This window comes from Epinephelus lanceolatus, chromosome 1 (assembly GCF_041903045.1).
Source record: "Epinephelus lanceolatus isolate andai-2023 chromosome 1, ASM4190304v1, whole genome shotgun sequence".
NCBI lineage: Eukaryota > Metazoa > Chordata > Actinopteri > Perciformes > Serranidae > Epinephelus > Epinephelus lanceolatus.
The window spans coordinates 34928809-34988901 of NC_135734.1; the positions used below are offsets into that span (position 1 = coordinate 34928809).

General features: G+C 41.8%; 2 protein-coding genes across 2 annotated transcripts; both read left to right on the forward strand.

Moving 5' to 3' along the window:
* The first annotated feature begins 10461 nt into the window (after positions 1-10461).
* LOC117256419 (CTTNBP2 N-terminal-like protein) lies at positions 10462-32273 on the forward strand. The gene is made up of 7 exons (XM_033625831.2): positions 10462-10583; positions 16113-16217; positions 27701-27934; positions 29036-29143; positions 29847-30035; positions 30150-30320; positions 30487-32273. Exons 1-7 carry the CDS (start codon positions 10545-10547, stop codon positions 31420-31422), a joined length of 1782 nt encoding a protein of 593 aa, XP_033481722.1. The 5' UTR covers positions 10462-10544; the 3' UTR covers positions 31423-32273.
* Positions 32274-45395: 13122 nt separating this feature from the next.
* On the forward strand, positions 45396-58897 carry LOC117256458 (protein Wnt-2b-A). Its single transcript, XM_033625884.2, has 5 exons — positions 45396-45999; positions 50076-50296; positions 51132-51409; positions 53403-53667; positions 57931-58897. The coding sequence occupies exons 1-5, from the start codon at positions 45821-45823 to the stop codon at positions 58158-58160; spliced, it is 1173 nt and encodes a 390-aa protein (XP_033481775.2). The 5' UTR covers positions 45396-45820; the 3' UTR covers positions 58161-58897.
* Positions 58898-60093: the final 1196 nt, after the last annotated feature.

Consider the following 60093-nt stretch of genomic DNA (forward strand, 5'->3'; position numbering starts at 1 on the left):
ATAAATACGTAAATGTGCATTGTAAAGCGGGAGAAGAAATGATAAAGGGCCTCCTTTGAGTTCTTATAGCTCAGATATTTCTTATGAAGTAGATAATGTAATTCAGTTTTATAACAGTATTCATATCAGGCACGCACATCCATGCGCTCTCCTTTGAGTTATTATATTGAATCTGTTGGAGATCATTTTCCATCAGTCATGAACAGAGTTGTCTAAAATGGAATAAAACAATTGTCCTCAATACCCGTCATTAAAATTCACACTGCATACTTGTTACTGAGGAGCAGACACAAGGAATTAGACTTTTGGAGAGTGTAGGAGCCATTATGTGATTAAATTACCATTCATAATTTTGCTATCTGGTGCTTTTAGCCTGGATGGGTGCCTGGATAAACAGGCCGCCTCTTCCAACAGAGATAGTATGTGTGTTCTGTATTCTGCCATTATTTATTCAAATAGCGGGTTTTAGACAGTGCTTTGAGTATCATTTGGGTGCAAGAGAGAGTCATGATATCGTCAGACTGCCACATCGCCTTCTTATGTTTATGCCTTTGATGATTTTATTAGTTTTCTGTATGTGTGCTATTGATCATGTTATATTGCCAGCCAGATGTGTGAACTTGAGCCTCATGACTTGGCCTCGAGTCAGACTCAAGTCACAGATTTGTTGACTTTAGACTAGGGCCGCCCCCAACTAAAAATTTCCTAATCGACCAACAGTCGTCATTTAGGGCCATTAGTCGACTAGTCGCCCGCATGTTTGCAATATTAATTTAATTATTAAATGATATATTTTGGGCGGGGCAACAGAATGGTTTGAGTTGAAGGTGTGAGAAAGAATAGTATCAGTAACATTGTTAACACTGTGCTACATTACAGAGAAATACCAAACCGTACTAATGAACCTTCATTAATATAGGCCTATATTTTATCTACAAGTGCACGTCACACACTGAGCGAGCCGCCTGTTAATGACGCTGTCGGCAAAGCAGTAATGATTGTGCTAAGTGGCTAATGGGCATGTAGCTACTTCCATGTTTCAGATGATACGTCATGTTTGTAGTCGACCAATGAAGATGAGTTTACATGTCACCTTGGGTTCGTCCTTCACCTTCTCAAAATGATCCCACACTTTGGATTTCCTGCCCGACATGTTATTAACTAGCCTGTGGAATAACCGCAGGTACCAGCCCTGGAAATTAGAGGCAGTACACATGTTGCGTCCTCATCCACCTGGAAAATGTGAGATCGGGCGATGGGCCTTTGTGCCTTTGTGCCTTTTTTGTGCCAGCTTTCAAGAGTGCAGCGGCAAGTTGCATCTGAGGTTGCTAAGCAACCTTAACAAGCACTATAGCCTATTTAGCTGCAATCCTGAGTGCAGAGCTGCACTCACATGATCAACTTCTCCGTATTTATCAGACTGAATATTTACAGAAGAAGGGAAAGATATCTGTTGGCTGTGATTAGTTTGTAACGTGACTCCTGTCTAATTGCTGAGCGTGGCCTCTTCCTGTGTCTGTCCTTTCAAATTAAATTCCCACATGGTCCAGTCATATAGGTTTTGATTTGTTTTGACAAGGCGCAGCTTCATAGTTTCATAGTTTCATAGTTGTCGTCTGTTTTTTTCTACAACTACGTGACCAATTAAATCTTGCCAACTAATGACCTTGTCATCTAACATTTGGTCGACTTGTTAGAGAGCCGCCCTACTTAAGACTCAGCTTGACAAAATCAAAAAAGACTTGAAACACGACTTGGACTTTAACACCAATGACTCAAGACACCAATGTCATGAGTCATTGGTGTTAAAGTCCAAGTGAACATGGTAGTTTTGTTTGTGTACAAAAACTACGGTTGTCAACATAAACTGAATTGCAGTATGCAAAACATCAAAAATTACAGACAGAGAAGAAACAACTTCCAACAAACTTGTTTTCACAAATAAGTACAAATTTCGAAAAAAGAATTTGAGACTTTTGTAAATGTATTATAATATTAATCTGTGGTTAAAATGGCATTACATTTGGTGAAGACTTGTTTAGGACATGAAACTCAAAATTTGCGACTTGGGTCTTTACTTAAAATTCGAGTGCAATGACTTAAGATTTTCTTGTGACTGGCAAAATACTGATTTGGTCCCATCTCTGTTGCCAGCTGCAGAGAGGAGACGTCTGACAGTGGTCAAGTACTGAAATACTGAGTCCAGCAAACTTGTTTTCACTCAGCTGACTTCATAAGGGAAAGAAATTGTCCTTTTCATTTGTGTCTACATCATAAAGGACTCAATAAGTCACATTTCAAGGTTTTGACGCCACTTACATTGAGGAGTATTTGAGTTTAAGATTGCAATCCTTTCTCGTCGCAATGACATGTTAAATCAAACGCTGTTGGCCCCATTGTGCCTCAAAGCTATCAGAGTCAGTCAATGTATTTCTCCCTGCATAGTTTACAAAAACAACTCACCTTCAGGAAAATGAGCTGAGGTGTATTCAGCTCAGACAGGGTGATAAACTCTCCGAGCCCCATGCTGATCAACACACTCTTGCATTTATAACTCACAAGCCTTGATAACAGAGACTGCGACCGACATCCAAATTGATGGGGGTGGTTTGTCTAGTTGGGGAGGAAAGACCTTTGTCAAAAAAAAAAAAAGTTGATTCAAATGTCACCCGGGGGGCTGATAAATCACATCTAACATGGCAAACCTCCATTTGTCTCTGTTCTCTTGTAAGCCAGTGATTTGTAGTAGGCTCCATTTTTGTCAGCTCATACCTAACAGGGCTCTAGTTTGTCTAAGCTCCGAGACTTCTTGTTGTCTCAACCATAAATTAGACTGGTCTTGTCTTTTTCAGTTAATCCTCACAGAGATCATGTTCATCTTCTGACGACTGAAGTCAACAGAGTAACTGAGATAACAGGGAGCACTTGTTAAGTTTTCAGCAGTTTTTAGGATCCAATCAGTGCCTCACATCAAAGCAATATAAGTAAGAAACTTGCCTTCATATACAGTGAATACATGAATAACTAAGTCGCTGTTCGATATTAAATTCCACATCCAGATGCTGCCAAATGATTAGAAAACAAATATATTGGTTACAGTGACACCGTCTGCTGCTTCAAGACACATTACCACTCTAGAGATATGCAAATTACTAATCAGGACTGCTTCAAGGTCAGCCACTAGAGCAATTTGCATTTAACATGGCCACTGGCAAAACAAATCAATTTCCCAGCCTTAACCTCTTTCACAGCTCCACATGCAATCAGGTGAGCGCAGTAGCCATGTGTGTATTACTGACAGACTGACTCACTGGGGGGTATTGAGAGGTTACATCCACCCACACTCTTGAATGCATCCTCTGCACGGGGAATCATATGCAAAAAAGTGACAGATATGGAGCAATAGATGAATAACTAAAACCCCCACAGAACTGGGTGCCAGGCAACAGATGCTGATAACTGCCTCAGATTAGGTTCTAGATTGTCGTCGGCTCCTGCCAAGACTCTGATGCTATATTTACCGCTCCCTCTCTCCATCCCTCCTCTGATCGTGTCTGTGCCACCGTGGTGTGTCATCTCCACATTATGTCTGGCATCTATGATGCGCCAGGTGTGAAACGGAGATGAAGTATTCATTCTGAATGCCAGAATACTTTCACTTAAGCAGGGAATGATGCGGCACAAGTAGGAGACACTGAAGTTTTGTAGTAAATTCATTCAAAGCTTGATTGGGGCCCCACATGTTGAGGGTTAAATATAGCTTTTGCAGTTTTAAGAGAACTTTTGAAACATTTTCTTTTGATGGAACTTTGAACAACTTTCACACAGCTGCAGAGCCCCCACCTGAGCTTATCGCGACCTTTGGGGAAAAAATTTCTTCATCATCCAAGTAGCTGTTTTGAAAGTCAAAGAGTACTTTCTTCATGATGCTCTCTGCCTGTGCTGAGCTAAATTTGATTTTTCTGTTTAGACTTGGATTTGGGAACTCATTGAAAGCTGGGACACCTTCGGAAAAATGAACTATTGACTTGACAAAAACACCCCAGTCAGCAATTATGTCAGTAGAGATGAGAAAGAAAGTGTGGGGGAAGATTGGTGTGAAAAAGAGTACAAAGGAATAAAAAGAAGTTGTGCTGACACAACAAAATTTTGACTTGTAAGTCTTTTGAACAGGATTTGTACAACTGCAGGGCTGAGGCATTACACTATTTTGTTATCGATATTAAAAATAGAAATTATTTATAGGAAATACACAAAACAGAAAAAGGAAATCCATCGAAATATAGCAATATTAATGAGACTGCCCTCCCCCAAAAATGATACCATAGGTTATTTATCGACAGCTTACAATCCATATTTATGTTTGGTGTAGAAGGCGACCTCTAGTGGCCGTAGTAATTGTGATGGAAGCAAGAAAGAAGTCAGGTGATGTATAAAGAAAGGAGGTGAAGCCTACACAACCAGGTGGTCGGGGTGAATCATGGATGTATTATTAGATTTGGATACCGGACCCCAAGATGGTGCACTCCCAATGAGAATTGCTAACCTGGCGCATACTTCAGCTGGAGCCGCCAATGAGTTCCCATTCAACCCATAGAGACAGAGCGCATTTGAAGTCCTGACCCAGCACATGGGGAAAACAGTTCATCCCTCTCCATTGATTGTGTATAATGTGAGGTGCATCCTTGTCATTTACGTCTGCAACGCAAAAACACCTAAAAGCTGCTATGTGTTTGGATGCACTATCAACATGGTTGATATCCAAAATCAGGTTTTTATGAGCTGCCAAACCAAAAAACTGAGCTTTTAAGCAATTAAACGTGAGGCATCGGCAGGAATGTTTAAGAAACTGTGGGATCCTGACACTCAGTGTGCCAGATGAACTGTAGGGATTGAAGCTAACTACGCTATGTGAGGCCTGGTTTTAATCTTTGTTAACTTAAATGATGATCTTACCTGGTGGTTCAATCAAATAGTTATGAATGTCCAAGTATGTCATTGGGATCATTTCTTCAAGATAAGCAACGTAAGAGAGCGGACGCTGAGATAGACCACCAATATAAACGCGTAGTCCCAAATAATCCGTTGACATGTTGATATCTAATGTTTTTAGCAAGCCACAGGCATGTAGTAACCATTTCAGCACTTAGTTGCATGTTGTGGCACAATAAGTTTCCCCCAGTGGACGGGGTTTGCGGAGTATGACGTATTGCACTTTTCCTCTGTAGACTTTACATTGTTATGTTGTCACAGATTTTGAAATCGCTTTCGTTGCTCAAGGAAAGTTTTACAGATATAAAACCTCTGTGGATCAATAAATCCTAATAAAAAGAGACATCATTGACCTTGTTTGCAGTTTGAGGTTGTTGACAGTCTAACAGATGTCTCTTTTATAATAGTGGTCTATGAGGAAAATGCTTTTTGGGCTGCAGGTGATGTTTTTCGCTGCAATTCGAGTGGCCACGGGACAATAACTGGAAGCAAGGATAGACAGCATTACTGGGGGCATGGGGTGGATGAATGGGTCAAGTCGCTGTACTGAAAGCCTGATCTTTTCAACGCAAGGTGGTTGGGATTCGGGCATTGAGCTTGAATGGTTAGACTCAGGACAGCCCACTGAGCAGGAGACAGGACTTGAACAGATTGGGTTTCAGGTACAGATTATGTCAAACAAACAAAGGACTTTGACCAGGAGAACACTTCTTGAGTCCATTGTGAACACAAAAGTAAACGCTGAGTTATTTTAACTCATGGCTTAAAATAAGTATGTTTGTGATGTAACTTAGGCCTGCTTATGCAAGTTACATAACAAAGTTACTTATTTTAAGCCAAACCATAATTCTTTTCCTAAACCTAACCTGGGTTAGGTTCAAAAATTAGGTCTGGGGGCTAATTTTGGAATCGCTCCTAGGTCATATTGGGAAGTAGGAGCAAAGAACTATGCGGTCCAATAGGTTGGAGGATTTGCTGATATTAATATAGTAGAGATGGATTCTCTAAGACCCTTTACACGGTAAAAACAGCAATACCGCAATGTAAAAATACCTCATTACACATAAAGGTCCCCTTGAAAGTGTAAGTGAAATCACAAAAGTATTAAAAGCAAAATGTACCCAATGTATTAAAATGACTCATAATGTGAACGGCTATACTATTATATTATTGGATTACATTAAATTGCAATTGTAAATGTCAAATAAATGTGCCTCTACCTCATTTCTCAATGATTCCAGGAAAACTAGTATTTTTTGCCCACTCAATTCTCAACCAACCTCTACATATGTTCTAGTTTGAGAGGCAAACACTGGGTAGCAATTCTTCAAAACTGAACAATTTGAAGCAGCTGAACTTTGTGCCCACTTGTTTTCCCAGCACTGAACCAAAGTAGATGGAAAACTTAACCCTGTAAATTGTTTTGCAAAGGGAGACGAGGACACAGGACAAAGACTCAGAGGACAGAGATCTCCACAGCAGCCAGTCAGCAGGCTTAACAGAGCGGCTTAATTGAAGAGCCTGAAATAGAGATTCTCTATTAGGGCTGAAGAGGCTCCCTGCACCAGCGGCCTATCAGGAGCGACAATTCTCTGACTTTGCTCCCTGTATACCCTCAAGATAGCAGAAAAAAAAGGGATGCGGTTATCACATGGCACAAAGATGCTGCATAGCCATAGATAGGAGGCTCTCTGTTGTGCAAACTGTGCCAATTTAGCGCTGACACAAGGTGGTATGTCTTGTAACTTCAAGCAAAAACTGCTGTCTAACACACCAGGGTGCACTCGTGTGTTTTGTTCTCCTCCAACAGGGAGACTGAATTTTTCTATCACAGTTTCAGTATTTGGCTGATGATCATATCTGACATGATTTGAGAGTGAATCAGTAGAATAACCTTTATCACCAATATTACATGCAACCGGTTACATTAAAAGTGCTGTAGTGTTCGGTGTGTTCATCCACAGTTATGGTGAAAAGCCTGTTTTCTCTGCATGTATATTTTGTGTCAAAACCACTTTCTGTAACTTTGACTTGAGTTGTGTGAGTGTTGCACTCTACTGGCAACTATTATGTATTACAGGCCTTGACAGCTTTACATTTTCAGGTCTACAACACAGTGAATACCACATATGATTTTTGTCACATGGCATCTGGAGCTCTGTGCCCCGCGGCTGACAACAACAACAAAAACAACAACACAGCTGTACCCCCACCCCTTCCACCCCCTATAGAGGTAGACCTCCACAGTTAACTTTGTGTTGTTCCTGAGTGCTGCTAATAAGAGACAGGAATGGTGGGAAATCTGTTTCTGTGATTTCAGAAGCACAGGGTGTGTTACTGTAATACCTTCAACTGTTCCTGTTCGGAGAGCTGTCAGTGCTTTTAGTTTGGAGCTGGCTGTTATATTGGCTTTGTCTACAGTCTGTAAACCTCCTGATTTCCCAGGTGAACTCAGAAACCCGCTGACATTTCTCCAACAGCACACAGCCTTCGCATAGCCCTGCAGACGAGAATAATCTGGCTCTTACAGTGACTGTGCCACCAGATGGCAGTCAATAATACTGTAATCCCACAAAGCCCGGAATCAATGCAAGGGATGCTTTTGCTGGAATAATTAATAATGTTGGAATGATTTAGATAAAAGTGATCAGATGGTTTTATATGGTGACATTTATAACATTCAATACATTGTTCATTGCCTCTGTGAGACAGAATCATCTGTGGACCTTATTATGGTTTATATATTGTATATGCGCTTCACTTTTCTGCATAACATCTTGTTAACGTTACATGCCATTTTTTTTTCTTCATTGTGCTAAAAAATACTTTGAGGTATATTTTGCTACCAATACTTAAGTGAAAGTTATGCAATAAGTAAAAGCACAAAAGTATTTTTCCTATTGCATCCTGTTCATTGCATGTTGAAGGATGCTACCCAGACATAACAGTACAACCCTGAACCATACTAATGTATTATAATTTAACATTGGGTAAAGTCAGGTAATGTGGGACACTTTTTGGTAGTTACCAAGACAACCACCAAAAATTCAAACAACTACCTTGAGTGTTGTATCATTATGTATCTCTGTTATCTTTCTTTAAAGAAAATATGTTGCCAAGTGAAACACTTCAGAAACTTTGGGCCTTCAAACTCAACAAGAACCCCGAGCTCACTCTAGTGACATGTTCAGGTAAAAATGGAACAGTCATGTCTGTTTGTTTTTTGAAAGGTTAATTAATTTATCCGTTCAGTCATTAACTAATTAAACCATTAATATAGTCCAACTTTTCTGCTGTGCCCTCCCTGTTCTTTTGCTGCCCTGTTTCCTTGATGTCATATTGTCCACAGTGGACATGTGTGCATGTAACTCTAGCCCTTTTTGCACAGAGACTGCGCTATAAGGCTGCTACAAAGTCCCTTATTCAAGCTGCCCTTGCATTTTTACACAGAACCAAGCAATAGCAGCATTATGCCGATCGAGTGTTTGATTTTAGACAGCATGCCGGCATAGCATAAGCATGTAACATGTAACACAACAGCGTCAGCCTCTAGTGTGACATAATATATATGTGTCTGCGACGCTTTATAAACAATAACAATGGCATTAATGTGTCAATAATGTGACAATCATTTACTGTCCCTGTTATATGGTGGCTGATCTTGTCCTCTGCTCTGGGGGTAAGCTTTTCCAATTTGCGGACCTTATTGGCGGCTGTTCTTCATCTTTGAATTAGCTGCTAACTGCTACCACCTACTTTTTAAACCTCCCAGGGGTGGGTTATACACTTAACACATTGTCAAAACATTACACTCATCTCATCCATAGTCCTATCCTGCTGCCTGCCCCTTTTACATAGACATCGTAGACAACTCTGTCCCTTCATTCCGCGATTGTACCTTTTATACAGAGCCAACTTGGTCCCACTTCAAAGTCGTTGAAATCCGGCGCTTGGGCAGTGACTTATGATGTCAGACACCGATGAACAAAGCTGTCCTTTCATGCTGGCATGATACACAACTGGTCACTGTTGTAGCTTAACAGCGCTCGGCAGCATAGAAGGAAATGCGGCAGGACAACAACGAAAGTTAAGGCGCCGAAAGTCCAACTGGAGCGAGTGGGAGGGGTGGTGGATGGGTCCAACAAACACCGATTTTCACCCAGGAGCGCAGTGTTGTGGTCCCATATGATTATAAAGCCAAACCCTGTTCTTTTTTCCTAAACACAACCCCGATTTATGGTGTTGTACTGATGTACTGCGTTTATTTTGAAAGAGACTGTATGCAAACTGTACATTTAATGTGAAAACAGAAGTGTATTTTGAAAGAAGGCAATGCACATAACAGGCAGAACTTCACAAGGCGTCACAGAACATCAACAATCAACACACCCCAGGTACCTTGCACGTTGTACCTGGACGTGGAAAACCAATGACCAAACGTTGACATGTGACGAGGTCGGAGTGAGAATGTGTTGACAGAACAGGGAGGCGGCATAACGGCATTAAAGTCCAGCCTTGACGAGACAGTGCAAGAGGGGCTACTGATGGCTAATTGTGGACTATTTATGTTTGTTTATTTTATGTATAAAGGGACAATGCGCATTAATTAACATGATTACTTGAGTCGCGTCAATGTGCCAAATTAAGTCATACAGGCTAATTTTCATCTGCAATCCCTGGCAGGTTGATGGTATATGTGTATATTGTGACTGCCATTGTCTTTCACACACATGATTTTAGGGTACATGGTAGCCTAAAATCATGCTGGGTTCACTTCAGAAAAATGTCTGATTTAATTGTTTGGTTTGTTTGGGTCCCATTTTTAATAAATGAATTAAGTAGGCTACTCATTTAAAACACTTTCCCACAAAAAACAGTAACTAAAATGCAACTTCCTACAACCATGCTTGTCATTAAACCTTAAAAACATGCCACATAGTTTACCTTGCAAGATTGAAAGTTCTGGGACCAGTGATTTTTTTTTTAATCTTTGCTCTGCCCATCCTGGTAATATTTGGAGCAACAATTCCAATATTATGTTTGGTGTTAGACTGCTTATATTGAGAGAGTCCAAGATGTAAAACCTTATTTGTCTCATTTTACCTGACTTAACCCTGTCAAATAGGAATACTACCACAACAGATGACAACAACACCAGTACAACACCGTATAAACGGGTAATAAAGTCACTATTTATAACCACAAACACACCAACACTTATGTTTTATAATGTCGCTGAGCAGTTTACTTGTTAAGTCATTAAAACAGCGTGCTGAAACTCTTTACGTGCCCATATGAAATTCCTTAAGAGGAGAAACTCAAGTCACACTAAACAAAGAAATCCAACCAACATCCAGGAGGCGGGACGTCACAGTCCCTGCCCCCCTTTTCCCACAAACTGGTCTCTCATTGGTCAGCGCCCAGAGCTCCTCGTCGCCTATTGGCTAGCTTGGCTGTCTGTGAGAACGGTGCTTGGCCGCTAACTGTTCCGCTGCGTCGGGATCAGAAGACGCAAATCAAGTGAAACAAATCTCCTGACAGGAGAAAAGTTCATGCTGGAGTTTTCAAAGACCTCAGAGGGCCTCATGAAGGTAAGAAGACCCGCAGAAATCGTTTTGGTGTCGGCGGTGTGAAGTCAGAGAGCATTATCTGCTGTGTTTCACCGTGTTTCAGCTACTTTTGGTCCAAAGAAAAGAAGAAAAAAGATGTAACGTTACGTTAGCAGAATTGTGAAGGCTACAGGCCGAACCGTTTGGACTGCATCTTCTCAACATTAAATGTCACGAAGACGTGTTAAGTTAATGCCAGAATACATTAAAATGTCTCCTTAAGAAACCTTTTCAGCGAAGAAAGGCGTCAGTGATGTGTCATCTCCTTCAGTCAGCCTGCTGCTGATGACTGTTTGATCTTCATCACAGTGCTGAGTGAATTCATTTACAGTGGCTCTGCTCGTTAAATAACTATACTCAGCACTGTCAACACTCTTGTTCAATTTATTTGTTTTTAATGCTTTTGCTAAAGACTAGGATGCATTAAAAACCAGTAGGCAACAAGCTGAATGAGTAACTAAGTGGCCTACAAGAAAAATTAGGTTGGCTATCAAATCCAATTTACTGTAGTGTCCAGACATGCAGCATCTGGTCAGCCATCCTGATTACCAGAACACGGAAACTGAGCAGACCTCTCAGGCTCAGCTTCCCCTTACTTGACCCTCATTTTGTGGGCCAAAGTCTGTGACACGGACTCATGCACACACAAGAGGATGTGACTGAGAAAGTTTCTCAAAGGTTCAGAGACGAGGCAGTTTGTGACACTGTAAGTGTATAAGATTGTGCTGGATTATAATCTAACATTGTGCACATTATTATCATAGGCATAGATTTGGAGGGTGTAAGGCACGGAGGGGACATGATTTAGAACATGTTTTATTCTTTTTTTTACTCTGACAAAAGACATTCAGTTTTAAATTAGAAACACTTAAATCCATCGATGAATTTAAGGTTATCATAAAGAATGTGGTGACAGAGACGTGCTTGTTTTTCTCAAGAGATCACCATGTTTAAATAGTGGTTGTTTTATTGTGGATTTTTTTGTATTTGTTGCATTTTAAGTGTGTTCTGATTGGCTGCTACCTTGGCCAGGTCTCTCTTGTAAAAGATATTTTCAACTTCCTGGTTAAATAAAATAAAAAAATACCATAAACTGTTGCAGAAACAGTACAAATTAGTGCTAGGGTTGCAACAGGTGATATTTTCACTGTACGATAACTGTTTCAGAAAATGTTATGATTTCATGGTATAGGGTATTACACAATTACAGCATTGTTATTATCAGTTCAGGGTTCCCACGTTCATGTAAAACCTGGCAAAGTCATGGAATTAGTGAAAATAGTTAAAAGTTTTGGGAAAGGTCATAGTATTTTGTTTTGTGTAATGAAGTTTTTACAGTAATCTTTTGTGGATAATCCTCCTCTTAATGTAATCTAATGGCAAATTTATTTCCTGTAGCTGTCGAGGTAACGTAGCTCTGATGTGCTTCGATGTGTGTTTTGTTATCATCACGTAAGTTTCCTAATTTTCTCCCAGCAATCCATCTCTCCCTTTATGTATGCCAGCTTGCGGAAATTATGTTTGATAAAGTTTAAATCTGATATGTTTGAAACATGCAGGGCAAGTTGTGTAATATTTTCTTTAAAAATGAAGGGTCCTTCCATAACTAAAGTCATGGAAAAGTTTGGAAATTTCATCCCTGGAAATGTGTGGGAACCTTGTCAGTCACAGTGACTTGTATAGGACTGAAAACAGTAGTTTTTTTTGTTGTTGAAAAATGCCTTATTATTCATGAAACCATTTAAAAAAAAAATGGAAGTTATGTGTAAAAGTCTGACAGGCAGTGGAGGAGGAAAGGAGATGTGTGCATGCAGAGGAGACCGTCTGTCAGGTTGCCTTTTTTTTCCCTAAAACTCTAGATGAGCAAATGTACATGTTATAATAGCTTTCAATTTTCACAGCACGGTATAGGGTTTCACAATATACCCCTGCAACTCTAATGGATGCATTAAAAAAATCTCCAGGATGCCGGAAACTATGTGTTTGACGCTCAAAATTTCCTGGCAGAGGACCCCCAAACCCCATTTCATGTGTCCTCCATGATATTGAAATGAATCGTGCACCCTTGATTTTTAGTATAACTTTCGATTCAATTTGAGCAGTTGATTTAGAAACTGTCCTCAGAAGTAGATAAGTATTTTTTTAACGGACTTTGATATGACTTGAGAGTGAAGGAGATTCATTTTCCACTTACACTGCACACATAAAGAGTCTTAAGCAGCTCCTCACAAACCAAGGGCCTTTTTGTACCACAGCAAAGCACATGTTTTTGCAGCAGAAGCTGCTATGTGTTTTTAATGAGTTTACAGTGTTGCAGACGAGGCCCATGGCTGACCGGGCTTAAAACAAACAGGGATAAAAAGGATTACGGACACAAGGCTTTCGTCATCGGAAGTGGAGCTACCGTGTGGGAATATTTGTGTTTCCCATGCTGTCGCTTAGTGTTTGTATACCCTCATGATTACCAACTCTAACTCTGGGGGATTACGTGAAATAATATAAAAATGATGAGGATCTAAACAAGCATGATGACACATGTACGCTCCCTGCGGGGCCAGACATTTCTCACAACAGAGGGCACACTCTTCGCACAGTGATTACAGCGGCCTGTGAAATTAGCGAGCGAGCCTGTAAAAGCAAAACCAAGGGAGGTGTGTATGCTGTAGTTTAATTAGCATTTTACCCCTGTGGTTAAGCCGCAGACCATGAGTGCTGGTGGAGGCAGCACTCAAACACTGTGTGCCTTCTTTGTGAGAGGACGCTGCTGTAGGGATTAGGCTGTAGGTGCAGTTCACCAGGGTTGTGGCTCATTCCTCTTCTCAGTTCTGCATACTGCTCCACAGAAGCATCACAGTAAATGCTGCAAATATGCTCACTGCTGTTCACATTTCTCAGATGTTACGAAAGATGCCTGGGAAATATAGTAGCTACCAGCCCTGATATGAAAGGCTGGTGGCTCCTGTCTCTCATTATGCAACCAGTGCTCCAGGAGATCAGCCCACCCCCCTCTGGATGACTTCATGATGTGGAAAGTTGTGGTGACCACAGAGAGCTCAGAGCAGAGCCCGGGCTTGTTGAATGAATGCTAGTTCAGGTGTGGATCGCTGTCTAGTAAACAGCAGTGAGTGACATTTTTGTCCAGCTACATTTCAGAAGGAATACTTGTGTGATTCGTGCTTGAGTAGACTTCTGTTATTAAGTAGTCAGCCAGGGCAGCGTACATCTATCCTACATGATGATCTGAAAAGGACGCTTAGTGTAATAACATCAACAGCTTTGATCTCATTTCAAAGAGGGGCCCGCATACGTTCTCCTGGCCACAGTGCGGTTGGATGTTTGAGGTGTGGACACCGCAGGGCTTGTCAGCAGAACCAACACAGCTGTGAGATTAGAGTGCAGAGACACTACAAAGGGACCACATCACTTTTCCAACACAAAATAACCAACTGTCACGAGACCCATTATGAATGGGCATGCAGTGGGAAAAACAAGACAACGTGGTTTGATATTATTTCCAACATTGAACTTAGAAGTTATGCGCACGTTGTCAGCTGGTCAGCTTTAAGTATTGAAGACAGATGATTGAACAGCTTGGATGCTGGAAGCTGACTGTTTGATATGTGATCCATCTGTGCCCGATGAACATGTCAGCTCATATTGTTGCCATGTTTGTGTAACCCCATCCAGCTGAAATATGATTTTGTTGTTTAAATTACCTGGTACTTGTATTTTTTATGCATTATCCTTATTTTTTTTTAGCTATACCACACACCTTGACTACTCAAAGCATCATCAATTCCTTAGGGTGCTTTCAGACCTAGAGTTGTCTTGCTTTGGTCTGAATCAGGGACTCATTTTGTTCCAAAGTTGCATAATTGCCTAGAGTTGGTTCGTGTTCTCACGGCAGCATTTACAAGCGGACCAGATAAAATACCTTGTGTGAGAAAGCTGCTCTTGATTGGTCAGAATTTCCATGCGGGAAAAATCCAGGAAGTAACCAAAATGTGAAAGAAGAGTACACTTGCAAGATAAATGTGACACTTTCTAATGTCACAATGGAGGGACAACTACACAGGTTGATTTTAGCGCTGCTCATCGTGGACTATATTGCTGTCGTTGTTCATTTTAGTCAAACCATACAGTTTGAAAACGAGGCGCGGCTCCAACTAGAAAACAATGTTTTGATGCATTGGATGTGCTGAATGTGCATATTAAGGCAGTACAGGAGGAGGTGCACATTAATAATCCTCCAGGACTGTAACATGCTCATGTTTACCCCAAACAATGTGTCATGTGACTGCAGTTGGTTCAGATTGAGGTCGGAACACGTTCTCACCACAAAAGAGTTCGTTTGTAACCGGACTGAGACCACCTCTTCAAGAAGGTCTCGGTCTGGTTGTTGTGGTGCGCACCGGAGTGCGATTGCTGTGTTCACACCTGCCCAAACAAACCACGCTTAGGGGGCAAACGAACCAAACAGGAGAGGTGTGAAAGGCACCCTTAGATGGTATACTGACTTGTAATAGGGAGAATGGCACCCCAGACCCCTGTTCTTTCGCTATGTAACTTTGGTGAGTGGGTAGGATCTCCCAGGAGAAGAGCATAACGCGTCATGACACTATGGTACACACCACCAGCTAGCTAAAGAAGCTAGTCCAGTGTTATCTTTTTTATTACAACCTATAGTCCGCCTGTAAACTTGCAGTTGATCAAAAAGGCAGTTGATCAAAAAACTGTTGTAAAAATTCAAACCTGATACACTCTTAGCAATGCAGGAATTATACTATGTAACTGAGCAAACTAATGCAGGGTTGCAAACGGTTTATACTGTCCTGACGTCAGCTGTTAAGATCATGTATCATGGCTAACGCAAAAACTCCAACAGTGCGACAGCAGAGCGTGCACCCCTGCCAGTGTCATTTAGGAAAGATTGCCAAATAGGCCATTACCTTATCGGTGTCATCCCTTATCCTTTACCTGTGAGACGGATCACTGCAGCTTATGTCAGCACAGTATAAACACTTTGCAACCTGCAGGAACACTTTGTATTTACGACAATGGCGCACCATTCTGAAACTGTAAGGGCGCCAAAATGCAAAAATAACAGTGCATTATGTTGCTTTAATGCAATGCACCTGTGAAGTACAACTAAAATAAGCTGTCAAGTTGGAGAAAAATGTTGCCACATACTTGGTGCACCGGTTCTGTGCTGCAGAATTAGCCCCTCCCAAGATAATAACCACATATCCACACAAAGCTCATAAATCAGTGGGCTGGATCAGATAGATGAGATGTCTGTCTGGGTGTCTGATTTGTGGAATTTGAAAAACACAGGGCTTTGTTTCAAGATGGAATGAAATACCTGAGAAGTTATTGTGGGAAAACAGTTTTTATAGTTTAGTATATAGTCTCAGTGTTTCTGTCTGATTCAAGATTAAGTAGCATCTCATGTACATTTGCATTTTAAGAAATATAATCCAAATTCTTCTCTTTCATTTTTTTCCCTCACAGTCCAAGCTGAATATGGAGAGTTTGACCAAGCCAGAGTTGCTGATGCTTTTCAGCATCCTGGAGGGAGAGCTGGAGGCCAGAGACCTGGTCATCGATGCCCTAAAGGTACCTATTAATGAAGCTGGTGAATTTATTCTAACGTTTGAGTGATTCTCTGCAAAAAAAGAAAGAAAAAGAAAACACTCACCCCATCCAGGCCTGAAAAGTTCACAGCAGGGAAAAACGTATCAAAGTATCAGAGGAAACCTCTCAAACCACTGCGGTAGCACTCTGCCACAACATTTCAACATGTTCTTTTTGTAGTTTGCACTGAGAGCTTCTCATGTTGGCCACTCATGGGAAACAAAGCAGAGGTAGTCATGCTGTATATGACAGAAAAATGGTGGAGAGCAGAGGAAGAATTGATACTGCAGTATCACAGTTACATTTCAAGCCTACAGGAGGTGTGCCTGCAGAAACCTACATTGGTTGGTTATGGCTGCCTGTAATGTATCACAGTCATGCATTAGGTTTTGCTGTTATTGGACCTTATGTACATAAAGATCTGGCAACAAAACGAGGGGAAAAATCTGCCCAAACAGTTAAGATTTAATCTTGAGTAACCCTGTTGATGGCAGTCATTCCCTTTGAAAAAAAATCTGTGTATGGAAACAACAGAGCTATGTGTCTATGAAGCTAATACTCCTCTTGATCTGTCCTATTTGCTCGCGGCAAACTAGCGTCTGTGCCTCTGCAGAATGGGGTCTTTTGGGGCATTGTCTTAGAAGTCATGCCTTTCCTAAGTTGAAATGAGCAGACACATCCCAGTGAGCTTGACATAAAGTCAGTTGGATGTAGACACAGTGTAGAGTACACACATAGTTTGACACAGAGCAGCGAGTTCCAACCTCAGGATGTCTTACTTTGGCAGGGTTAATGCTGCATTTCAATTAAAGGATTGCCAGTCTATTTTCCCACAGCGTGTCCTTTGCTGCGCTGCGCTCCAAAGGCCCACATACCCAAGCTTTCAGTGACTATTTGGATAGGCTTAAGGACGTTTTGTCATTTATTTAAACAGTTGTAAACAAACTTCAGTAATGCCGTGTCACCCTGACGCTGTTTAAAACCACAAACCTAAGATATGTGAATAAGCAACTTAATGATGGAGCATTTCTGACGAGATGTCTCACTATTAATATTTGAGCTTTACGGCTGTTCTGCTGCAGGAAAGCTGTTCACTTTCCTGGTGTAAAATGCACCATTGAAAGAACAATCCAAAGAGGCAGCCAGGGAAATAGAGAGCAGTCGTCTCAGAGAGCCTACTGCCGAATGTTCATGTGTTGTGTCTAGACCACATTCCTACATCTCTCCTGGGATCTGGCCATCTAAGGCAAGGAGAGTTACAGCACGCTGGGTGCCTGATGACTCAATGTGAGCGAGAGTAGGAGTGAACAAATAAACATTGGCCTTAACTGGAGCTTGAGGGGAATATGGCTGTGCTTCTTTCATGGCTCCACCGGCACAAACTGTTAACCCATTCAGGTCTGGGACGGGATCAATGCTGCATTGTTGACTCTTACAGAGCTTTAATTAAAGGCATAATCACTGACCTGTAGGAAATTAACTGCAGGGAGTAAGTGAGGTAAACTGATCTCCTCTCTGCAGCACAGCATACATGTTTATCCTTTCTGCTGTTCTGCTGTTAAGGAATTGTTAAGGAATCTCTGGTCTCGCCCTCACATGAAAGCAGATTATCAGTAAAACATCACAGCATAATTCTTTTGGGTTTAGCCTGCTAGCAGCGTGGTCCGTGCATGGCAGTGTTTGTCTGTTGGTCCACAACTTTGGTCCTGACTGAAAAATCTTAACAACTATTGGATCGATTGCCATGATCTTTTGTAACGACATTCAATTTCCCCAAAGGAAGTTTCCGCTTATCCAGTGAGGCATCTCAGCAGCCACTGGATGGATTGTACAAACAATCATTGTCCCCCGAATAGGGATGTTAGTTTAGGTTAATTTAGCTTTTTATAGCTCAGCACCGATTAATCAGTAACTAAATGGTAAATTTTAAAAAATTTAAAAAGCAAAATTGAGTGAAATACAAGAGGCCTTTAATTTGTTTCGGAGCTCCGTTGACTCAGTGAGCTAAAGTGCCACATTTCAAAGAACTCTCCATTTAGAGGTGGTGAAACTGTAAAGTTTTGTGTTGTAAAAGTCTTGCCTTTTATTTTCTGTTGGCTTTGCTGGCAGACCGGCTAGCTGCATTAGCATGCGGAAATAAAGTGCCTGCTGCCCATCCTCTGGTCTCTACTGTTGAGCTAACGATAGCCTGGGCTGCTCTTTACTGTGCAAAGGTCGGGTCAGGTGGGAGCTAGCTAGCAGTGCTGCTCATTCATGATTACCACTGGTAAGGGCATCCTGGTGGTGGGACAACATTGCGACAGAAACATGGTAGCCACCATCCGGTCTCCTGCCAGGTAGCCCCATTGAGTAAGCAGCTTCATTTTGAGTTGTGAAACCTCTATAGCATGGTTAACTGTGTTAGTATCACTAGCTGTGCTGACACTGCTAACAGCACTAACAAAGCTAACATAGTTAAGAATGCAGCTCAAACTTTAGCCACTCCTCCATACCAGTGCAACCCTGGGGGATGACCTGAGGGTGGGCACAATGTTTCCATAGCAATGCAGTGGAGTAATGCTGGGACAGTGTTATCAGTGGTGATCATCAAATGAGCGGCACTGCGGGCTAGTGCCCACCTGAGGTGCACAGCGACAAGGCTAGCTAACCAGTAGAGACCTGAGGGTGGGTAGTAGGCACTATGTTTCTGCATGTTAAAGGGATAGTGCACCCAAAAATGAAAATTCAGCCATTATCTACTCACCCTCATGCCGAGGGAGGCTCAGGTTAGGGCTGCACAGTATATGCGGTAGACGGTAGAAAGGATATAAATTTGGCCCACGGTAGAGATTTGTGCTCTACCGTCCTATCGTCGATGACGTCATCGCACCTGCCTCAGTGTGAAAATGGCTGCGAGCACAGAGACAGCGGAGCTAGAGGAGCTGGTTCACGTCCGTGATTTAGCGTAGCATGTGCAACTTGTGTTGCTGGAGAACTTGTGAGTGAGTGAGTTAATGTTTTATGAACAGCCACGGACTTCTCAGACTCTTTTAGCGACTTACCGCTCAGAGGGAACTCATTCAGTGTCTCCTCTGGCAGCAGCACAGCGTCTCTCCCTCTCCTCTCTCGCCGTGCGCACACGGGAGTTGGTTTTCGGCAAGAGAGTTTGTCATAAACCTTTGGTAATGTAAACCTATGTGATGCTAGGGGCTCCACAAAAAACTCCATATGTGAATGTGTGATAGTTGTGGTATCATAGCAGCCTGTCACAGGTTACAGCATGATGATTAGAGGAGAAATGGCAGAGCATAAATGTCCAGGTGGAAAAAACACAACTCAGTCATTTAGGATTTTGCTAAAAGAAGGAAATTACCTTTTGATATAGATCCCAGGGGACATTTTGCACCATAGAGTACTGGGTTTTAATTTTGAGTTTTGAGATCTGCATTCTGCACAATAAATGCTCTAAAAATACATTATATCTTTGCTTTTGTTGTTGTTGTTTTTTTTTATCAATTTAGCTTTGCTAAGGGACTACAAAACCCATTCAGAAACACTTCTATTGTAACTGTTACACTTAAATTTATACTGCGATATATACCATTACCGTGAAGGGATTCGATTTATACCGTGATATGAATTTTAGGTCATTCCGCCCAGCCCTAGCTCAGGTGAAGTTTTAGAGTCCTCACATCCCTTGCGGAGATCCAAGGGGAGAGGAGGTAGCAACACAACTCCACCGAATGGAGGCTGACGGAGCCCCAGATTCAAATGTCCAAAAACACATAATTGAAACCACAAAATATCTCCATACCGAGGCTAAAAACAGAGTTCAAGTGACATTTTTCCAAACAACTTTTTATGTCAGGGCTTCAGGACACTTGGATCACTACAGACGAGCGGTATGGAGGTATTTTGTGTGAGGGCACACCGGGTGGTGTGCAGATAACATTTTCGGCATTTAAAGTTGACATCCCTGCCTCAGAGGATGAATCCCAATAACTGGTGATCCCCTGACTTTAACTCTAGGGTCACCTCAGGGTTCATATTTGTGGTATTGTGTGAAAAAATGGATTGCCACAAAGTTCGATTCAAATATTCAAGTTCCCCTCAGAATTAATTGCAATAACTTCTTGTGATTCCTTGACATTCATCTAGTGTCATCATCAAAATTTTCATCTGTCCAATAACCAAATACCTTTCAAACTAATGACATTTCCGTCAGCCTGGTTTGCATAAAGCTGGCTAAACATCAACATGTTAACATTTTGCTTAAAGTACTGCTGTGCCTTAGTACAGGTTCACAGAGCTGCTAGCGTGGCTTTGGACTGAGTCTTGTTCCAATGATGAAATTACACGTGGGTCAACAGTAGAGAAGTAGGTCCAGTCATGTAGCTCATGTCAGTCTTAACTGACGTGTCCTTGCTACACTCAGTGTCATGTGAGAAGGCTTAACCACAAATCACCATGGTAATAACACCACTGCTCAGCTCTTTGCTTTTTTTATCCCTTTGATCATCTGGTTACTGCTACTTGCAGGTTTTCATGTCTAGTCTCAATTTTCAGAGCTTAAACAAAATGAAAGATTCTCATCAGTGATTTTCTACAGGATGTAGTGCAAGTACAGGATGTGAAGTTAATGATGCAGTATTTCTACGGTCCTCTATATTTAATTATGCAGAACTATCAATGGCATTCTAGCTATCCGCTGGATTTTTCCCTGTGTGACTCACTTCTGCAGCTGCTCACGCTGTGGCTTTCAAAAGGAAGTTAGACTCTGGCAATGCTCGTATTTGGCACACAAAGCCCTGCAGTGATCCAGTAGTCCCTTTGCTTTGGGAAAGGAGTATGAGTCTTTACTTTAGGTTCAAAGGGGACTCAAATATGGAAATGAGCCTTTTAATTAACTGTTGAGTTCACATGGTGTGATTGACTCGAGCTTCCAAATGGACGCACTTAAAACAGGTTTACCGTGTGTGCTCTTTGATAATGGTTCAGCACTGGAACAGGGAAAATGGCTTTGTTTGTAGCTTTGAGATGCATAAACTGATACAATTCAGTGTCACTTACTGTAGCATCCACAACCATGTGCTTAGGATGGATAGTATTGTTCAGATATCCATTTCCTTTCCATTTACATGCATGAGCATTTCAGGGTATTTAGCAATCTGCCTAAGCAGCTTTGAAATATATAGGACTCTAGGGGAAGAAGTTCATATATCACCTTCCCTCTGTATTATACAGACTCTTGTCGCCAACATTGCACAACTGAAAGAGTCCAGGCATGTGTCAGCAAAAGATAAGCTGGATTGGAACCAGCGCAGCCATGACACAAAGACTAACCGAGCAAAAGCACACAGGTTGCCAGCAACTGTAGCCAACAGACAAAAGCATGAATAATGGAGGTAGACTGTGATGCATAGCAGCCATGCACTGAATGGTTATTGTTCATGTACAGTATGATGTAATGACTAAGCTCCGGTAGATCTGGGTGTTAAGTGTTAAGTAATGTTAGAAATGTGTTTCTTGTAATCCCTCTTTTCACTTCCTCCACTCTCTGCAGCAGCGGAGGATTGATGCAGAGGAAAACAGCCTCCCTTTGTGTTGTGGAAGTCTGTCTGTGCATTGAAGGGCTGGGGAGGGAGCTGAGGGAGACACAGAGTCTGTGTTTATGACTGAACTTTTGTGTAATAGGGTTCCTGTGAATTGGAAAAAAAGGCCGATTATCCAGTTATGAAAATGTGCGCAGACTGAATAAGTACAAAATAACAAGGACAACACTTAACTCTCACAAAAATCTCCATTAGATGTGTTTTCTTTGTGCGTTTCAAAGTGTTTCCCTCTGGCATCAGCAGCGGCTTACATGCAACTGCAGCAATGAAAGTCAGACGGAGTATATATCCTTAAGCAAAGTAGGTGTCAAGACTGGAAACCTGATCTAAGCAAATTTAATCTTCGACCGTAAAATGACGCATCAGAGCAGACAGTCATTGATGGGAACAAGGATGGGCTGTCAGCCAACACTGTCGACAGATTTCTCTTTGAAGATTCCTCTTCAAAACTAGATATCTACCTTTTTATTAGACCCAAAAAATGAGGGACAGTGTAAAATCTGGCTCAAGGTATTTCATTTTTTGTGTTAGTGTTTATATAAATCACAAGTATGCATTCAAGAAATAACATTGGCAGACAGCTGCCATGTTTTTTATGAGTCAATCAGATGTGAAACCTGTTTTGTATTTATAGGCTTGGATGATGTCAAGGTATTGTGGTATACCAGGGTATTTGGAAATCCCGAAGGTATAATTTTCAATACTGTCAAAAATACAGACACTTCTCTTTCTATTAAACGGATAGGGCGATATGGTATTGAGGCGATGTACTGTAGTGCACAGCATGCTCCACCAGAGGTCAGTCTCTACTGGTGGAACAGGCAGCTGAGCTGAGAAAGATGCCGATTGCAAGTGGTGGGGATAACGTTACAGGACTTGTAAAAAGAAATATGCCTCTGCCCCTCAGTATTTTTGGTATATCATCTTCATTAGGCCCATCAAAGTGTTGGTATCCACCACAGCAGCAAGTTTTACCAGGTCTTTCAGCAAGAATCTGTGGAATAAGGGCATTTATCTGAGACCCTGTGTCTTCATATGAGGCTATCACATTTTGGGTTTGCTTGACCTTATACTTCGTTCTACTTAATTTAGACCTGTTGTCCTCATTTGTGGACACTTTTATGTGCCACCTAGTGATAGTAAGAGCACAATACACTAATCTATGTCAAAACAAGATGGCAGCCATCTCTACAAAGTCGGTCTGGCAACAAATTTGACCGTTTTTGCAACAGGAATGCTAAGACATTGTTAATTAGGAAGTTCTCGTTTGAAGACATTGGGACTTTATTGCCGTCTCATTTGAGGACATTGGGACTTGATTATGGTTAACAATGTTAAGTTGTTGTTTTTTTTATACTCACTGGGTACGACTGATCCCATATAGCTAGGAGAATTTAAAAATGCATACCAAACAAAAGTTTGGGTTTCAGGAGGATATTCATTAATCTATGTGCCACAAGTATTCAATCTCAGCAAGACTTGTCTAAGTAGGGTAATTGCATATTTGATAGACAGCATTGTAGGCTAGACTCATACAGGCTACAATGACTTTAGCTGCTCAGCCTTTATGTTTTTTGTGTAGTTACACAAATACTGTCGTATAGCATTTACCTCAGTGAAATGTCAGGAAGGTATGAAAAAATAGATAGTGCCCAGCCAACTGTATAAATATAGTGTGGACAAGGACTATATGCCACACTTACAACATATTCTGCGTGGCATGCAAGACTTTCGTTAAGGTGCTTTGTGGTCATTGGGCTTTAGATAGCGCCCACATTCAAGAGGCATTTTTTAATTCTCCTGGGCACCCTGTGTTTTCCTGTTTCACCCGTCCATGCTGTTTGATCTGCCTTCATACAGTCCTCAGCGGACTGGATCAAATAACAGCAGCAAAGCCTCACAGCCTTGCCCTCCTCTCTTTGTGCCAGATGAACTAATATTGTTGAAGATGACAATCACAAAGCCTGTGATCCGTTGTGGTAAATGGCTTTAACTTCTCTGTCTGTAGCCGTCCATCGTCACTCCTTGTATTTTTCCAACTGAGCTAACTAACTCCAGTTGCTCAACATAAATCTGTCTTTTCTTTTATTTGTAGATGAGGAATGCACAGATTCAGTTTCTTTACAGTGTCTTTACAAAGTTTCTATTTTTGACGGAGTTGAAGTGTGTTGCAAAGAGCAGATTGAGTTCTCTTGCCTACAGGCACTATATGTGAAATATAGATTCAATGCAATAATGAGGAATGACATATTTTATATAATTTAAACACGGCCACAAATCTTTGATCCATGTGATTCATTTAATGGTTTGATCCATTCATAACTGGACTTGTAATGGTATTAACTTTGTTTGTAGGCTACCACACAACAAAGCAGTTAGTAGGCTAACAACAGTAAACACAACTATAATATGCCAAGAAAGAAGCTATTTAACTACGTAGCCTGCTTAATTACTTAGGGTAGAATCACAATTATTAAGGAAAAATGACAAACTAAATTGATTAGGCAAAATGCTTTGCTTCTGAAATGTTCTCAGTGTGGTATGACGCTGTACAGCAGATGGAACAAAACTGGGTGGCAGCTGGAATATGGTGCAGTGTCACCCGTTGGAATTGTCCCTCCTGGCTCCCTTACACTCAAGATGGCGGCAAGATAACAAAAACAGTTGCCTTATTTGTCTCATATCAGGCCTAACTTTAGTCGATCATAACATATCAGTTATGGAATTAATCTGCAGATTATCTGGTTCAAAATGAGATCAAACTTTTTTATGGCTGTCAGGTTTTTGAGGCGAGACGAAGGGCAAAATGTGGCCTGCAACTTACAGTAAAAGCAGATTTATACTTGTGCGTCGGCTCTATGCAGAGCCTAGGCTGTAGCCTACGCACATGGCCTGAGCAGTTGTGAGCATTTATACTTGTGCGGTGGTGTCTGTGTCACTCTGCAGTTACACCTCCAAAACACTAGTCGGCAGTAGAGTTTCTGTGAAGTGCTGTAAAGTTTAGTTGATTCAAAACACACATTAAACATGACTTAATAGCGACAATGTCAAACACAAGTACACAGATCGGCTTTACTATAACTCACAGGATTCACAAACAAAACACTTGTCACACATTTTCCCCACAGATACAACATGCTAATATTTTTAGCACAAGCCTATGGCATTGTACATTGTATAAATTAGCCTATCAGCTAGTGGACCTGTCCTTTGCCCCAATGAAGCCAGGGACAACAGCAACATTTAACAAAGGTAACATTACAAAATCCAGCTCTGTTACAACTCACAAGGTTCAAGGCTTGTTGTTTTTAGCCAAGTTATTTTCTTGAAAAACTGCCCCTTCTACGGGCCGATTAAGATAAGTGAGGAGTCAGCGGTTAATGACGGTATAAAATTGTTCTTTTCACTATTGTGAATCACTGCAACCATGAGAGATCATTAAGCTTACAGTAATTAATGTGCACATAAAATATGAGGTTGATTGGTCCAGTAGTTTGCAAGATTAGCAGCTGAAAGATGGATACACACACGACCAAATGTCTCTTTCTCTCTTCAGGCTTACACCTGACTGAGATAATAAGGCCCACACTGTAAGGTATACAGATTTTTGGAGAGAGAAAGATAAACATCAGATCAGTACTCAGCACTGGCTGATACCATAAGCTGAGGTATCAAAACTGGTGATGGATTAAAAAAAAAAAAAGCTGGCTCGGTGCATCCCTGGTTAAAACAGTCTTAGTTCTAGGCCAATAAAGTGCCATTTGGGGGTGGTCATGTTATATCTCTGTGCTCAGCTTTAACAGCTTCACACACAGTCAGCAGTTTAATGCTCCGTAAGACGAGTGAATCGGCTGAATATTGCTCTGCAGGCCCATCCACACTCTTGACTACGCTTTAAACTTCTCAAGTAATCTTGGTATCAGCCATCAGGAGCTCTGTCCTCACCCTGCCAGAGAGGATACTGTTCTCTCTAATCTTTTGATCCTCTTTTGTTGAAACCTCACAAAGACACATTGCCAGTTCCGCTGTAGCCCTCCTCCTCCTCCTCCTCCTCCTCTCTCCCTCTCTCACTTCAGCCCTTTTACACGGCAGGCCTAAAGGCATCTGCTGAACCTGAAATGTCTTGCTGCTATTATCCCTCCTTTGTCATGAGTTAAACAGAGAACAGGTCTGCCTTGGCCAAGGCCCAGTCCAGAGCAGCTGTCCTGCTAAAGATAGACAGACACACACCATCTGTTGCTCCTTCCTCCTGCTAGCACTCTTTCTCATGTATTTTTGTGCATTTCCTCTTCCTCTCTTCCCCTTCCTTTATCTACACATTTACCACTAAAGTATTTGAGATGCTGATCGTGGTGTGTCATTCAATTTCCTGTTCAAATGACAGTTTATCGGCAGCATTTTATCTTTTTTTTTTTTTTTTGACTGAATGATTTTTCCTTTTTAAATTAACTGCAGCTGGGGTTAAAGTTGATAGAAACTATGTTTTGTTTGGTTTGTCTGTCTATTGGCTTGTCTGTTTGTCAGCAGAATTACGGAGAAACTAGCTCATTATCATGAAACATAGTGGAAGGGTTATGCTGGGTCAAGAGAGAACTCATTAAGTTTTGGAGCGGATCTGAATCACGGGGCAGATACACACATCATTTTTCTCTTCTAACATTGTGAGATATGGCATCCGACCTTGACAGAGGTCTATGCTCTTCGAGTGGCCTCCTAGTTTACTAATTCATTAATGCTATTCATTTTGCAATTCAAAGCAGAAGGTAGATTGGAGAAAAAGGTCTATAGTTGTGTTAGCATCTCTGAGGCTTCCTAAAAACAAGGTGCTTTGGGCCAAATTCTAATGTCAGCCGCCCACCACTAGTGGGGGCTATAGAGCCATCAGACGGTACTTTGATCAAGAAAATGAAACAAGGTAGCATATAGGCTGTGTCAGAAAAAAACTGGCATACAATCACTTGACTGGAGCAACGCGCAACCACATTCAGCTCAAGCATTTGGATGTTAACCTGCTCAGAACGACGGCTGCTGCTGCTGCTAGCTGTGCTTCTCAGACCAATTTCACATGATTAACCTGGAGATGCTGTGATCCTGCCCGGTCTGAGAAGATAATGTAGCTCATCACGACAATGACCTCGCAAGATATGCTTCCACTTAACTTTGTTGAAGGTAAAGGCTTCAGGAAGTTAATGCAATATGTTGAGTCTGATTACACCGTGCAGAGACCTTTTTTTAACTAGTCGATGAGTCTTAATTAAAATTTCCGTTTAGTGGACACAGAAATTGGTCACTAGGGACATCCATAGATGGGACTGTGGTTAGTTTTGCAGGTATTTGGTGAAATTTTTTTTTTACACCAAAAGGTATTAAAATGAATCCTGACGGGAACATGAATGTTTGTCCCAAATGTCATGGAAATACATCGAATGGTTGTGGAGATATTTCATTTAAAACCATAAAATCATTAGGATTAATCCTCTGGGGAACACGACTGTCTGTAACATATTTTATGGCAATGCAACAAATAGTTGTCAAGATATTTCAGTGTGGACCAAAGTCGACCGACATTGTCATCTGAAGCTATGCCGCTAAAAATGTCTCTTAGACATTGTATATAAAGGAGTTGGCATCCAGTAACAGCTGAGACTCAAGACGAGGCTGAGATGCCAGAACAGTGATCCAAGAGAAGATTCACACACTAAAGCCAACTTACAATCCTTCTGTAAAGAAAGATATTTATGCAAAAGCATAAACAAGCCAAGCAGTTTCACTCATGAACATTTCCTACCACATAACCTGTAGATTACAGACATACTGTTAACTACTGAAATCATCGCTTTCCATCTCACTCTTCTCTTCTTCTCATCTCTTCAGGCCCAACGTAAAGAGCTGTTTATCCAGGAGCGCTACGGCAGGTACAACCTCAGCGACCCCTTCCTGGCCTTGCAGAGAGACAGCGAGGCTGTCGGGGACCAGAACAAGGACCCGGGCTGTTCCTCCTCCACCTCCAACCCTCTGGTGGTTCTCAAACTGGTGGTGAGCCACTGCAGGAGGATGCAGGAGAAGATGCTGGCCCAGCTGGCTGCTGCGGAGAGCCGGCACAGAAGGGTGGGTGTGTGGTTCATGGTTAGGGGAGGCAGAAATTAGCTGGTTCCTCATGTTTAAAAAATCAATTGGGAAACATGAAAGATAAAATGGGGCCTCAGTGGTGTAAAATATTTAGATGAACATGAAAGGAGAATGCAATTAGTAAAATGCAGTGAGGATTTTCTTCCTTACAGTACACAAAATATAAAAACTGCAGGCAACAAAAGCTTTAAATATACAAAACTAATGTGATTAAATCATCCCTCTTCATTTAAACCTTTGTTTCAGGGACAGCAGAATAACTCATTAAAAGCAGCATTGTTTTCAGCGTGAACTTCCCAAGAGGCACACACGCATTGAAAGTACTCCACATCTGCAGGCTAACAGACACGAACAAAGAAAAATGAAATACCTGCACACTGATGTCACGTTTACAGTTTCTCTCTCGTTTCATGTGAGCTTCAGGTTAGAGCGTGAAACAGTAATATTTATAGACAGTGATGTAACATGACACGTCACTGTCTCCTGATTTCATTATGAGCTAAAGATGTATGCAAGGACAACATGCCCACTCTGTGTGATCACAAACTTCCTGTAATTTTACATGAAACACATCAGTAACAAGCTGCAGATTTTTAACTGTGTTTGCTGCAGAAATGAGTATCTGAATACACACGCCACAAAACAAAACATTTGTTTTGCAGAGAAGAAAATGAGACAGAGGGTAAACCTCACAGTTTGAAGTGTATTAAGAAGTCTAATATGAGGAAATGTCATTTAGTCCTTTTATTGTTTTGATTTATATTTAAATGACTGTTGCAACTAACGATCCCCATTGCATCTTTTGGATCTGTACAAACACAAAACACTCCATCAACTTAGGCTCTGTAAAACCACAGAGCAAAGGCTATACTTTTCTCTGCAGGCGGGCTGAACATGGTACTCATTTAGATGAGCTAAACTATGTAGCTCTTTAGCTTGACTGCCATCAGCATTTTTCCTTACAATGTAGTAATCATATTGCTTCAAAATAACTGCTATTGGCTGTAATATCAAGCAGACCAAACTTGTGTGAGATCATGTCATTCCTGACTCTTTGTCTCCCTGCTGTGTTTGCTTCAGGTCATTGCAGATCTGGAGGAAGAGAGGAGGAGGCATGCTGAGGACACAGCCGAGGGAGATGATGTCACCTACATCCTGGAGAAGGAGAGGGAGCGCTTACAACAACAGGTGCCCTCTAATTAATAGTGACATTGACCGCATTACAAATATTTGTCCAGAATGTACTCTATTAGCCAAATAGGAGTCAGTAGCTGTGTTTCTATTAGGGCTGCCTCTGACTAGGAATGTTCCTAGTCAAGCAAAAGTTGTCAATAAGGGCCGTTAGACGACTACTCACCTGCATGTTTACGATATTAATGTAATAATTAAATGATATATTTTGGGTGGGGCAACACAATGGTTTGAGTTGAAGGTGTGAGAAAGAATAGTATCAGTAACATTGTTAACACTGTGCTACATTACAGAGAAATACCAAACCGTACTAATGAACCTTCATTAATATAGGCCTATATTTTATCTACAAGTGCACGTCACACACTGAGCGAGCCGCCTGTTAATGACGCTGTCGGCAAAGCAGTAATGATTGTGCTAAGTGGCTAATGGGCATGTAGCTACTGACATGTTTCAGATGATACGTCATGTTTGTAGTCGACCAATGAAGATGAGTTTACATATCACCTTGGGTTCGTCCTTCACCTTCTCAAAATGATCCCACACTTTGGATTTCCTGCCCGACATGTTATTAACTAACCTGTGGAATAACCGCAGGTACCAGCCCTGGAAATTTATGTGACTCCATCCACACTGTCTGCACAAAGTTTACTACCTCTGAAAAGTTTATTTACTGCATATCTTGGCTTTGTGTTTGTAGCTGGAGTTTGAGCGGAGCCAGGTCCGGCGGTTGGAAAAAGAACAGCGGCGGATTACTGACCAGCTTGAAGAGGAACGGGCTCAGCACAAGCAGCTGTCCTGCGCTTTGGCCAAAGAGTGCAAGTGGGCGAGTGCCAGAGCTCTGGAGGAGGGTCACCGGCTGACCGAGCTGAGCCGCAAACTTGACAAAGTATTTACATTTATTTACATTTGCAATCCAAGTTAGGCAGTTTTCTTCTTTTGTTAGGAATGTTAGGCCGGGTTATATTTTGCACTCTGGGTGAACAGACTTTTTCTCCTGCAGGAGGCGGCGTCTTGCCAGGCCCTGAGAAATGAGCTGGAGGATGAGAGGAGGAGAGCCCTGAGGATGGAGGCGAGGGTGGAGGAGCAGCTGGCTGAGTTTGACACAGAGCGAGAGCAGCTCCGCTCACGTTTGAAGAAAGAGGAAGCTCACTGCTGTCAGCTACAACAACAGGTGTGAACACTCAAACATATTCATCATGCAGGTGGCGGCAGATTGCACACTTTGCATTCAATAACTACCTCTTCCATCTAATCTAGATGCAAGGGAAGAAAATTGGCTGGTGTCGTACAGCCTAATTTCAGCTTGAAATGACTCTTTTTCCTCATTTTATGTTCAGGTAGAGGAGCTGAAGAGGAAGCTGGAGGAGAGGAATATGATGAGAGACGCTGGGGAGGCAGTCACAGCTCCAGTGGAGGCAGGAGGAAAGGAGTGGGCCACGAAAGTCTCCCCAGGAAAGACATCAGTAGACACTATCACAGTCGAGGACATTGAGGAGGACAGACACCAGCAACCTGAGCAGCCAAAAGTCAACGGTCACCACTGTCCCATGGAGACTAACGGGCACCACGGTCCAAACAGCGCACTCTCAGAGAACATCTGCATACAGAACGGGATTGAAAACCCTCCACTTCATCAAACATCATTTCCCTCCTCTCCATGCGCCTCGCCAGTCCTTGCCAAACGCCCACCAGGCAGCCCGAGCCCTGGCAGCTACCAGTCTCCCTACCAGGCTGGCATCAACCAGCGCTTCCACGCTGCTCGTCACAAGTTTCAAGGCACCATCGAATCAGAGCCTCAATCCCAGGCAGCGCAGCCCGCCCTGCCCGTCTCGCCAAAGGACGTCTCACCTGTGACCAGCAGCCCCCCTCCAGAAACCAGCCCAGTCAAGCAGATGGCTCGGAGCACAGTCACTCAAGTCCTGTCTCGCTTCACCACCGTCCAGCAGAGCGCCACATCCAAGCTCACGGCGCCCAACAATTCACCCTTCGGCACAGACTACCGCAGCCTGGCAGCGCCCTTGTCGCCGATCATCGGAAGGGCCGCGGGGGCGCTCCCACAGGGGATCAGATCGCCCACCATCGCCAGAGCAGACAGGGGCAACCCTCCACCCATCCCTCCTAAGAAGCCTGGTCTGGCTCAGGCTCCTCCCTCCCCTGCAGCGGTGCCCAGGTCTGCCAGCCACTTCTCTGACAGCCCGCTCTCAGGCAGCTGCGGCCTCACCTCCAGCCAGGAGGGAGTCAAAGAACTGGACATGGTGGTTTCTTCTAATTAACCAGGTCATCAATAAATGAGTCAGCTGCTGCTCCGCTTGTGACACGATGGTTTCATCACATCTCATAGCTGAAATATTGTTTTGTACATGACAGGATTTATATGCTATGCTTATTGAACAGAGGTCCCTTCAAACACTGTTATATTTATTAGATGTTTTATGCGCTGAGGCACTATTGTAGGTCGTGGTCAAAGAGCTGGTACAATGAAGAGTTACAGCAGATTTTAGTTTCACATGTGCCGATGCTGTATGTTGGGCACATCGTACTGTTACAGTATCTTAAGTATCTTTTATGGTGTCATATTTCCAAAGAATATAAATCAGAGGTATTATTTTTCACTTTAGTATGTTGCTTGTTATTATAAATACTGTAATCTTCACACCAAGTGTTATAAGTAGTCCTCGGACCAATCTTATTTTAAAATGTCTCATTTCAGTGTGCACTCATACGCAGCTGTCGTTTTTATATAAAATAAGAGTGTATAGTTCATTTTATAAATGTTCCATAGTTATTGATGTCTGATAGTTTCACACAACAGATAATCTAATCATCAGTGTTGTCCTGAGCTTTGTTCATGTATTACTTTAAATGTTACAGTTATGATATTCGTATAGGCTCAGATTATACGCAGGCACCATTGTACGATATCTTGTTTAATATAAGTGAATCTGATGACTGTCATGCCTTTGTCATTTATAAGAAATCATTATAAAACACACAAGTATTTTATAGTCGACTGTGGCTTTGATTTATATCATAAGAAAACATGTTGGTTTATCTCTTTGTTTATCAGATGCTTCACAGTACTGTAAATGCTGGAAAGTGACAGATAAAATAAATTAATCCAAAAGATTGTCATGTATTCATCTTCTTATTTATACTCTGGTGTAGGTACTGTATTAATGCTGACAGCAGTCTAATGAGAGAAAGCTGCTCACAGTCTACGACTTGGAAAGAGTTAGTGTTAAGTATGCAACTAACAGATACTTTATTATCAGTTAATCTGTCAATTATTTTCATGACTGATTAATCATCCGGTCTGTAAACAGTCAGAAAATCTTAAAAAATGTCTTTTAATTTGTCACAGCTGGAGGTGATGATTCACGTGGCTTGTTTTATTCAAACAAATGCACAAAACCCAAAGATATCTGGTTGATTATCACGTGTCCAAAAACAAGTTTGAATTTGCAATAGCTTCGACCACGTACACATATGCATCCCTCCATTACAATGCCACCTTTTAGCCATTTGGCATAAACAAACACATACATGCACAAACACTTTCCCCTTGCAAAATTTCAGCCACCCAGGGCGACAACTGTGACCACCAAAGGATGGGGAAACATTGTAGACTGACAACAAATGACCAGCAGCGGCTAAAAAACACTACATCTTCACATTTGAGAGGCTGGAACCAGGGGCAAGTTGCACAAAACACCTTAAGTTAAGATTTTCCTTGAAGTCCTAGTTAAGGTTTCCTCAAAATAAAATCGGTTGCACAAAACACCCCTTAGTCTTCTCCTTAAGGTTTCCTTAAAATGTTCACTTAAGTATTTTTGGTTTTCTCCTTGTCCTGGTCTTATACTTGAGGAATCCCTAGACAGCTGAACAGAAGACCTTAGCAACCAAAGCAAGGTGAAAAAAAAAAATCTTAAAGGTACCTCTGACTCACTCTGAAACACTGAAACATCCCAAGAAGTGTTCTGTGACCAGGAGAGCACTTAATGGATTCATCTGTGATGCATTTTAGTTTGTAAACTAAAAAAATTATACTGCTTAATCTTTCATTTTTGTTTCTTTTCATGTGTGATTATTATGTCATGATGTACAGTACAGGCCAAAAGTTTGGACACACCTTCTCATTCAATGCGTTTTCTTTATTTTCATGACTATTTACATTGTAGATTCTCACTGAAGGCATCAAAACTATGAATGAACACATGTGGAGTTATGTACTTAACAAAAAAAGGTGAAATAACTGAAAACATGTTTTATATTCTAGTTTCTTCAAAATAGCCACCCTTTGCTCTGATTACTGCTTTGCACACTCTTGGCATTCTCTCCATGAGCTTCAAGAGGTAGTCACCTGAAATGGTTTCCACTTCACAGGTGTGCCTTATCAGGGTTAATTAGTGGAATTTCTTGCTTTATCAATGGGGTTGGGACCATCAGTTGTGTTGTGCAGAAGTCAGGTTAATACACAGCCGACAGCCCTATTGGACAACTGTTAAAATTCATATTATGGCAAGAACCAATCAGCTAACTAAAGAAAAACGAGTGGCCATCATTACTTTAAGAAATGAAGGTCAGTCAGTCCGGAAAATTGCAAAAACTTTAAATGTGTCCCCAAGTGGAGTCGCAAAAACCATCAAGCGCTACAACGAAACTGGCACACATGAGGACCGACCCAGGAAAGGAAGACCAAGAGTCACCTCTGCTTCTGAGGATAAGTTCATCCGAGTCACCAGCCTCAGAAATGGCAAGTTAACAGCAGCTCAGATCAGAGACCAGATGAATGCCACACAGAGTTCTAGCAGCAGACCCATCTCTAGAACAACTGTTAAGAGGAGACTGCGCCAATCAGGCCTTCATGGTCAAATAGCTGCTAGGAAACCACTGCTAAGGAGAGGCAACAAGCAGAAGAGATTTGTTTGGGCCAAGAAACACAAGGAATGGACATTAGACCAGTGGAAATCTGTGCTTTGGTCTGATGAGTCCAAATTTGAGATCTTTGGTTCCAACCGCCGTGTCTTTGTGAGACGCAGAAAAGGTGAACGGATGGATTCCACATGCCTGGTTCCCACTGTGAAGCATGGAGGAGGAGGTGTGATGGTGTGGGGGTGTTTTGCTGGTGACACTGTTGGGGATTTATTCAAAATTGAAGGCACACTGAACCAGCATGGCTACCACAGCATCCTGCAGCGACATGCCATCCCATCCGGTTTGCTGGACGATCATTTGTTTTTCAACAGGACAATGACCCCAAACACACTCCAGGCTGTGTAAGGGCTATTTGACCAAGAAGGAGAGTGATGGAGTGCTGCGGCAGATGACCTGGCCTCCACAGTCACCGGACCTGAACCCAATCGAGATGGTTTGGGGTGAGCTGGACTGCAGAGTGAAGGCAAAGGGGCCAACAAGTGCTAAACACCTCTGGGAACTCCTTCAAGACTGTTGGAAAACCATTTCAGGTGACTACCTCTTGAAGCTCATGGAGAGAATGCCAAGAGTGTGCAAAGCAGTAATCAGAGCAAAGGGTGGCTATTTTGAAGAAACTAGAATATAAAACATGTTTTCAGTTATTTCACCTTTTTTTGTTAAGTACATAACTCCACATGTGTTCATTCATAGTTTTGATGCCTTCAGTGAGAATCTACAATGTAAATAGTCATGAAAATAAAGAAAACGCATTGAATGAGAAGGTGTGTCCAAACTTTTGGCCTGTACTGTACGTGTGACTATCGTTAAGACTCTCTGGTGACAGTGTCAGAGAGGAGGATGCTGTCTAACATACGTGTCATCTTGGACAATGCCTCCCGCCCACTCCACCATGTGCTGCTCAAACACAGGAGCACATTCAGTGACAGACTCCTTCCCCCAGGATGCACCACAGAGCACCACAGGAAGTCATTCCTGCCTGTGGCCAGAAATCTGTACAACTCCTCCCTCAGAGTGTCAGCCGCTTTGAGTCACAGGCATCTGGATTTCATTCACCCTCTGCATTTATAATTCATAATTATCTATAGGGTGCAATAATTAACACGACTTTATCATGCACATAACTGTACATATTTCTTAGGTTTACTTTTATTCTATTTACTGTGTACATATTGTAGTTAAACTTCACACTCACAGCCTCAGCACAGCAACGATATATATTTTATTTCTAATATTTTAATATCCTAAGGACTAGTGTTAAACACTGTAGCATAAGGCATAATTTCATTTTATTGCTTTATATTTACAAACTTCTATTTCATACTCTTATTCCTTCTTAGTATAATTCTCTATTCTTTACATCAGAGTGACTGTAACGAATCACAATGTCCCCTCGGGATCAATAAAATATTTCTGATTCTGATTCTGAACAGAGGAGGCATCTCCATAAGTCATTTTGACTTCTAACCTCTGTCTTTTCTATACACATGTGCAAATAAATAAACTAAAATCCTGCAGTACAGATATATAGTTTTTATTGTACTGCCAACTAATGTCCTCTAGAGGTCAGTATTTGATAAGTAGCTTCCAGCAGGCTGAGAAATACAAATATACCTGAATTATTTCTCCTCAGATATTTTATATCTACAACTGTGTCTCATACAATAAACAGGTCGCATATAATAATTTTTAAAAATATTTTTAAATGGTAACAACAGTTATTAAAATTGCTAAAATACATTTCAGTATTGCTCAAAATGTATTGAGTTAGTTGTATTGGTGGCTTTATTCTACATCCTCTGGAGGCAAAGGTTCAGTAACGCTCGTGTGTATGAGGTCTTTGACTTGATTTGAATGCTGAGAAGAAGAATTTCAACTTTTGCTCCCATTGGGTTGCGAAGATAGGTTATGAAACCCTTAAGTGGACTGAGCTGTTTGTTATTTTGCGCCCTGTGTTGCTTCAGCTGTAAACAATGCTCTGGTGGTATGTTGTTTAAGTGATGCAACTTATGAGAGACACTGGGTGGTGGCGATGAGTTTGGAAATACAGAAAGACGCTTTTACTTGACAATTATCTTCTGTGTTCTGTAAGGTCACAGTATATATAGTGTCTCCGTCTGCCTCACACACACACACACACACACACACACACACACACACACACACACACGCAGACGCTCTCAGTGGCCTGACATCATAACCAGCAGATATATACAGAGCACATGCTGACTGGGCTTTCCGTCACTTTAAATCCCCCTATGGGTTGTTGGGGAAGGGTTGGCTGGTTAACGGGACGGGGTCACCTCTTCTCTGCTCAGCTCACCTAATTAACATTCCAGTGTAGGACAGCAGGGCCGCATCCCAAATCCAGCACAGGCACGCCTGCTCCTCCAGCAAAGCCCCATCTTTCTCAGCCTCCATAAACACAGGCTCAGGTTGATGAGCTGTGAGGGGCCACGTCCCCGCTGCTGTCACTGCAAGCATGGCCGCTCTTCTCTGCTGTCGTCCTCTGCTCAGAGACAGTCCGCGGCGTTGAGCAGAAGACATAATAGTCTGTGTTTTAGAACCTTGTGTGATTGTTGTGAGAAGCTCTGATAGTGAGTGACAGCTTGTGCAGCACATAATCTGGTTTTCGGTTTCTTTTTTGGCTTTCTCTGAGTACAACTTATGCCTCTTGGACACATCTGCATCGACCGTAAAATTTCACATTAATATTCAAACACTGACTTAATATTCAGAGTCGGACTTCAGGCTTAGGGCTGCATGACTTGGATAAAAAATGATGCCTTTTTGAAAACTTTTACTCAAGCTATGGGTCATGACCTAAAATGCATCTTGGCTCTACTTCTGTTAGGATTCCACATGACAAGAGGGGTAATAATTAACTTTTTTTTTTCCAAGGAATAAATCACTGAGCAGTGGATTCCATTTCTTTTTAAGTGCCCAACCTCAGAAAGTTGGCGAATCCTGTTTTTTTCCTGGAGTGGACTTTGAAAACTTCATGTTGTTGCAGTTTGATCTGATGTAGATTTGTTGGACCGTTCCTCCGTAAGGTCGTGCGGGACACGCTTGTGATAAAGCACCATATATATAAATAAATGAACTTGAACTTGAACTTGAAAAGGATTGCTGCAGCCGGCCGCCACATGTCTGTCCCTCCTGGGCGGATCTGGTAAGTGCTGTACTTTATGACTGGTGCACAAAAGCAGACATACAATAAGACACATGGTGTCACGGCTGCAGTGTCATGTTGTGTGAATGAGATGACAAAACGGAGGTCAAGGAGGGAGCGCGTTCGCTGTCATGAGTTAAACCACAAATTTACGACCTTCTCGTTTCAGACCTGTTGCACAAAAGCCACCGTCCGTCAGAGCCATTCATTCTCTCGTCTCTACCACTGACGACTGCTGTTGCTGCAGTGTTCACACAACAATGCCATAACCACAGTCATCTGAGCGCTCGTCTCTGCTGTGGCACGCAGTTGGTCCAATCTTTTTCTTATCCTCTTGCTCTCTTTTTCTTTTCTCTGTCTCGTCCCCTCTTCTCCGTCCAAAATTAGCCCAAGCCATGAGATGGGCCTAGAATAGGAGCGCGGGCCCCCTCACTGAGCCTCTTGAAGACCACAGCTGGAGCTGGCTCAAAGCAAGTCAGAAGGAGAGGGAGGGCCGGATGACGAGTGTTATCGCCACCATCACCTGCTCCCTGTAAAGCAATTTGTTATAGAGTTGTCACTGTAAAATCCGTAGCTTGTCCCGCGGTAAAGAAAGACAGGGTCACATGTAATGAGGATCCCAGTGTCGCTCCAAATCCAGAAATGACATAACTGAAGGACAAACAGCTGGGCTATGTGTGTGTTTGTCTATGTGCGTGATTTAGAGATGAGAGGAGAATGTTGACCGGTGACAGGAAAGATACAAGCTTCAAGCCTGCAAACCTTCATCTACACAAAGTACACATATCATATGTATTTATTTGTTGTTTGGGGAAAGAAACACAAGAAAAATCACAATTTCCTGATAAGAAAAAGTGCAATTTGGAAAATCCTCGAGATGACAGTTTGCATTCACAAGCACACTATTACATTATTCGCTGTCCACGCCGAGGTATTTTTAGCCAGCCACATTGTTACTGACCTTTACATAGGTCTCTAACTAACACCCCAGGATTTGCACTGATTAAAATGACCTCACACTCTCTCACACACATACCGACTGCACATAGCGGCTTGCCAGCGTCTCTCTCTCTCTACCTGCTGGACACACACACGGGGCCGCCACCGAGTGACTCACTGAAGTTGCAGGGATACGAGCCAGAAGTGTCCTTGAGGCGGGTCATATGTTTCCACATTGGCTCGATGAGACGAACCTGTTTCTGGATCGGGACTGTTGATATGAGCTGAACTACAAACATGCACTCCGCTGGCATTACAGGGGAGCTTCAAGTGCTTGGAGCTGGGACGAAGATATTTACTCTCCCACCCTGAGCCGTATGGCATGAAGGCAACTTTTTAGAGCTTATTAATCATTTTCAGAAAAGGACTATATCGGGCCTTGCACCAAAGTTGGAGAAACAAGGCGTTAAAGCACACTGCCGTGTCAAATGTCAACCACCGTGCGAATGTAAGAGGCTAAATCTGCTGTGTGTGGCGTTGGTTTTGGACACAAAATAATTACATGGCCAAAGTACTTTCTCCACCCTTTCCCGTCCTCAACAGCAACTTGAGAAATTTTCAATTACATATGCAGGGCTCAACAAGGATTGCCCTGGGCAAGCAAAATGCCATCTCGGGCTAGTGAATCTAGCCACTAAAACACCACGTTTTTTTCTGGAGCTAATGATGGAAGTAGCTAAGCATCGAGCCATCTTGCTTTCTTGTCATCTCCTTTGAGATTTGCTCATGTGCGGTGACAATCAAGCACTCTAGAGAAAATGGCAGCAGGTAAAGGCAAAGTTTATGAGCTGAAGCACAAGCGAGCATTCAAATTTTCCTGGAAAATTGATTGGCATTAGAGGCAACACATTCTAACTCCAACCTCATCACATATTGCCGTTTGTTTAAGGACTTTCCACATCCAGATACAGCGTGCAAGGTACCCTGGGTGTGTTGGTTGTTGACATTCTGGGACGCTGTGTCAAGTTCTGCCTGTTACATGCATTGTCTTCTTTCAAAATACACTTCTGTTTTCACAGGAATTTTTTTTTTGTTTACACACAGTCTCTTTCAAAATAAGCACACCACATCAATACAACATTACAATTTTTTTTCCAACAATAAAGCACAGAGTTTGGCTTTATAATCTAACACCACTCTCTTGGGATCCACCACCCCTCCATCCCACCCCACTGGGATTTTTGCCACCTTAAAGGCGCTTGCACATGATTGCCGATTTGCCGACGCCGTAGTGCACGCGCTGACGGCTGCTGGAAAGCGCTGCCGGCAGGGGAAGCATTGTCTTTTAAAATCATAAACTATGGGGTTGCTGGACACGGTTAATATGAGTATCTCCTCCATCTTGCAGTTGGATCTTTAAATTTTTCCGCGCCCCGTCTCCGTCCCCGCCCCCCACCTGCGTTCTACTGTAAAATCATTGGCTCTACACAGACAGGTCAGCGTCAAAGGGGGTCGAAGTTCAACAAAATTGAGCTTTTCGCGTTGTGTCAAAACACCGGTGAAGCCCACAATGCAATGCCAAAGTCGAAAAGTAGCCCAACGTCAGCGTTAACGCCAGCTTCCATAGGAAAACAATGGCACAGCAGGCATCAAGAGATTTTTAATGCTGGTCATGTGCAAGCGCCTTAACTTTCATTTGTCCCACCACATTCCTTCTGACACCGCCGTGTGCTTTTAAACTAAAACGGCGACTGTCCGCGTATCATGTCGACGTTAAGGGGCGGCTTTCTTCATCAGTGTCTGATGCCGCAAGTCGTTACCCAAGGGCCGGATTTCGACGACTTCAGAGTGAGACCAGGTTGTTAGAGGACGTGGGTGACACTCCAACAATGTATTCGCAGTTTGCCGTAAGTTTGAGAGCAAGGTGAATAAAACAGGTCAATTTTTCATGACATTACCCTCATTTTAATCTTTGTTGTTATTTGATAACCGCTAATAAATAAAACAACTTGTAAAGGGGCGAGAAACAATAGGCTTCAGGCGAGTACCGTAAAACTCTGAATATAAATCGCACTGGCATATAAGTCACAGTCTATTTTTTAAGGTCTCAAACAGGGAAAACAAGGTTTTATATTACTATTTGTTAATAAAAACGTTACAAGTTATTCCTACACTGTTTCCCTTTATTTTTAATTTGAAACACATTCAAAACACAATAACCTCTTAAGCAGCTTTGGTTACTTTTCAGATTGCAATTTTCCAAACAACCTCTTCAGGAAATAAAATTACGGTATAACAACATCTGAGCCATAAAAATGAGTTTAAATTAACGTTAAACTTCTTTTTTCTTTTTTAAGAAGACAGCATTACAGTAACTTATTACAGTGTGGGCTGTAACTATACATGCTTATTCAAATCCCAAAAATGAATGAGTTTAAATTACTACATAGCGTAGGGTGACCATATTTTGATTTCCAAAAAAGAGGACATAGCCTACTTAAATGATACTCGCAGTTTACTCAAAGGTGCCTTAGAATTTTAATATATTTAAAAATTTATATGTATGGATAGAAAATTCAGTTACATTACAAAATAATATCTCTCAAAGACAGAAATTCAGATAGGCCCCAATAGGGGACACATACACACACTAGAGTGTGGCGATCTGAGCCCGACGGTACCCGACGTGTCGGCCGGGTTTGGTCAAAAATGTAGCTGTATCCGGGTCGGATTCGGTCAGCTTTCAGTGAAAATGTAGTGTAAAAATAAATAAAATCCTATTGTCTGTCCTGTTTATTGCTTGGGCACTGTTATTTACGTGACAACACCTGAACATAACACACACAGACACACATTGGCTGTTTGTTTCTACTGCTCCCCTCGCTGGAAGTCTCGGACCTCCAGCCGCCCGCCTCCGCCTTGTTTAAACGCTGAAAAGTAAATAAAAGAGGGAGACAGGTTTTTCCTATTTTATCTTATTTTGTTTTATTTCTCCCTCTCCTCTCGCTAGAAGCGTCGGACCTCCCGCCTCCCGCTCCCGTCTCAAATACGGAGGTCTCCCTCTCCGCAGCTGAGCACCCACGGCGCACGCCCGGCCTGTTAAATAGCCTGTAACCACTGTGTGACACAAACTCAGTGCTTTGGTCATTAAATAATGTCGGGCTCGGTTCGGGTTCGGACAGAAAGATGCGGCCCGTGCCGCACTCTAACAAACACACACACACACACACAAACACACGGAAAACCGGACATTATCATCAGTTTATAAAAGACCCCCGGACGCCCCAGACTCCCCGGACAGGACGTGAAAAGTGGACATGTCCGGGCAAAAGAGGACGCTTGGTCAGCCTAACGTAGCGCCATCTTGTGGGTCAAATTACTTATGTCAGCATTTACCTTGGTCTATAGGTCGCACCGGTCTATAACCCGCACCCAACTTTTTAGATGAAAAAAAGGGGAAAAAAGTGCGACTTATACACCGAGTTTTACGGTAAATTTCTGATCCATTACCCCAACCAGGCAAGTGAACACATTAACGTTGAACCCTGATATGTATTCAGTATCACAGATATGCTTTGTGTAAAATATTTGCTTCTACTGTATCTTCCAGTCCATTGTGAGTCTCAGCTTTGACTTAGATTCTTTCAGTGTCTGGGATGTTGGTGCCTCAGTCCAGACATCCTGGATCTGGATTTTCCCTTTTCAAGACACTCCACCTCGTCTTGTCTCTTCACCCTCTGTGTGAATGGTATCCTTGAGTTTTGCTTCTTGTGTGTATTTGTCCTCTGTCTTGGTGGTAGAGACCAACGGTGGTACCGTAAAGTTGCTTAATGTCTTCCCAGATACATGTTTCACTTGTTAGCAGTCTACTTTACCCAATATTGTCATCCTGTAAATTCATTGTGTAACATCACTCTTATTATTTCTGTCTTGTGTGCATGCAAAATCTATTGCTGTCCGTCCTGATGGATGAATCTCTCTGTTTTGTTTTCCCCGTTAAAGGTTGTTTTTGTTTTGGCAGTTTTTTTTCTCCAAAGGATTTTCTAAGGATAGGTGGTGTCGTATGTTGTTCAGATTGTAAAACCCTCTGAGGCTAATTTATTTTAACTGATGAAACCTCCGGGCAGCTTTTCAGGAAACAAGTGTAGATTTTGGACTGAAATCTGCGCATATTTACAGTTGTGAAAGAGCCTTAAAATGGGTTTCCTGAACCAGTTAAAATCTCAGACATCACTGGTTACGAGGCTTCCATGCAACAGCAAAGATGTTTTATGTGTTTAATTCTGCAGGAGCATTAAATTGAGACTGATCACACTGGAGCAGCAGGCATATGAAACAATGTCTAAAATGCCCCCTGGGAAGGATTAGCTATCTCTATGGAGACACCAAGTCCCTGTTTAATGATGTGTCAAAGCATGAAAGCCTGACCGCTCATAGCTGAAGGTTACCAAGCAAAACTTTCTCCTCGAAACTGATGACACAAACAGACACTGGGAATGACGTACCTATTTTTTCTTCATTGGAAACACCAATGTTTTGTCTTGTGTTTTCATTCGTATCAATACTATTAATAATCTCTGTGAATAAATGATCTATTTAGCGTGGTTGCCATGGGAGGCATTTGGTTCCTTCCACACAATGAAGTCCCCCTCAACTCAAAAATGAGTTTTCCTTATGTTTATGTCCCCTAAAATGTCTGAGTTTGACTATACAGACTTGTATCTGTGCAAAGTTTGATACCAGAGAGATGTTTTCATATTCCTATAAAGGGGGCGATATCTGTGCACTTCCGTAAAATCTAAGATTCAAACGTACGCTAGGCGAGCTAGCTTAGGTACGTCACCAATATGAAAGCCAAGTGCTGGCTAATACAGGAAAAACAGAAAACCCTGGAACCTCAAGCACAAAGTGGACTTGTCAATACAGAGAGAAGAGTTAGCATTGGCACAGTAAAGGTTATGATGGGAAATATCATAGTGTGCAGTTTTTGGTTGTGAACCGGACCCTGGAGCTTCTGTCCACTATCCACCAAAAACCTAGCCTGGAAATCCAGACTCAAATCTAGAAAGATTTTGAGTCTGGCCCTCACTGATACACCCTTCCTACCCAAGGGGCGGCACTAACTGAGGCATTTCAAATGCTGCCGCACGCAATTGGATAGCAAGATAGCCAATCAGAGCAAAAAACAAGGTGACGTATTCAATCAGTAAGTCCCATTTGTTTGCCGAACAGTGGGGCGAAATGATATACTATGCTTTTGTCGTATCCCGTTGACAAACGGCAAAAACGTCCTTCCTGGAAATGAAGGCTTCTAGGGCAGACTTATGTTCCTCTCTCAAGGAAAAAGATAAGTGTAGTTGGCTTAGCGTTTCTTCCAAAGCTAAATTGAATGGACATGGTCCTTCGGCAGCTGCCATCTTGGCTGTTTACTTTTCGACTCCTATGGCGCAGCGCTGTCCTCACCATGTTACGCCCACCCAAAGCCGATTCAGCGGGCTCTGCTTGTCAGGGCCAGATTCCTGTGCAGTGTAAATTTGACTTTGCTAGGGGCGGGGCATCTGGATTTCCACATTACCAAAAACCCTTTATAGCAGATATATTTCACAACCATTAATGCTTTGTCAACCACAGTCAGTTAGCCTACAAGCTAATAAACAACACAAACAAATAAATGGCAAATGGAATGCACTTGTATAGCACCTTTCTAGTCTTCTGAACACTCAACGTACTTTTACACTACATGTCACATTCACACACACACAAAGGATACTTGAACATGCGGACTGAAGGACCTGAGTATCGAACCACCATCCACTAATCTTCCAATGAGTGGAAGACCTGCCGTACTTCTGAGCCACAAGATGTTAACTCCACATAGCATTCTGATACGTCTGCTAATAGCCAATTTTGGTGCACAACAGACTCCTCATCTGAGTCTAGGTCTGACTGAGTCTGGAACACGTTTGGCTGAAACTCTCTGATGTTTCCTCTAATGCTAACCCCGGTCATTTTGATGCACACTGCTCTTTCATCCGTCAACTGGTCACCAGTTTAGCCCTTGTAGGCTAGTGCTGTGCCCGCGCTGAAGACGCTGGAAAGCGAAATCTACTGCATCTACTGCAGATCCAGAATTTCTCTATAGAGTGCTCCATGGGATGACATTTTTTGAAGTAGGCATTGCCCTGGTTCCCTCTTTAAAAAAGCCTATGGGATTTTCCCATTGGATTTTGGATCATTGCTGAAAATAAGCTCTGCGGCAAACATTTATGGTATTTACATGTTTTGTTTTTCAATAATCTTCACACATGAACACCACTTTCATGATTTCTGAAGCCTAAATGCAATCACTTGAAGTAAAAAGCTAACATTAGAGCTACACCATGATCGCATCTCCTAACATCACCCCAATAACAGCTCGACGTGATGACGTTCTGTAGTCTTATTTAGCCACGTCTTGTTAGCAACCACCTTTTTTAAGACACACAGAAGCTTCAAAATTAATGAGTCAGGTATTTTTTGACGTATTTTATGTTGTAGAACAAAACGTGAAAGTCTCTTAAGCTTGTGTTAACCAGAGACCTCATTTCAGGCGTCAAATTAAAAAAACCCTTGATTTGGAGACGAGGGAACCGTGAGTGGTAAAATGTTAACAAATTTCCAGGTTTTAGAATACATTCCAGAGCAGATGTGCTTACAGACCCTTTTTTAGAGGTTTTATTTTACTTTCTTTCTGGACTTTTCATGCAGGAAAACCGTGTTAAATGAAATATCAATCATAGCCGAGTGTTTTTACAGACTTTAAAACGTGTCTGGAGGGGGACTTTAAGTCTGTTATAACAGTCCTTAATGGTTCTGAACTCAAGGATATTTTTGGGGAATTAAACTGAAAGTGCTGAAGCATAACACAGGGAAAAAGCCCCAAGGGAAATATTACACAACTTTATTATATACACAATGACATGAAGGGTGAGTGCAGGCACATAATATCACTGTGTGGTATTGTTTGTTCTGAAGTAGCAACAAGTGTTGATTTTTACCCAGCAGACATCACAGGCAGGGATTACTTTCTATCAGACTAAATATACACATCTCCTTCTCTGCTGTCTGTTGGTCTACATACCACTTTCAGACAAAGGGGTGGGGGTGGAGGGAAGGAGGGAGAGAGGGAGGGAGGGGGGTCACAGACAGCTGACGCACCGGAGCGGAGCGCTGCGCGTTTCGGTGCGCATCTTCATTCCTGGCTGCAGGAGGAAAGGTGCGCACAGTGGCTGTCCCATCCTCGGAAAAACCACTTCTTCCACTCGACTTGTATGTGATTTAATCGACTTTATTCTCAGTGTCGGATTTTGTGCGTTACAACCCGCAACTTCAGTGATATTAAAGTCGGTGCGCAACAGCGGAGAAGAGAAGGTGAATTTATTACTAACACAAGACAACGAAGGACTTATTCTGCTCACGCCACTGAAGATCATGGATGCACATGGATACTCTGCATGGCATCATTAAATGCTAACCGGTGGAGTTTAAGCGCACTTCTCCTCCTTGTGAAGTTCTTCTAGTTCTCCGATGATGGACGGCAGACACCCGTCCAGGACTGTCACACCTGCCTCTGCAGCTTTTGCCAACACATGAGAAGGAGAAACATGTTTTGTCTGATGAAATCTCGGAGCTTATCAGACAGCAGCAGGGCTATGGGGATCAGACATGGGACAAAAGTCCAGCATCACTCCAAACCCATCTCTAAAATATACTTCTTTTTTATTCTGCTCCTGCTTATTTTTACACCCAGAGTGGATTCATCGTGGTGGTGAGTCACATCTGTAAAGTGCATTGCTGATATTTGAATGTTTAAATTTACAATAATGACAAAAACAGTGCAAAAAGAAGTTTTGATGCAAACATGACTAAAAAATACCTGAATTTACCATTTACTCATTTTTTCCTCTGTCAGGTGTAAAGCTGGAAAATTCTCTCATGATAAAGGCAAACAAAGTAAATGTCTTCTGCTTATCTGACCAACATGATCTAAAACTTTCATCTTGCCAGAGGCATTCTGCTGCTTTTTTGCCAACAACCCCACAAAAAAATAAACTCATAACGTGTCTAGTCAAATAAAAGATGACCATGGAGCACATTTATTTCACCTCTGCGTGGGAATTTTTGTGCTATTTTCTCTAAAAACATCAATGCAAAATGAGATGTTCAGCGCAGCTATGTGTGTCATGTGTTTATGAAGATTAATGGTGTTGGGGGGAATCTCCCCTATCCATCCATCTTGCCCAGAGCGAGTGGCAGGTGCAGGCGCTGGTGCATGAATAAATGCCCCTTGATGATTTCTCTTGAGGTTTTAAATGCTCAGAGGAGAGAAAAAAAAACATGGAAGGGTGTAAGCACCCCCCTCTCTTATCCCACCCACATGAAATAGTTGTTCCTATGTGTCAGGTCACACTTTGAGAAATTGTATTTGATGTGCACTTTATATTTAACCAGCCACACTGAAGCAGTTTCGCTCTTCATCGTTGATTGCACTGCACCACATCACAATTAGCCTCTGTTTTACACATGGATTTAGATTTAAACATGTACCCTGTGTAAATAGTGTTATGAATTGTAATTTCCCAAGAGAGCCAAAAGCATATGTTATCCTATTTTCCGTTGAGCAATTCCTTTGCTGTCTTATGCAAATATGTTATGAATTAACACTGTGATTAAAACGCTGAGACATTCCAGAGAAACAGAGAGACACAGAGCAGGAGACCTTTGGAAGCTTTGTGTCCCCATGATTAATACTTATTCAATCCTGGTTTGTGTTGTTAGGGCCTATTTTTAACCGTTGCGATAATTCAGATGAGCACTGTGTGTCTTGCTTGCACAGGGACCCCCTACCCCTCTCTCTCTTTCTATGTGTGTGTCCTCTTGGAGACAGTCAGGGGTCTTTTGGCACAGCCGGTGTGTATGACACACAATAAACACAAGTAGTGCTTCTGCTCTGCTTTACTGCTCAGGCAGATAGTCGCAGCTAGAACGGGACTGGGACACCCATAACGGGAGTGGAAACTGCCTGCTACGTCCGTTTCTGTCTCGGTGGCCAGGCGACACAAATGTGGCTGCGATTAGGGACTATAATGATATCCGGATGGAGAGTGAAGCGTGCAGGCTTAGAGAGGGAGGGTGGGAGGAGAAAAGGGGGGGGGGGGGGACTGCGTCTGCATATGGTCGATCTGCAAGGCTGGGAGGGTAAGGCCTGAGTGGTCACTTGCACTGTAGATGACTGTCCTGTTGATAAGAGGCCCCCCCAGTGTCACAATGCCACCAGCATGTGATCCACCCTTTTAAGAGTTGCTACAAAGTGAGGGATTATGTGTGAATAGAGCAGGAAGCAAAGGCCTGTCACAGGGAGAGAGGTGCTTTTCACTGAATGTGAGGAATTTAATAATCGCTTCAACATCCTGAATATCTGAGACTCAAGTAGACAAGGGGTATGGACGGTATGAAAAATAGGCGCACTTGTTGGAATCAAATCAATGATGTAGACTTGCAGGAAATGATCCACATTTTGGCTTTCTTACTGTCAGCTGAGAAGACTCATACCATTCTCTTGTCTAGGGTTGGATATCAGTACTCAATACCTTTAAGGTATCGACCGAAATAACCCAGTACCAAGTACTATTGAGACTTCTCCAGCCAAACGACACCTGCATTTGATCTTTTTTGTATCAAGATCTAGAAAAACCAGACATCTTCTATGGTTTTTCTCGCAGCCAATCACCACAAGCGTTCTACGAATTAATGCGACATGCAGTAGGCCCTCGATCGCAGCAGCTACAACCAATCCAGTCTGTGTTGTGGTGAAGTGGAGCACGGTGTATTGACGGAGTTGGCAGTTCAGCGTGCCGGGATGCCACCAAAACATGCAAAAGTATGGTGGTATTTTGCACGCCTAAATGCTTCCATTCACATGAAGACAATAAAATGAAGTAGAAAAAATGGTAATAAACAAAGTACTCTATTGGTATCAGAATTTTTTAAATAATACCCAGTCCTACTTGTCCGTACAGCAAATATGAAGCTACAAACAGCAGCCAGCTAAAGCCCAGTTCAGACCAAAGATTCGCAACAAGACGAGTTGAAACTACTTCCAACGCACCGTTCTGCAACGTTGCAAAAACCTGCCGGTTCACACCAATGCAACTGGATGAGATGGTGTATCATCTCTATGCAACAGCTCTCTGTACTTCCATTCTGATATCCAGCTTTTTCGGCTTATTTTGTGGCTGAATATAATTTTTTAGCTTCTTAAAATATACATAAACCTAACATCTCCAAAGCACACTAACACGTTGTATCTTGTTAATCTAATCTGTACAAAAATCTTAAATGCAAAACAAATTGCATCCACCATATATGGACAAATCTGTTTGAGGTTGCGCATGGATTAAAGGTCCAGTGTAGGATATAGAGATATAGAGATATATGTTTTGTTTCGTGCATAATCACCTGAAAATAAGAATTGTTGTGTTTTTTGTTACCTTAGAATGAGACGTTATATCTACATAGGGGGCGGGTTCTGCTCTACGGAGATCGCCATGTTGCACCGTCATGTTTCTACAGTAGCCCACAACAGTCAAACCAAAAACTGGCTCTACGTATATAAGGCCATTCACATTTTCGCGCTGGGCACAATAGTTCGCAGCCCTTCTATGATGACTAGCATTGGAACATGAAGCTGCATTATTTAGTGTTTTTACCAGTTTAAAGCAGGCTGTCTGTGATAGGAGAAACACAGATTTGTAATGTGAAACTGCTTCATTCTGTGTTTTTACTGGTTTAAATCACCAGGAGTGTTTGTTTTGGAGAGAAAGAGACCTCTGCAGATAACTAGGCTACCATTAAAAAAAAAACCCTGAACAAGGAAAACTGAAGGATTTCAAAGTTTCAGCTGGTTGCAATCTGCAGTCCTCACCACCCAACGCCACTAAATCTCACAAAATCTTCCACAGTGTTCCTTTAAACAAACAAAATATATAATTGGTGAGCCTTAGAATCAGCATATTTCCCTTAACTGTTCCTGTAAAGGGTGACCCAGTGATTCATATTGCACTTCCACAACATTGTAAGGACATGTGAAAGACTGAAAAATTACAGCCAAATCAAAGCAGCAGAGACAGAGATATCCCAATCTTTTGTTCATAGTATTCATCAGACTTTAAAAATGCTGGATCCATCAATACCCAAACACCACCTCTTTCAAACTCCACCGCAGAAGTTTGTGACACAGACCTTGTTATAAATTCATACTCTCAACTGCTTCATTCCCGTCGTATCGTTTAGACTGTAATTACAAGCAGAAAAAAACAATCACGTCATCCTCCCACTTGTAACTGCGAAGTGGAGATGCTGGGAATTTCCCACATGGTGAAAAGAACTAAGGGTCAACAAACCAGCAGCAAAATGGCTTCAAAGCCATCATCATCATATTTTTACTGACACAATTAATTTTGTTCACAATGAGGCACACAGTGTGTTTGAATCTGAATTTACTTGGTAATGAACCACGACAAATACATAACACAGCAACAGTAGCTAATTTAGGCCATTTATTGGTGTGAATTATAAGTTAGCAGCGGGGGTAACCATCTTGCAATAATGCGTGAACATTCTGCCGACACTGGGTGAGTGCCACATGAGCTGAGATAACCTGTATGACATCATCATGACATCATCATGGGTTACTTTCTCAGACTTTACACTGCTCCCCCTGAGCTACAGAAGACAAAATGCTGCACACCTCGACACAGACTGAGATGTGATCCCACATGATGATTAACTGTGTAAAATTGGTGGAGTGCCCCTTTAACTTAATGATCAATACTGTGTCTGCAGGTACATCGGAGCGCTGGGTGCTCGGGTGATCTGTGACAACATTCCCGGCCTGGTGAACAAGCAGCGGCAGCTGTGCCAGCGGCACCCGGACCTGATGCAGTCCATCGGCGAGGGAGCCAAAGAGTGGATCAAAGAGTGCCAGCACCAGTTCAGACACCACCGCTGGAACTGCAGCACGCTGGACCGGGACCACACTGTGTTTGGCCGGGTGATGCTGCGAAGTGAGTCTGCACACGTGTGACTGAGATTTCCATCTGTGTGGCTCTTTGTATGTGCGTGACAGTGGTTGTTTATGTCAGTGACACTTGAGTTAATCATCCTCGTAAATGTCTCCGCTGTTACCAGATAAGCAGAGAATTAATAGGTGTCTCATTAAATCAACTCTGCCCTGGAATACAAACAGAAAGAGAAAGTGTTGTGGGGTTGTTTTACCTTCTCTGGAATGAGGGAAGATTGGGAAAGTGGATGTTCTCCGAAAACAAGTAGCAGATCGAGAGATCCACACTGGTGATGTATAAACAGTAATAGGAGATGTAAATATTTGGGTAGATGTTTCTGGCAGCCAGACAAAGCTTTACTCCCTGACATATCGCCTGTGTTCTGCTTCATTGCATGAGCAGGAATGAGAACAGGAGGTGGGTGGGAAAGCCAGACCAAATAACCCCCAAAATCTCCTCTTGTCTGAAATGAAAACACAGCCCAGTGACTGAGAAAGCTGCCATCTGTGCAAATTAAAAGGTGAAAGGAGAGTCGGCTGGACTGTGATGTTATAGCTGACATGCTGCTACCTCTGTCTGGACCATCCACCATAAATGGACTGATTTCTGTGCTCCTGCTGTCTGGAATATAATGGAGAAAGGCTGCTTTACTGAGCAGTAACACAGTGAACTCGGGCATTAAAAGAACAGCTTATCAAAGACAGCAACAAAACCAGCTGTGGCGTGGTTTACGACAACATTTACAAGACCTTTAAATGAAAAATATTTTTCCACTGAAAAATAATACATCATTCTTTAAAGAATTTAACTGAAATGTCTCCCTTTTCTTTGCACTCAGGCAGCCGTGAGGCAGCGTTCGTCTACGCCATCTCTTCAGCAGGAGTGGTGTATGCCATTACCAGGGCCTGCAGTCAGGGGGAGCTAAAGATCTGCAACTGTGACGGCCAAAAGCGAGGGCGAGCGAGTGACGACAGGGGCAGTTTCGACTGGGGAGGATGCAGTGACAACATCAACTACGGCATAAAATTTGCCAAGGCCTTTGTGGATGCTCGAGAGAGGATGGTTAAAGACGCTCGTGCTCTGATGAACCTGCACAACAACCGGTGTGGTCGGATGGTGAGCAGCAGCTTTATTCGGCAGATGGAGTTACAGTATCTAACTGCAGTATATACAGGATGTATACAAGGAGTTACAGCTCTTTGTACCCATGATAGGTGGTTAAAGGCCCTGGAAGAAGCAAGACATTGTCCATGAGTTTTGTATCAATGTGATAAAACAGCATTTATTTGTTTGTTTGTTTTTTATTTTACTGGGCTAGGCAAAAATACCATTCCCGACAGGTTATTTATCTATATCTCAAGTAGGGCTGTAACTAACAATCATTTATGTAAACAATTAATCTACACATTATTTTATGTATTCAACCCCAGAAAACAATGAAAAATACCATTTCTCGCAATATATTTAAATGTCTTGCTCTGTCTGACTAAGTGCACCTCATTGGGATGTCATCTGTCCATTAAATGGACATCATCTGTGGTTTTAAGCCTCATAGATATGGCACAGTAGAGGCCTGCTACACCAACTAGTGGGTTGAGAAGGCTGTTATCAGCACATTCAGTGGCCATTACCAGTTCCTTAGGTTTCACTTTCACTTTCCTTAGTTTTAGGCACCAAAACTACAAGTTAAGGTCTAGAAAAGATCGTGGTTGGGTGTATGGTTTCACATGGGACTCAAACCCCAGTTTCCTCGGTGAAAGCCTTATCGAGCTGAAAGGTTCATTTCTTGGCTTGATAATGGCACTCTCAACCTAACAGTAGGAATGGATGATAGTATTGGCACGTCATCCATATCAGCCGATATTGGCCAACACACTTATTCTGATTTTGCACAATGAGTGAATATTACATACTCTGAAAAGGCATTGTATTTAATGTCTTTATTTACTGGTGTGTCATCACGATAAGAGTATGCATGCATAATATGATGTTAATTCCACTGCAAAAGAGACTTAATGATCACTAAAATTAGGTAGGGGGAAAAAGTGGATATATTAATATTGGCATCGGCTATTCAATTTTCAATTTTCAATTTTCAAAATCTTTATTTCAAACATGAAGACAGAATAAAAAACACCAACATAGGACCGCACAAGGAAGTGCTAAGAAACAAATAAAAGTATACTGTATATTGTATTCGACAAGTCTTAACATGTTCGAAAGGGAGTAGGAGGAAGTACAAAACTTATATAGTCCTACCCCCTGGACTCTGTATTATATTTTTCTTAACAATATAATAAAGAATAATTAATATTAGGTTTTTAAGATATCAAAAATATAGAAATCTATTCATAACTGAGATATAAATGCTATATCGTATGAATTATAGTATAAACATGTATAAATAAATAGATACATAAAATGCTATTTACTATGTGCACCTATATACACCCATATACAGACACATGTTTGAACTGGATTATGTTTCGGCTTTGTTTTAGTTCCACTACCAGTCAAATGGGTTGTTCCATATTATCATACTGCCACACTAACAGTCTGAAATTTAAAAACATTCAGTTTATAATCATTTTTACATTTGAGAAGCTGGAGAACCATTAAATGTCTGGGATTTTTGCTCAAATAATAACTTATAAAATTAACCAATTATCTAAATATATGCTAATTGAATGTTGACTGACTATATCAATTAATCATGTGAGTACAATCTCAATTGAATATTCAGAAAATTTACAGTCTCACAGCTTATATTAATATGAATGTCACGATGGCAGAATATTTTATCCATGTAGCCGGCCAATGATCCCATGTGTTGTTCTGTTTAAGAGAAGAAGAGTAAAATATTCTTCTGGGTTTGTGTGACGACAACACTTTCTGCAACAGGCAACAAAGTGAGATCTACTATCCTAGCATAATACATTATGAATTGGTATATTTACTTTTAGGTATAACACAGACAGGCTAGGTTGTGTCCAAAAGTCTTTGGAGGAAAATAACTTCAAGTTAACTCCAGTCATTGTGATCACATCTTCATCATGCCATGGGCAACATCATAGGCTTAACACCCTGTCACCTTTGACCTCTGCTCTAGGCAGTGAAGCGCTTTATGAAGCTGGAGTGCAAGTGTCACGGGGTCAGTGGCTCCTGTTCTCTGAGGACCTGCTGGCTCGCCATGTCGGACTTCAGGCGAACTGGAGACTACCTTCGCAAGAAGTACAACACAGCCATCGAGGTGACCATGAACCAGGACGGGACGGGCTTTATGGTGGCTGACAAGGACTTCAAGGGAAGCACCAAGAATGAGTTAGTGTATGTCGAGAACTCGCCAGATTACTGTCTCACGGACCGTGCAGCAGGTGAGTCAATGAATTAATGAAGAATTAAGAATTGACAAGCAAGAGTGAAAACGTTGAATTTCCCCTCAGGGGGATTAATAAAGTGAATAAACTTAAACTTAATGTCTTTTCATGGGGAAATGAGGAGCTCCTTGCAAAGAGTGAAAATTTGTACTGATACTTTTGACACTCATAGAGTGAAATAAAGACAATGGTGGCTTTAAATTTGCATGACGATAGTGCTCTTTTTCACTGTTGAATCATGCTTATTTTCAAAGGGTCAGTGCACCCCAATCACACAAACATTCTCCTGTGCACCCCTTCTGGTATGTATCTGCCCAAATTCATTTTGTTGCATGAACACGGAACAAAGACAAATATTTTTGGATTAGGAAAACCATTATATATACACTGAACAGACACTTTACAGTAGAAATATAAACTTGTCAGTGCTGGTGGACAAACTATGTAATGACGTCACTGTTTCTCAATTCCTTTTTGTGTTCTGCAATGTCTTGTTCCTTGAGTCTCCCACCAGAATACTGCCACCACCTCAATATATAATTGGTAATGAGCATTTGGTTTCTGGCCCTTAAAAGCAAATCTAATAGAATGGGATCTAGGGTATCTGATACACTCAGCAACAATAGGCGTTTTTGGACCAAACCATTCTGGGGACCCCCTGAGAGGAACTGCCAACCGGGGAGCTCCCCTGAGAACTACACACCTTCAAGGTCTTTTTTTTGCTGTTTACATTCACACCGCCAATACGAACGCTTAAGTGACGTAAGCTAGCTAGTGGTTAGCATAGCAACTTCACTTTTGTTTTCCCCCATTGCATATATGCTTGGTAAGTCTGGACTTCACTCTCAGTCCATTTACCTGTGTTTTTTTCCATCTGTTTGTGTTGTCTAACTAACTGTTAACAGCAGCTAACAGGTTTTTAAAAATGGCGGTTGCTGGTGCTGCAATGGCTGTGCTCAACCAAGCAACGTACACTTATGTCTGAACCAATCACCATACACTTAGATCGCTCATGGTTTCTCTTGTGCAAGGAGAGTTCCTACTGTGATATAGGAGTTATTAAATTCACTCTGAATGGCATTTCTAAGAGCTACGATTGTTCCCAGTTCTTGCAGTGCGGACACAACAAAAAGGAGGGTTTTAAAAACTATGGAAAAGTTCCTCCGCTCCAAGAATGCCTCATCTGTGTTACTAACAAACAGGATGTCCCTGGTACAGACCTTGCTACGAACAGCTTTCGTTTAAAACTATTTGCATTGTGTGTGATAGAGTGGTCCCGAGTCAATCCCAAGGATCATATCCAGGATGATGTGAGCATCTTTTAATTAACGGGTGGGTATTAGCTAAAATAACATCATTACCAGATTGGACTTTTTATTAGCAGATACCAAATATTGAAAAGGTCTTGGATTGGGATCCAGGCCAAAAAAACTTAACTGGGAGATAACATGACATAACACATGTATTTTTAATTCAGATTTTATATCAGCGAGACATTGTCAATCTACATTCTAATTAAATGACTTAAAATAAAACAGTGCAACACCAAATTTCCCATTTTAAAAAGACAACTGAGAATGTTGTTATGACACAAGTCAAACAGGTGGTCGGTCCTGTGTCACTGTGAAAATCTAAGAGTATCAGAGACTCGTCCACTGAAGCCTTGCATTCCTTCACAGCTTAACGTTCAATGATTTGACCTTTAACATCTCCCTCAATTCCTTGTGTTTGCTTTACCTTGTTAAGCTCTGTCTCTCTGCTCCAATTCAGCATCTTAAATAGAGCTTGAAGGAGTTCACTAGCTCACTGTTAATAGGTAAGACAGCGTAGTGCGTATGAGCAGGGGACATGATGGTACCAGATTCTCTGTTGGCTTGGCTGCAGCTCGACAACTGTGGGGTAATGAAGGTGTGTACACTCAAAGCAAAGGCAGTCTTTCCTTGTTAAAAGGTGATCTTAAAAGGAGCTTATGACCCTCCTCGCCACTAATCTCCATTGTATAGGAATTCACAGCCTAAGGATACATGCAGGCTTATTTTTCAAATCCTTCCTTTGGTCAGTGTTAAACTCCACTCTCCCGAGCCTGAGGGGAATATCTCCCCTTATCCTTTTTTCTTTACTTCAGGGATGCTCTGTTATTAGACGTGGCATCTGATCTTAGGCTTAGGTTTTACACCTGAGTACATGGACACCTCCATGTTTGTCTGAGACTACTCTGTTAGCATGTCCGTAAACCAATACCCTGCCAGAGAGTGTGGGAAAAGTGATATTTCACTTTCAAAATGTTCACTGGTGCTCAGAGGGGGTCAACTGCCAACATGAGCAGTTCTACAGAATGACATCACTGGACATTTTCCAAAATGGGATTAAGTTGAGCTAATAGGCGCCTCGGAGTAACCAACTATTAAAGACGACAGACTAGCGTGACTAGAGTTACTGTTTGTGCAATAGAAAAGGTAGAAGTGAGTTCCATTTTCCTTTAAAGCTGCACTTATTAAGACTTCTCTTATCATTGGATCGAATGTGTGTAATGTTAAAGGGGTCAATCAGATATCCAACAATACCACTACTGTACCTACCAGCAGACAGACAAAGATAGCAACTAGCCAGCAACCATTACACTACAACATACCAGCTAAAGAGCCAGGGGCCAGTTGCACAAAACACCTCAAGTTAAGATTTTCCATAAAAATGTCCTTAATGTTTCCTTTAAATGTTCACTTAAGTATTTATGGTTTTCTCCTTGTCTCAGTCTTATACTTAAGGAATCCCTTGACCGTTGCACAAAAGACCTTAGCAGTCAAAGCAAGATAAAAAAGAAAACCTTAAGGTACCTCTGACTCTATCTTAACTGCAACATGGCCGAGTTTATGGTGATGAGTGAAAAAAACTAACACATCCCGAGACGGGTGTTCTGCGACCACAAGAACCCCATGGATATGCTTTTGATTTTACACTATAGATTAGACTAAATTAATTTTTGTTGCTACTTCCTACGATAGTATTCTGTTTACTGGTATTTGGGGATTAAATTTACTTTGTAGTTTGTGCTTTGTATAATGACATTCCTCCAGAAGTATAATCTTGTCCTCCTCTGACCAATAATGTTTTCTTGTCTTCTCTTCTTCTGCCATTTTTTCACTATCTAACCATAAGCCAATTTTGTGAGATGCTAACAGGCATTACAAGCATGAGTCCAAGCAAACCAACCATCTCCATGGAAACTTTTACCGCTGTGAAATCTTTTTCAATGCACTAAATGAGTTTTTCCTTAACAAAAGAAACCTTTTAAGGGATTCTGTGCAACTGTGCAAGTCCCTCAAAAGTCATATTTTAGGAGAAAACTAAAGGTGTTTTGTGCAACCGGTCCCAGATATTTCCCTCAAGTGTTGGTGGGGACCAATGATAATATTAGACCCTGACTGATGGGAAGAAAGACTTCAAATGAATGCTAATGTTGCTCCAACTCTGTTGGATGTTTAAATAAGCAAATGTTTGCTAATTCCTTTGCTCAGTCAAGTTTATAATATGTCAATATTATGTTTACAACCTGCTCTCCTGCCCCCAAGTGGCCAAAAAAATCTATCAATGCAGCTTTGAAGAAGGAAAGTGCTTGGATAAAACTTTGAGGTGACATAGGAAACATTTTGTTTCCCTGCACGACAAGTCTGAAAACTGAGACTTTTGGCTACGTGTGGGTACAGGAATTTGATGTACTGTACATGTATGTCATTGTATGATCCAGCCTGTAACATTTTAAGGGCTTTAACCTACGATGGCATTGGTTAAATACAGTTTCAAGTTTTTGACTGTTCTCTGTCTTTCCAATAATGCTTTAAAAAAAAAGCAAAACTTTAGATTTCAAGTCTGTCAGTAAGATGTTTATTCTATTTACCAAACCCAAAATGAGTAGATTTTCTGAGAAATCGCCACTGTACTATTTATTAAAGTAACTATATGCTATCCTACAGAATTTGAATTTTAGTAACAACAAATATACATTTTTTTATTCATTAAATAACAAAACCGCCCTAACACAAAGATTTTTTTCTAAAAATTAAAAATTAAACAATATCAATTATGAACATTTACTTTCAGGAGGAGCCTACCTTTCTTTCAAACTTAAAATTGTTCTATTATTTATTGTGTGCTGGTAAAGTGCAGAAAATTGCCGTGTTGAGAATTCTCTCACAAACAAACATCACGCCAGAAGAAAATCAGGATTTTCTTTCTAATGCAAATACATACATTTCTTTACAGGTTCCTTGGGCACAGCAGGCAGAGTGTGCAACAAGTCCTCCAGAGGCACAGACGGCTGCGAGGTCATGTGCTGTGGGCGGGGCTACGACACCATGCGTGTCAAACGTGTCACCAAGTGCGAGTGCAAGTTCAAGTGGTGCTGCGCTGTGGAGTGTAAAGACTGCGAGGAAGTGGTGGACGTTCACACCTGCAAGCCCCACAAGCGACCCGATTGGTTGGACATAACCTAACGAGGACACCTGACCAATCACACGTCACCACTGACTCAATAACCTGCTCGCTAATGACTGCATTTTGTTATGGGATATATAATATGGATAATACCTCTGGCTTTTGATCCTTTGACACTTCCTGAAGCAGAGACTTCACAGACCTGATGCTAAACTGGAAATTAGGCCCAGTTACTGAGGGTGTGCTGCTTTGTTCAGTTTTTTAAGACAAACTTTGAACCTTTGATACAAAATGGCTGAATATTATATTATTCTGTTGTAAATGCACCCTTGTTTAAAGCAGAGATCTGAGGTAACCTCTGTATTATAGTAACATTTAGCCTGAACAGAAAGCGATGAAGAAAGAAAGATGGAGAGATCTTTTGAGATAATGTAAAGACACTGATATTGCATCATTTAAAATGATAACGTCATTGTGTGGAACCACAACAAATCATTTAAGATACAAAAGACAGTTGCTGGTAATGATTGCAACTCTAACAAACTAACAAAGTTCCTACTATAAGATCAGACAATCACACTGTGAAGCAAAAGGAACCGCAAAACGGAGGACAAGTATGGACTGTCAATTGATGTGACCACATACTGTACCTGCTGTAAGTTCGGCAGGTTCTTGGGAGAAAAAGACACACTAAACAGGAGAAATGTTTCACATTTTTCATACAATATCTCGCTTGTTTGACTGTCTGCAATTGGTCTAACACATTCTGGCTATGTTGCCTTATGGAGAACTTTTATCATGTCTACCTCTGGTTCTTTGTCTTCGTTTCCTCGTTTTGTTTCAGTGCTACACTGAGAGCAAGCAAATGTCCTTAGGCTATGTTCAGACAGACAACAACACTGCATAAAACACATACCCTAATTCAGTGAGGCTACCATATCAAAAAATGTAGTGTTACAGCTGCAACACAAGGCACTGTGTAGGCCGATCTAGACATGCAGGTGCACATTCAATGTAAATTACAGATACAAAGGATGATAAAATAATTTTCAATGAGATTACTTTTCCAAAGTTGTTAAACGTAAATGTCATAATGCTACAAACTGCTATGCAGTGATTTTGTGTCTGATAAACCTTCAGACTCATGGATTTGTTATTTAAAACTGCTATCATCAGTAACAACATGCCTGCACCAACGCAGCTGTTTCTGATCTGAACACTCGGTCAGTTCTTCTGCCTGCAGCCTTTGTTGCTCACCGAGATTTATCTACTTCCAGCTTGTCTTGGTCATAGTTATTTCTTATTTTACAACCACCTCTCATGCCTCTAGTAAAACTGATGCTGTTCTGTAGTTAAAGTTTGCTTTTAAAGCTCGGGTAGGTAGGTAAATTTTGTCGTCACTGGGCAACAATCCCTAATAAACCTTGAGCTATTGTAATTCAAGTGGACTGAGAGAACACTAGACCTCAGCACCTCCTCTTGACTCCGTTTCAAGCTTTAGAAAATCTGGACCATGACGGGAGACTTTGCTCAATCACAGGTCATTTCAGAGAGAGGGCGTTCCTATTGGCTCTTCTACAAATGAGGATGCAAGTGCATGTCCCTTCAGACGGTGAAAGCCTGATTCAATGACGAAGAATACTGCAGACAAAGTTGCTATTCTAGCATTGGCAACAACTGCCAACACTGCAAAGCGACCCAACAAAGGAAGATGAACTTATCAAAAAGAGAGTCTGACAATAAACAAAAGAAAACACGTGTCAATATCAGGAAAGTGTTTCAGAGATGTAGAGAAAATTTTGCTAATAGTCAGAGATGGGGACTCGAGTCATTGTGACTTGGACTCGAGTCGACTCGAGTCGCTGTTTTAATGACTTGTGACTTGACTTGACAAAAAATAAAAGACTTGAGACTTGACTCGGACTTGGAAGTTAAAGACTCAGGACTTGACTTGACTTGAGACACGATGACTTGAATGACTTGAGTGTTATT

Coding starts and splice junctions, on each gene's coding strand:
- LOC117256419 (XM_033625831.2), top strand. CDS start 10,545: ATGCTGGAGTTTTCAAAGACCTCAGAGGGCCTCATGAAG. Junction 10,584..16,112: donor CCTCAGAGGGCCTCATGAAG/GTAAGAAGACCC, acceptor TTTCCCTCACAG/TCCAAGCTGAATATGGAGAG. Junction 30,321..30,486: donor GCTGTCAGCTACAACAACAG/GTGTGAACACTC, acceptor TTTTATGTTCAG/GTAGAGGAGCTGAAGAGGAA.
- LOC117256458 (XM_033625884.2), top strand. CDS start 45,821: ATGAGAAGGAGAAACATGTTTTGTCTGATGAAATCTCGGAGCTTATCA. Junction 50,297..51,131: donor TGGCCGGGTGATGCTGCGAA/GTGAGTCTGCAC, acceptor CTTTGCACTCAG/GCAGCCGTGAGGCAGCGTTC. Junction 51,410..53,402: donor ACAACCGGTGTGGTCGGATG/GTGAGCAGCAGC, acceptor CCTCTGCTCTAG/GCAGTGAAGCGCTTTATGAA.